The 70,214-nt window shown below is 52.4% G+C and overlaps 2 protein-coding genes across 2 annotated transcripts; both read right to left on the reverse strand.

The window, feature by feature from the left end:
* Nucleotides 1-3,139: 3,139 nt before the first annotated feature.
* PMP22 (peripheral myelin protein 22) lies at nt 3,140-23,416 on the reverse strand. The gene is made up of 5 exons (XM_027715704.2): nt 23,381-23,416; nt 22,256-22,356; nt 21,020-21,110; nt 9,964-10,104; nt 3,140-4,782 (listed from the first exon to the last, which is right to left on the reverse strand). The coding sequence occupies exons 2-5, from the start codon at nt 22,331-22,333 to the stop codon at nt 4,616-4,618; spliced, it is 477 nt and encodes a 158-aa protein (XP_027571505.1). The 5' UTR covers nt 22,334-22,356; nt 23,381-23,416; the 3' UTR covers nt 3,140-4,615.
* Nucleotides 23,417-30,554: 7,138 nt separating this feature from the next.
* TEKT3 (tektin 3) lies at nt 30,555-39,280 on the reverse strand. Its single transcript, XM_027715698.2, has 8 exons — nt 39,112-39,280; nt 37,569-38,172; nt 36,938-37,021; nt 35,402-35,472; nt 35,056-35,199; nt 33,111-33,333; nt 32,442-32,596; nt 30,555-30,861 (listed from the first exon to the last, which is right to left on the reverse strand). The coding sequence occupies exons 2-8, from the start codon at nt 38,142-38,144 to the stop codon at nt 30,630-30,632; spliced, it is 1,485 nt and encodes a 494-aa protein (XP_027571499.1). The 5' UTR covers nt 38,145-38,172; nt 39,112-39,280; the 3' UTR covers nt 30,555-30,629.
* Between the last annotated feature and the right edge of the window lie 30,934 nt (nt 39,281-70,214).

Below are 70,214 nucleotides of genomic sequence, written 5' to 3' on the forward strand. Positions count from 1 at the left end.
GATCCCCACATCCCTGGTGGGGGGGATTCCTGGGGTGGGATTTAGGGTATGGGTACTACGGCCACTTGATGCAATGAGAACCAGACTGAGGCCTGGGATGTTCAGGAAAGGCTTTTTGCCGAGGAGGGGAGCACACCCCTAGCAGCAGACGAGACTAAAGACCTCTGGAGCTCCCTCTGTTTTTTAAATTTATGTCATTAATTATAATTTAATTAATTATAATTTTATTAATTATAATTTCAATTAATTATAATTTATTATTTATTTGCATTTTTAGCCACTGTTCCCAGTGGCCAGTAAGGGATACCTCGGGAGAGGGACAGCCCTCCACTGCTAATGAGGGCTGGGAGCTGCATCCCATCTGCCATGTGGCCACAGGAACAGCAGACTATGGAGACAGCCTGGGAGAGCTGGGGTTGTTCAGCCGGGAGAAGTCTCCAGGGTGACTTTAGAGCCCCTTTTAGTGCCTAAAGGGGCTCCAAGAAAGCTGGAGAGGGACTTTGGACAAGGAACAGAATGACAGGACAAGAGGGAATGGCTTCAAGATGGCAGAGGATAGATTGGATACCAGGAAGAAATTCTTGGCTGTGAGGGTGGGGAGGCCCTGGCACAGGTTGCCCAGAGAAGCTGTGGCTGCCCCTGGATCCCTGGAAGTGTCCAAGGCCAGGTTGGACGGGGCTTGGAGCAACCTGGGCTAGTGGAAGGTGTCCCTGCCCATGGCAGGAGGTGGAACTAGAGGAGCTTAAAGATCCCTCCGACCCAAACCATTCCGTGATTCCAGGATGCTGTGACAGGGATGTGACGACATTCCCAGGGACATCCCACCATGTTGTGGCCCTGGCCGTGCCCCTCGGAGGGGCTGGGGCGGCTCTCGGGGGGCTCAGTCGGGGGGTCCCCGCAGGGTCCGTCCCAGTCCCGCAGTTCCCGCAGCAGCCACCGGGCGGTGCCCGCGCCCCGCCAGCGGAGCGGACCCGGTCCCGCCCCACCCCCGGCACCGGGGACAGCCGGGGGGGGGGAATTAGGGCAGAAAAAAAACGTCAAAAGAGGCCCGTTGGAGGCCAAAGCAACCGTAGTGGAAGGTCTTGCCCAGCAGCTCCTGTCTCCGCTGGCCATCAAGCTGTGGGACGTGTTTGCAGCCACGGTGGAGAGCCAGGGAAACAGGGTTCAGCATCATCCAACCCAGCAGTCAGACCAGATGAGACAGTTTCGTAGAATTACGGAATCATAGAGTCTCTTGAGCTGGAAGGGACCCACAAGGATCATCCAGTCCAACTCCTGGTCCTGCACAGACACCCCAACAATCCCACCCTGTCCCTCAGAGTGTTGTCCAAACCCTCCTGGAGCTCTGGCAGCCTTGGGGCTGTGCCCACTGCCCTGGGGAGCCTGGTCAGTGCCCAACCAGCCTTAGGGGGAAGAACCTTTCCCTAATATCCAACCTAAACCTGCCCTGACACAGCTTCATGCCAGTTTGGTTTGGGGGGACATGAAGGGGATGTCAGCTCTGCTTCAAATCAGAGGCAGTTCCTCTTCAGACCTTTCCAAAAGGGATTCAACCCTTCACACTGTTTCCACTTTGGAAAGTCACCTTGTTCCACGTTCTTCCAAAAACGCATCCCTGAAATGAAGCAACTGTGCAACCCCAAGATCTGAACTGATGCCACTCACTTGTTTACACTGTGAATGGCCAAAGAGCAGAGGCAAAACCGAAGCACTCGCCTGTTTTGTGCCTTCTGAGATGTTGATGCAAAGTGAGGAAGAGCATCTTTAATTTCTCCACAGGAAGAGGAGAAAAAACACCTGTGTTCCTGCCTGCTCCTCAGAAGGGAAATATTTGTCCCCTTTGCCAGGTGCTGAACCCGACAGGCCCCAGGATGACCCCGAGTTCCAGCACTGCAGCTCACGGGGGCTCAGATGCTGCTTCAACAAGTGAAATCCCCCCCAGGCTTCATCAGAACTCAGCAAAATGAACACAAAGGGAAATGTACTGTGAGGGTGAGGAGGCCCTGGCACAGGTTGCCCAGAGAAGCTGTGGTTGCCCCTGGATCCCTGGAAGTGTCCAAGGCCAGGTTGGATGGGGCTTGGAGTAGTCTGGGCTAATGGAAGGTGTCCCTGCCCATGGCAGGGGGTGGAATGAGATGATCTTGAAGGTTCCTTCAGACCCAAACCAGTCTGTGATTCTTTGGTGTCCCTGCCCGTGGCAGAGGGTTAGAAAAGATGGTCTTTAAGGTCCCTTTCAACACAAACCATCTGTGACTCCATGAAATCCCCCCAGCTGTTAGACCACCACCAGGAGCCCTGCCCATCAGGGGTCACACCGCGCTGCCCAGGCCCTGGCACAGGGGATTCCACACAGCTCCTGCTCCTTTCCCTGGGGATGTGGCTGAGCTGAGGGCTTTGGGGCATGGCCTGATGCTAATAGCTGGCCTCAAGGGGCAGCCTAGCAAGAGCCATGGTGTCTCTGCCAGCAGCAGTTGCCACATCAGCTGGCGTGTTTAATGGCCAGGGGATGAGGGAGCGGAAGCGCGAGCGGTCCTGTGCCAGCCGTTCCTGCTGCACACACTGCACAACGTGCTAATCCCCCCACGGGGAGGGGGGGTTGGCACTCAGGACTGAAAGGCTTCTGCTGTTTGTGCCAAGTGGCAGAGCCGGACAGATCCCCCCAGGCAGCTCATGCTGACCAGAACCATCCCACTGGCTTTGGGACATTGGTGGTGGTCTCACTGTGGTATTCCAGTACCTGAAGGGGCTCCAAGAGAGCAGGAGAAGGACTCTGGATAAGGGTATCTACAGATAGAACAAGGGAGAATGGGTTTAAACTGACAGGGTGTAGGTTTAGACTGGATATTGGGAAGAAATTCCTTACTCTGAGGGTGGGGAGGCCCTGGCACAGGTTGCCCAGAGCAGATGTGGCTGCTCCATCCCTGGAAGTGTCCAAGGCCAGGTTGGACAGGGCTTGGAGCAACCTGGGCTAGTGGAAGGTGTCCCAGCCCATGGAGATCATCACCATGAGATGATCTTTAAGGTCCCTCCAACCCAAACCATTCTGTGATTCCATAATTCCATGGCATGGCCATGGAAGCAGGCTGGTGGGGCACAGCCCACCTCTAACCCCCCAAAGACACCAAAAAGCAGAAGCACCTGAGTTATTCTGACTTTTATTTCATTGCTTCTTAGTCCACACAGTCGGTATAAAATCAGAAAAAGCAAAGCGGAAAAAAAAAAAGTAGAACCCCAAAAAACCCCAAAATTAAACAAAAAACAACAGCAAGAGTGTCTGGAGTCCTCAGAGGCAGCCTGGGGTCTGTGCTGGTGCCTGTTCAATTCATGGCCAGACACTTTGCTGACACAGACAGAGGACAGACATCTCGCTCTGGCACCGGGGAGCGACCGCTCCAGCCAGAGCTGTTTCTGTTCCTCTGGACCACGGAGGGGGAAAAAGGAACCTCGGTTATAAATGCTTTATTAAAAATAATAGTAAGAGCAAATCTAAGTACAAAAGCAGTTATAGCTCCATTATATTACACAGAATTATTCCTCGTTTCTAGCTCGGTTGTTTTACCTCAAGGTCGTTAACTGAATTTCCAGTGACTAAGGTTAACTGGCTTAGCGGGGTAAGGAATGGTAAATAGATAGCACCATTTCATACAATCTGGGGGTTCCTTTCGGGGATATGCTGGGTTGGATTCCTTCTCATGGGCAGTTTCGCTCCACGGCAAGGACAGAGCACGTTTTCACGGGTGGGAGCAGCAGTTCCTGGTGGCTCAGCCTGGCACGGCTTGGCACGGCTTGGCACACACCCCAACCCCACCGGAGGACGGCCCGGGCTGGATTGCAACTCAGCCTAAGTGATTTAAAGCCCAAATTCCCAGCGGGTGTGGTGGCAAGGCAATGGGACTTAGGCACGTAAGTCATTTAGGCACTTGGGGCAATCAAAGCCTTTGCTCCGAAATCCTTCCAACCCTTTGGAAGCGTCTCCCGTCAGATCTGGACGTGCACTTTGGTTACCAGGATCACAGCATGTGGCAGGAGCAGGGAGCAGCCCTCTGGCTGAGTAAACAGGCCTAACTCTGATTTACACCAGCCTGAAACCAGTCAGAGCCGGGGGGTTCTGACGGTTCAACAGGGGCTGGGAGGGGGGAGGAGAGTTCAGCTCAGGGAGGATTTTGCACGAGAGAAAAAAATCACTGCGCTCTTGTTACACTGTTAGGAGTTATAGTTCCTTAGGCACTTGCTTCAGGCTTTAAAACAGCGCATGGTCAACAAAAGCAAACAAGACTATGTACATATATGTAAAAAGTGTTATAAATAGGTTTTTTAAACCATAGATACTATATACATCTTCAATTAACAAGTAACCCTTTGAGTGTTTCCTTTTGAGGGGGGGGGGGGTCGGTTGGGGTCGGGTTTGGTGGGAAGGTTTATTCCTTCTCTTTTTTTTTGGGGGGGGGGGGTTTTGGGGGGGGGGACGGGTGGGTGATGGTTTGTTGGGTTGTTTTTTTTTTTTTTTTTGGTTTTTGGTTAATTTTCTTTCCCGTTTTCTCGTCTATTTTCCCCCGCCTCCGTCTCCTCCGTGGACGCCACGAGTGCCCTTGTCACACCCCACCAGCGCCGGGCATCACTCGCGCTTCCGTAGGATGACGTAGATGATGCCGCTGGCCAGCGCCAGGGGGAAGGCCAACCACGCCAGGATGTAGGCGAAGCCGTAGGTGGTGTTTTCCGAGGCTTGGTGCCAGTCCGTGTGCCTCACTGTGAAGATGGCAGCGCCACTCATCACGCACAGCCCTGCCAGGAGCAACACAGGGAAGGGGTCAGTGATGCCACTGCTGCCTAAAATTTCTTACAAGAATCACAGAATCAACGGGCTTGGGAAAGACCCCCGAGATCATCCAGTCCAACCCTTGAGCCAACCCCGCCGTGGTTCCCAGACCATGGCACTGATGCCACATCCAGTTTATCCTTCAACACCTCCAGGGACGGTGACTCCCCCCCTCCCTGGGCAGCCCATTCCAATGGCTGAGCACTCTCTCTGTAAAAAAGTTCGTCCTGATATCCAACCTAAACCTCCCCTGGCACAGCTTGAGACCATAAGAAACCCCCAACACTCGATTTGTGAGGTTTAGAAAGCAACATTCCCTTCTATCACAAGAATCTAATTTCTTCCAAAGCGTGCATAACTGAGTTACAAAAACCTCTTGCTTTTATTTACTTACCTAATTAACAATTCAAAGCATTACCTAATTAACAATTCAAAGCATTACCTAACACTGCTACACCCACTTCCAAAACCGTCCCTCCCACCACCCTCACCACGCCTCCCAAATCTGAGCTGGAAGTCCCAGAAGACCCCTATCCTCATCTCTTCATCCTCTTCTTCATCTCCTTTGTCACAGTGTCACACCTTCTGGAACAATTTCGAGGCTCCTGAGTAGCTCTGACTGCCTATCAGGTGTTAAGTCTCTGCCTCAGTACATTTTCACAGGCAAAAAAACTCTTTAGCTCGTTCTGTTGAGGTTCTTAACAATGATAAACAGCATTTTAGGAATAGTGTACAAGCTAAGCTGGAAACTTATACAATATAGGTTTTATGCCTATACCATGCATGGACTATCCCCCACTGCAATGAGCCAGACAGGATGAGCCCCAACACCAGCATGGGAGGATGTTTATTATTGCCCCCTTGTATCCTCTCTCCTGGAAAACTGAGTATCTCCTGTCTCCTGATTTGGGGGGTGATGCTGTTGGCTCTACAGGTGAGAGGGGGTATCTCTGCCACGCTCAGCAAGCAAATCCAGAGCCCTGGAGTAGACAAAGCTGGAGCACTGCCCGGGCTCACCCATCCCTTGGGCAACCCCAGGTCCAGGCTGCTGCTCCAGACCAGCCCCACTGCTCTGGGTGGCTTGTTTAAAACTCAGGCTGCAGTCTGACCCACCTTCCTGAGGTGCTGCAAGAGGTCAGACATGAACCTGGGGGTTTTTTAAGCAATAAAGTTTCTTTATCACCTGTCCAGGTAGTAAAGAACACAAAGAGCTGGGCCTCGGGGTGCTCTGGGCGAGCAGGTTCTGTGCCCTGTGATTTCCCTATCCTTCACAGCTGTGCCAGGAGCTCAGCTGGAAACCCCACTCCCTGCAAACCCCACACCCTGCAAACCCCATACCCTGCAAACCCCACTCCCTGAAAACCCCATTCCCTGAAAACCCCATTCCCTGAACACCTCACTCCCTGCAGACCCCATTCCCTGCAGACCCCATTCCCTGAAGATACCACTCCCTGAAAACTCCATTTCCTGAAAATCACAGTCCTTTAAAACACTGTTTCCTGCAAACTCTGCTGCCAGCAAACCCCAATCCCTGCAAACCCCACTCCCTGCAAACCCCACTCCCTGAAAACCCCACATCCTAAAAACCCCACTCTTTGAAAGCCCCATTGTCTTGAAAACCCTGTTCCCTTGAAAAACCTCCCTGCAAACCCTGTTCCTTGAAAACCTCAGTAAACAGTCCCTGAAAACCCCAGTACCTTGAAACTCTACTCCTTGAAAACCCTGTTTCCTGAAAACCCCATTTCTCTAAAAACGCCATTCCCTTGAAAACCCGGTTCCCTGAAAACCCCATTCCCTGAAAACCCTGTTCCTTTGAAAACCCTCTTCCGCTGCAAACCCTGTTCCTTGAAAACCCCACTCCCTACAAACACCGTTCCCAGCAAACCCCACTCCCTGCAAGCCCCACTGTGCCCGTGGCTCGTCCCTCTTCCCCACTGCTGGCACCCACCCTGTCCAGCCAGGGGCCACTGTGGGTCCCCGAGGGGTGTCCAGCCAGGCCCAGCCCTGGCAGGCAGAGTTGAAGCTTTGTTGCAAAGCCCCCGTGAGCGCTGGGCTCACACAAAGCCACCTCTATTCCTGCCCGAAAACAAGCCCTTTTAGTCAATCCCAGCAGTTCCATTATACAGTCGTGGGGCTGTTGTTGGAGCCGAGTTCCAAATCCCCTGCACGGACCTCAGGACCACCTACATTTAACCACCGTGATATTTGAGCTGCAATTCCACTTGACACTGCTCCTTTTGTTCTGGGAAAGTGCACAAGTGGGAATACGCTTCATTAAGGCGCTGCTGGAGCAGTTTCCATTCTCCCAGCACGGAGCCGACTCCCACTGCCCAGCCCATGCACAGAGAGCACAGCCATTGTCTGCCCGGCCTGTGGGACAGGGACGGGCGTGTGGCCACCCCAGTCACCTCCACACAGCGAAAATACAGCAGCAATTGTCCCCAGGAGGAATTTGGCAGAAGGGAGGCGATGGCTGGGACTGCACTTGTACAGCATCTGCACTGGTCTGGGCATGGAGAACGTACTGGGAAGTGAGGGACAGCTGGATCCAGCTGCCTGCACCAATGAAAGCAATAATGCATCACCACTTTGGAGCGTGATTTTAGGAATGCTCTAGTCTTGCTTTGACAGGTCAGGAGGGCAAACGTGTCCTGGGATCTGTTCCCACAGGTCTGTGTGTGCTGGCGTTGCCCCAGCCCTGCAGAGGAACCAGGCTGGTGCCAGTTCCAGGTTGGCTCTCCAGACCCAGGGGTTTGCAAAAAGCTGTGGGATATGTGGCAGGCACAGCCCTCGAGGCTGAGCCCACCCTCTCCACCCCACAGCTCTAGGGTGGGAGGGCTGGGAGAGAAGAGATAGAAGTGACGATGAGGCTGGAGAAGAATGGAAAAGTTGGGTCAAACCCCGATAAATCCAAACCAATGTCTCTCCCAGGCTGGAATGACACAGCTGTGAGGAGTTCCCCAGGGATGTGATTGACCCAGCAAAGGTGGAGGGTCAAAAGTCTTTTGTTGCCCTTTTGTCAGCTGCAAATCCCATCAGGGCAAATCCAAGTAGTCTTCATGATTCCAAGCAGTGTGGAGAAGGTGCTGGTGATGATCCTGCCTGGCCACTGCACAACAGACCCCACTGGCTTCATGCATCTCTTCTTGCCCTTCTCTCCACTCCCCACTGTCCCTGAGCTAAGCTGTAGTGGAAACCAGCCCCTGCCCTCCTCCTTGGCTCTCAGGGCACCCCTACCAAGCTCTGCCACCCAACAGCACCCAGTGGTCCTGCCCCTGGCACCCACTGGTTCAGGTCCAGCACTGCTGTTTGCCAGGCTCCAAAACTGGAGACCTTCAGCCTTGCCAGGCTGCAGCACCCTGGGAGGAGGTGCAGGGTGATGGAGGGCTTCAGGCAGAGCCTCCTCATCCCCTCCCAGAAGGAGGAAGGTCCTCTCCAGCTCTGCTGCAGCTGAGAACAAAGCACTCGGGTGGGTAAGACCCCATCCCTGGCGGATCTGCTGCAGGGCTCTGTGGTGCCAGGGCTTGGCAAGGCATGGACTAACACCTGCAAAGCCTGAAGGCCTCAGGAACTTCCTTCCTTGGCTTCAGACAGCAGTGGCTTTCCACAACAAGCTGCAAGGAGACCACATCAGGTTCGGCTCCTGTGACCAAAGCTGTCTGTACCTCCAGGGGGATCTCCTGGCAGCACTGGCACAGCCGTGCCCTGTTTCCTACCAACAACCCCGAAATTTAGGGTCACAAAGATCACAGCTGTCCTGTGCCCCCTCCTCCAGCCCTGGAAGCTTCGTGAGGATCAGGTCACACTTCTTCTGTCCTTCATACTGGCTGGGGATGGATTTGACCCACACCTCAGGCTCAACAAGGAAAGACGCTGCATCCCTTTAGGACACCCAGCACAGCATGGACAGGAGGGCTGCAATCCCCATTTTCTCCTCCTCTGACAATGAGGATTCACCAGCAATCACTCAGGAGAGAGAAGCCTTCTGCTCCCAGGTCTATTAGACAGGCTCTCAGGCAGGTAATTGCATTATTAATGCCCATTTCCCTTCCTTGTCTCCATGGCTCTCATGGGTTTTCTACACATCCACCTTTCCAGAGATGCTGAACTGATCTGAACTCACCACCTGCATTATGGCCAAGCAGATGCACTTATCATAGATTTCATGCCAATAAAGGTTAGTTCTAAACTTCTTCAGGGTTTGTGAAGGCCAGGCACTTAGGGGATACTCAGAGACTTTGTCTATACCCAGTGGATGAGTTTTACTGTTGACTTAGTGGGCTAGGGTGGCTTCTAGTTTAACATCTAAAGCTCTAGGAAATGATTAATCTCCTTCCCAGACACCCTGTCATAATGCAGCCAGAACCTTGAAGCACAATTAAATTTTTCTAGCCTGAACACTTGAAAATCCTCTCCACTGGTTTCGTATGTGGAAACATAAACAGAGTCAGAGGCTTTACAGCATCTATATTTGGGAACTGCAACATAGGACATGAACTGTGGCTCGTTTCCAGCACCAAGTTCTTTAAGAGTTAAAAATAGTAGCTGACAGTTCCAAGTCAGCTGGCTCAGCCTGCAGCTCTTTGGTGATGTGGAAAGCACCAGGCCCCCTCATGGCAAGTTTATAAATAATCACTGGGTCCTCTTTTGCCAAAACAGGATTGTCAGGACTTCCCCCACCCCACCAGCAGCTGTGGAAGCCTCACCCAGACCGGCACAGGTGTGTCCCAGAGCCAGCACAGCCACCCAGGACCCTCCATGTCCCACCCTGAGCCCTGAGGAGAGCAGGCAGAGCCCTCAGTCTGGCAGCCCCCATGACCTGCTTGCCCCCAGCTCTGCCCCCAGTGGGTCTGACACCTTGTCCCTCTAAAACCTCCCTGGCTGGGGCAGCAACCCTCTTGCACCTTCCATGGTGCAAGGGCAGAAGAGCCTGGATATGCCCTGACAGAAAGATCCCATCCCAGGCCGTGTGGGACCTCAACACACCCAAATTATTCCACCCCTCTTCCCTTCGCTAGACCGTGCAGGGACCAGCTCCATGGCCCTCCTGCCCCTGCACCCAGGACTGTGCTCATTCCCACACCACTCTCTGTGCCTGGCAGCCCCATCCCCAGCAGTGACAGCCCCATCCCTCAGCCCCCACTCACCAGCAAGGATCTGGAAGACTCCGGTGATGTAGAACCTGCCGCCCTTGGTGAGCGTGAAGAGCTGGCAGAAGAACAGGAACAGGGACAGGACGCTGAAGATGACGGAGAGGATCATCATGGCTTGGACAGACTGCAGCCATTCTGGGGACAGACAGACAGATGGACACCTCAGTGTGGGAACAGCACATCACAGCCCACCACTGTGCCCGTGGCCCTGGCACCAGGTCCTGTGCCACCATCCCACCCTGGACCCCACGGAGTTTGTTAACAGTGACAAACAGTGACAAACAGTGACAGGCTGGATGAGACCACATCCAGTGCTGCACCAGCTGGTGAGGTTCTCAGCACTCAGCACGGACAGGATGCTCCCCAGGATTTAGGATGCCATGGGGTAAAATGAATTTCAGGGCCGGGCACTGCCTCAGGGAGCACTTCCCATTAAAGAGGAGCAGGGAGATTAGCCCTGACCTAAAGCCTGCAGAACACAAAGCCTCTCCCCCAGCTCCATGCCAGGGCCTGGTTGTTCAGCTGTGCTACAAACACAAAGCCATGTGCAGCAAGCTGTGAGACACCGTGCTGGCCAAGCTCCGAGGGCAAATAAATACACAGAGAGTGAAAACACCCTCTGCCCTTGTGGAGTCAAACCTTTTGGAAGAGCCTTCCCCAGCTGCCAAACGCAGCTGCCTCCCAGAGCAGACCAGTTAAACCAGCCCCTGCATGACTCACTGCCCAGCTATTTCCAGGCTTAGTGGGTGTGTAACTCCCCACGCAAAAAAAAATACCCATAAACAAGCAAAACGCGGCTCCATCCCATGAGCTGCTGCAGCCTGACAGAAAGGGGCAGCTCCTGAGGGCACCGGGATGGGGCCACGCTCACAAATACCTCTGCCTTCCCCTTTCCTTAGTAAGTCTGAAACCAAAATGTGTATTTGCAGCCTTCCTGGAGAGGTCTCTGAGGATGCAACATCAACTAACTCACCGTGAAAACCAGCAGGACTCAGTTCGGGTAAACTGAGGCACAAACCACGCAGTGCAAGGCGGAAGAATCGTGCTTTGGGCTGGATCCTCAGGTGGGAATAGGGAACACTGAAGCCTCAGGCTCAGTCCCATGTTCCTGCCAGTTTTACTCCCACCAACTTCAGTCCCCTGACTGCAAGAACCAGCTTTCTGCAGCAAATAGCTGAAATGCAGCAAAACTTTCAAACGCAGCTGTGCTGTCACCTCTAACACCTGGAGCAGCAAATGAGGCCACTGGGACTGTCCAGGGCAGTGTCTGCTCCAGAGAACTGACCACTCCTCCCCACCAAATCCCTGCAAGCTGCACTCAGGGAGGTGAGAGAGGAATTGGAACTGGAGAGCGAGGCACAGCCTTCAGCTGGGATGGCAATAATGATCCGTGCCTGAGCCCTCCCAACAAATCCATGCCTGTGGGGAACATCCTGTGCCACTCAGTCACGTCTGCTGTTTGACTTTGGACCAGCAATTCCGCCCCTTGTCTTTGCATCTTGCCTCAGGACGTTCATGTAATGGAGCAAACTCAGTCCCTGGAACCACCCAGAGAGGCCCCTGCTCATCCCAGACAGCCTTTTCCTTCCCCTCCTTGACACGCTTCCCGTGCCAAACTACTCTGCAGCATCAACAAGCTGCTGCACTTCACTCATTCCAGGGCACTGGGTTCCCCCTGCACCAGCTGCTGCCATTCCTTAGGAAGGAGCAGCTACCACTGCTTCCAGGAAAGCCCTGTGTGGTGGGACGTGCACACAAATATCCAATATATTTCATCTATCTCACGCAGCCGGGCAGGGAACCCCCTTGCCTCACCCCCACCTGCCCCTTCAGCTCTGGCCATGATCCACCTCTGGGAAACAGGGGTGAGGCAGATCCAGCACCACCAAAAATCATCATATCAGAAGGGATCAGGGGAGTGGGTAGGTGGTGCAGCTGCTGAACTCCAATCTCCCTCCACGCTTCAGCACAGAAAGACTCTGATCCCAGCTCTGGGAAGCTGAGCTTTCCTCTCACCCTTTCCCAAGCCCTGAAGCCACGTCCAGCCCCCATGCACTGGCTGAGCCAAAGTCAAGCCCTGCAGTTTCATCCAGGACCCAGAAAGCCAAGTCTTTTGTGATTTCAAAGGCCACGGGATCCGGCCCGGAGAGGAGCCCTTTCTGCTCGGAGGTGGATGCTCCAACTGCTGGTTATTTTCGGAGAAGTCTGTCTAGACAGAAAGCTGAGCTGAGCTGAGCTGCCCTTTAATTGCATCCGCCTCCCCGTGCCTGTTTTTGGGTTCTGAATGCAAATGATTTATGGGGGCTTTGCAAAATCCCATTGTAATAAAGGGCAGTGCCAGAGGAATATAAAAGTGGGCACTGAGGGGGGAGCCCATCAGGGCCAGAGGGTTTCTGCAGCCAGAGAGCAGTGAGCCTGTGAGCAGGGAAACCAAGAGACAGTTCCACAGTCCAGAGCTCTGAACCCGCTCACATCCAGCCCTTTGCTGACTTTGATTGGCCTCCTTTGTGAGAACAAGGGGCAGCATCCCCAGCCCAGGACTCAGAGATCCACAAGCTGCTCTTCTCCTTTAACTCCAAGCCCAGCTTACCACAGACTTCAGCTGTATTAGGACAGCTAATTGCCTCTAATTCGTTTAAAATCAGCCTGTAAGTGCAGATCGATTTTTACCTCCTCGGCCCCACATCCTTTTAACTCCTTTGCTGTCAGTGCTGTGTCCTGCCCACAGCCCTTCCCAAACACAGCGGGTTTCCCGGAGGGAGGCCGGGCCCGGGAGCTGCCCCACGGGCTGTCAGCACTGTTTACTCCCAGCCCGTTATTTGTGGTTTCCCCTGGCCAGCAAGTCGGTTGTTCCATTTTTCTCCTGCCTCTCTGCTGCTCTGTGTTTGTATCTTTGTTCTTCAGGAGGAGGAAGAAAAGGAAACAGCGTGGAAAGGACAGATAACACCCTGCATGCTGCTTCCGGAGAGGACCCGTCGGGAGGGGCTTTAGAGCCCTTTCAGAGCAGTCAGAAACAAAGCAAGAAGTTTTTACAGAATAAATTCGAATTTTCCCCGAAGTTCTGCAAGCCCTGATGTGCCCACACCACTGCTGACAACAGCAGGGAAGAGACTTCGCCCCTGGGATGCTGAAGAACACATTTCACTGCCCTAAAGTCCAACAGGAAAGAAAGAAACCCAGAGGAGAAACTGGAACCTAGAGCAGAAATTGCAGCTGAATCCCACAGAAATACAGCAGCAAACACAACCCCTTCCAGCAGAGCCCCAGCCCTGCTTGCAGGGAGGTTTTATACCCAGGCAGGACTGACAGGGAGAAACATGCCCATGGCCTTAAAGGACAGGCATTGCCTCCCCAGGGTTTAATCACACACTCCCCCCCCTCTTTGGACCCAGCCAAGGAAAAAGAACAAAATACAAACTGAAAAGACACTTATTTGAGCAATCACCTTATTCCATCACTGTAAAACATCATTGAATTAGTGCTGGGCTTTAAAAGCACGTGAGTGCTGGGACCTGCCACTGATGGGAATATTTTGCAGATAGATTTTCCCTTTGCAAACTGTGTATGCACTCTACACTTAAAAAGCAACCACTTCTGGGGAGAAAAACATCTATGAAGGAGGTAATTGTAGCAATTATAATATATACAAAGCTAGAGGGAGGGGGAATTCATGATCAACAACTACATGGTAAAACCTGCCCCTTCAATGCTGCAAACTAAATATCAGCAGGGTCAGGAACAGCACAAAGTTACCAGCCTGGTCTGCCAGGAAAAGCCATGTTTTCTGAGCAGATTGCCAGAGCAGACTCCCAGGTTTCAAGGTCAGACCAAGAACCTGAACCCAGCTCACATCTTTGGCCTATAAAGTGGAGAGGTCTCATCAAAGCAGCGGGTTTGATATTGAAACACCCCTTAAGATGGCTGGAAAAGGCTGAGCTGAAGATGCAGAAATATCACTTTAATTGCCTCATTCTTCTGGGGCTGCACTTCAGACCGAGGCCCCTCAGCAACTCGCTGAAGCAGCTCAGAAAGCCAAAAAGGCTCAGCCCCTGCAGTGCTGTTCCTGCACTGCCCAGACCCCTCCGCTGCCTCCCACACCCCAGAGCTCCAAGGGAACATCTCTCCTGTTGGGGAGAACAGCATCACAGTCCACCCAGCAGAGCCTCTCAGCTCTGCTCAGATTCCCTGGGATTTCCCAGGAAATCCAGCTCCATGACATTGCAGCTTTATCCTGCTTTGGCCCCAGACCTCCCACAGGCACACAGCCAAACCCACCCCGGCTGGTGCTGCTGGATGCTCAAACCAGGAAAAGCAGGTTTTGCACCCAAAAGACCACAGGGTGCTGGACTGAGGCATTCCTGGAAATCCCACTGGAAAAGGGCTCCCAAGGTGTTTGTAAGGGCTGGGGGATGAGCAGGTGGGAAACGCCGGCGCTGCAAGGAGGTCATGAATGAACACAGTGCTGTAATTCCTGCCCCTGAAGAGACCTCCTGGGTCTCTTCTGCAGCCCCTTCAGAAGGAGATGAACCTCTCAAACCTGTTTTCTCCCCTCCTCCTCTTTTCCTCTTGGCTCTCCTCCCTTTGCCTTCTCCTTGGAGCTCCATCCAGGCAGTCCATGAGGCCAAGCTGTCCGTAGCTCTCCAGAGCTGCCACACTCAGACATCCCATCACACCATCAAAGCTCACGTCCCACAGGGGCAACCCCTGATGCAGCTGAGGCAGCAGAAAGCTCTGGCACCATGAAAAACGCCTTCCAACAGCTCCACAAAGCCCAAGGCAGCTCCTCTCCAAGACCCTCAGCGTGGTGGCTCTGACTCCCTTTGGCTGGTGTGTGAGAGTGAGCTGAGGTGGCAGATCCATCACTCCAGGCTCAGATCCTCCAAAGGGCTTAGGTACCAGCTCCCAGGGATTTCAAGTCCAGGCACCAGGAGCAGGGATGGGCAGTGGTGGTGCCCTGACCCACAGGCACATTGCAGGGGGACACTCAGCCCGTGGCCTCAGGGACATCCAAGAGTCTCATCAAGGCCAAAAAAATGTTGGATTAAGGGTTTTACAGCACTGCACTCTGCAGGGGACTCCCCCATCCATTCTTCTGGTTTGACACTCATCGTTAGCCCACAGGTCACCTTCGTCCTCCCTTTCACTCCTCTTCCATGGCCAGAGCACAGATCCAGCAGGGAAGGTTGTCTGACCTCCCCTTATGCAGAAAAATGGGAGCCAAAGAGCTCTGGAGCAGCTCAGAAAAACACAGCACCAGTTCCCTACCTCTCTTTATCAGATGCTCTTTGTAAGAACAAACAACAATAAAAAATGGGTTTATGCAGAGGAAATCCCTTTCCTATCAAAGCAACAAAGTTGTGGGAGAAACTGATCTGAAATACAAAATACTCTCCTGGAATAGGAGAGTTTTAGATGTTAGGAATAAGTTCTTAACTCAGAGGGTGGGGAGGCCCTGGCACAGGTTGCCCAGAGGAGCTGTGGCTGCCCCTGGATCCCTGGAAGTGTCCAAGGCCAGGTTGGATGGGGCTTGGAGCAACCTGGGCTAGTGGAAGGTGTCCCTGCCCATGGTGTGGGGGTGGAACTGGATGAGCTTTACCAACCCAAACCATTCTGGGATTTTGTGAATGCCCTGCAGTTCATTTCAAACAACTAAGGGACAAGTGACTGCAGAGAGGGTTCAACCCTGCCCGTGTTAGGCTGGTGCCACCCATCATTAATGACAAAGTGGGTGTCCTGGACCCACTAAAAGCTGCCCCTTTGCTACTCTGCTGCCAACTGCAAAGAGCCTGAGGGACCAGATATGTCCCCAAATCAAGATATCTCTACATAGGGTCCATAACTGGGTGGAACCAGCTGATGGCCAGAACCTGAAGTATAAAGGCTGTGCACCCTCACACAAACAAGCTATCCAGTAGTCACTGTAGGCCTTCACTCCAACACATCCAGCACCTTTAAACAAGGGTAATTTCCTGCTGGTTGGTAATTTCGTTCCAGTTTGCAAGTGCCCAGCAGAAGCAAAGCAAAAGGCAGCAGCAGCAGCAGCAGTGCTGTGGCCACAGGTGCACATCATGTAGGCAGATGGTCACTTTAGCTTTCAAGAAAAAGCTGAAATCATTGTTTAAATCTTCATATCAACAAATCTTTGAAGGTCTAACTTGCTGGGGTGACTGGACTCTCCCCTCCTGTGCTAGGAAGTGTCCCCTCACCGCTGACACGTTCTCCTGTTGGTGCAGTCTCAGCCTTCCCAGTGGGCTGGAGGGGAATTCCTCCCCCATCTCTTTGTGTTGAGATACTTTACACTCACTATCAATAATGGAATAAGACATTGAGAAATAATTTTCCTCAGCACAAGGCTTCAGTGAAGCCTTGCTACACCATTTTCAGTCGTAAAAAGGATTACAAGAAGTTAAACAGCACCTCCATCTCTCCATCCCACCTTTCCCACGTCATGTGAGTCCAGCACTGCTGGAAGAAAGAGTTTGAAAGAATAAAGGCTGCAAAGCCACTCTGGGGGAGCTGACAGAGCAAAAGCAGCAGGTTCAGATGTTTCAGTTATGCATTTTAAAGCGGAGAAGCAGCAGCACAACTCCTCCTGGGAGCAGCAGATGGGTCAGGGTCCAGATGTTTCTGCCTTGTATCAGGGATGAAAAGCTTTCCTGCCTCCTCCAGCACAAAGAAAATGCATTTACAACACCAGCAGTGCTGCTTAGGGACCCATCTGCCAGGGGAAAGAGGCTCTGGAAGAGGCAGAGTCGGTGTGCAGAGGAGCAGGGCAATCCCTGGTGCGTGGCAGTGGCTGCCCCATCCATGGGAGGCCCAGGTGGTCCAGGGCAGATCTTTGCTCTGGGCAACCCACCTGGGCTTAGCTCATGGCCATCACATCAGTAAATCAGTGGGTGCATCGCACAGCCCTCAGCACTCAGCAATCTTGTGGACTGGCAGCCCGTGCATTTCCCAAGGGTTTGGGTTTTCTTCTCCCTTCAAAAAAGCCAAAAAACACCAGCCTGCCTGTGAACAAGCATGGGAAAGCCACAGAGCAGCAACAGGAAAAACTGTGCAGAGACAAGAGGAAAAACGTCTCCTGACATTACAGAAGGACACAGGGATCTCCACGGATGCCCCCGTTGCTTCCCCACTTGCAGCGCTCCCACCAAAATCAGAAGAAGAGCAGAAAAAAAAAGGTCTTCTTGTCTGCATAAATAATTCAGTTGTGGAAAGAAAAGGCCATTTTTGGAGGGGAAAAAAACTTTCAAACTGTCTGGACACTTGGGGTGGAATCTACTCGAGAGCACTCGAGCAGCCCCGGCCCGACCGCGTGCCCCGTGCCGGCAGCGGGACCGCGCAGCCGGGGCTGGCACAGGGCCCTGCCGACGCACAATCCTGGGATTCAGAGCCGAATTCCTGAGATAAGTCTTTTCCAGGAATGTCTGACAGCGCAAACGAAGCAAAGATTGCAACATTTTTTCCATAGTTTTCGGCCTCTCGGAAAAAAAAAAAGGCATTATCTGCCGAGCAAATGCAAAAATCAAAGCAACAAGCGGGCAGTTGTACGAGGAGAAGAAGTGGGCACCTGCCCTCAGCTCCCTCCCCAGGGATGGCTCAGCCCTCACACAGGGTTTGAGCCCTTCCAAGAGGAATTTGGGAGGTGGGAGCTCAGCCTCCACGGAGGCCAGGGCCACCCTGTACCCGAGGTCTGATGTCCCAGGAAGCCGTGGCCTGGCAGTGCTGCACTCAGCCCTTGGGTTGTTCTGCTGCCTGTTCCACCCCCATGGGGTTATCTGTAGGGTTAGGGGCAGAGTCCCAAACCTGCCTCAGTGTTAAACAAAAGCAAATCCCACTGGCACTTGGTTTTACAAGTTCAGCTTCTTGTTGTGCATCCACAGGACAGGGGAGGCTCATCCGTGCTGAGACCAAGAGGGACATCACAGCACAACCAACCCCCAAAGCCCCCATCCATGATGAACACAGGGGACCAAGCACTACCTAATTCCCCAAATTCCACCTGCACAACCAACTCACAAAGCCCCCATCCATGACAGGACAGAGAAGGCTCATCCCTGCTGAGACCAAGAGGGACATCACAGTACAGCCAACCCCCAAAGCCCCTATTCATGATGAACAGAGGTGACCCAGCACTACCTAATTCCCCAATTTCCACTTACTGAGTTCCACTGCTTTTGAAAAGAGAGGAAGGAATAACCCCACCACAGCAGCCACTGCGCTGGCCAGATGAAAAACTGCCTCTGTGTAAAGAGTAAGTTCTGCCAAAATTCCCAAACGAGGATTCCTTACTCTTAGCCCAGAGCAGACCTTGGCACTCCAGGATTAACCATCAAGTACAATCCTTGGCTCCAGGGAAAGGAATTCTTCGGGCTGTCTGCATCCCCCTGCAGCACAGCCCATGCCCTGAGAGGGGTGGAACCGAGGACGGTTTGTGGTATTTGACAGGGGATCATTCCTATTTTTGAAAGTAAGCATATTCCTAGGAAAGAGCATATGAGGAGCATAGGGATGAGGCAGGAGACAAGTGTGAGCCTCAGAGGTGGCTCTGCCCCAGCATCCTTGCCCTGTGTTGCTACTGCTCCAAATAGGACAGCAGCTCCCCTGGCAGTGGGAGCAAGGGAGGGACAGCAGGGAGGGAGGGAGCAGGACCTGCTGGAAAGGATATGTGGCATTTTTTGTCTGTTTCTACAAACAGATCTTAAAAGCCTTATGTAAGCCCAGGAAAAATCCTTTTGTGTTCCTACAGCAGCAGTGAGCTCAGGATCCTGCCTCCAGGGCCTTACAAGGTGAAGGTCCTCAGCTGCATTGCTCCCACACTCCTGCCCCAGGGTGGATGGGGCACAAGCTTTTGCTGAAGCAAAACCCCCTTCTCATGATGCCAGAGCAGAACCTTTGGATAAATAAGAGCTGTCAGAGGGCTGTTGAAGCCTTGGGCATGATGCACTTCTGCTCAATGAGCAGCTCACTGGGGCACCTTATCATAGAATCACACAATCACAAAATCATGGTTTGGGGTGGAAGGGACCTTAGAGACCATCCCATTCCAACCCACCTGCCATGGGCAGGGACACCTTCCATAGATAAGGGCTATCACCCCAACTCAGCTGCTCGACTGTGTTTGTAACAGGGTCATCTTGACTACAGTCCCTTTAATGATAAAAAATCATCACTGCAAAGGGTTCACAGGGAAGCCCAAATTTAAGTGGCTCAGTCATAGAATCATAGAACATGCTGGGCTGGGAGGGACCCATCAGGATCATCCAGTCCAACTCAGCATAGACTCCAAACACGCAGCAGGACAGTCAGGCGTGGAGGAAACCAGCCAACTGCATTTCAGACAAGCCCCTCTCCACACTGACAGCTCCAGCACACAAACATCCTGTAAACATCCAGAAAAAGCCACGCAGGTTTGAAAAGCAAAAAGATTTGGGGAGGCTTTAGAGCCCTCGGCTCCGGGACTCCTGGGGGCAGTCGCTGCCTTTCATTGCAAAGCACAAGCTCAGCAGTTCGGAGCTCGCATGACTGGCCGTGCACAGGCTGCCTACGCTGCAGATAGCCAGCACCAGCCAACTGCTGATGAAGGACACGGCTCCAGAAGGCTCCTCGCCTGGGATGCGATCCAGCCGCTTCCCGGCCGTCCCGGACACCACCAGGCGTCAGCAGAGACCAGCGGTGGGAGCTCCACTCCCACCGACACCAGAGCCTGGGCCCGCGCGGGGACACACTGTTGCTTTCAGCCCGGGGAAGGCAAAGGGAAGACATCAGCACCCACCTCCCTGCGTGGGGTAACGCGAATGTTTTGCTCGCAGCATTAGGGAGAGCAAAATCCCCAATCTCCAAAATCCCTCTGACAGCCTCCCATTGCTCCAAGACCCTCTGGAAGCATTCAGTGCTCTCAGTGTGACTGTTCCCTCCTCGCTAGGGCCACGGGGCATCACTTTGCTCCTACATCGGGTCTGTTTTCCGGCATGAAGTGCCTGTGCCTCCAGTGACAGCGCTGGGATTCACAGCTGCTTGCACTGGAGGTTGCACTGGGACAATCTGTTTCCACAGGAAAGCAAAAAACCAGGCTAACAAAACAAGTGCTGGCCACAGCAGCACTGGCATTAGCTCTGTCTTCTGGGGAAACTGAGGCACGGGCTTCCCCGACCCCCTGAGCACGGGTTTCGTGTTTCTGGTACCATAAATCGCCCTGGAAACTCTGTGTCATGGTGTCTCCTCCCCTGCTGACCTCAGCAAACAGCTTGCTAGGTGATGTCACCCAGTGTGACATCAGCCTTCACCCAGCTTGGTCCAGAGGTGGCTGTTCAGCCCCCCAGATGTGTGGGTGCCACGGGAGCCCTCTCAGCAGCGGGATGAAGAAGGACTCGAGTGCTCAGCACATCCCACAGCAAACCACAGGGCAAGGGTTGTGCCCAAAAACTCAGCCTATCACAGCAGGAAAGCACAGGGCAGCTTCCTGGGTAGGGATGGGGTATCCTCTGGAAACAGGCTGCCCTTGGAGCACCGTGTGCATCTTTAAAACCCCCTCACACTGGAGCAGAGGGAGGAGTGCTCAAAACAGCCCCTCTGCTCCCAGCAGGGCAACAGAGCAAGCCCTGCTCCAAGGACCACCTCATGTTTGTACATCCAACGGGAAAAACGGGCTAGTAACAGGAGAGCCCTCAAAAGGGCTCGAGCAAGTCACCTGCACTGTGGCCGAGTGTGCCAACACCCTGCCACGGGGCTGCCAGGAGCCTGAGGGCACAGGGCAGGGTGATGGGCATCGAGTCTGGTTTCCTTGCTAAGCCCCATCACAGCTTCAAGGACTCGTAAGGGTGGGGGGAGCAGTCCCCCCTTTGTGGCCCTCCAGGACCACAGCAGAGCCATTCCCATCCGTGTGGGGACAGAGCAGAGGAGGCAAGGGGATGGGGTGGGAGGGAACAACTTCGGGGACGCAGGGAAAACCGAGAAGGAATCGCAAATAACCCTCACAGGCAAACCCCCCTTGATTCCATAAGTCCCAGGAGGAGAATAAAAGCGAGGGGCAGCAACAGGGAGCACTCACCATTGTTGGATGATGCCAGGCAGTGGAAGATGGTTCCAGAGGTGCAGTTCTGCCAGAGGTCTGCCGTGTGCTCGCCGTTCACCAGCCATTGCTGCGAGAGAGACACAGCCCGGTGAGCAGGGCCCTGGGGGCAGCAGGACGCCCTGTCCCCCCCTCAAAGCTTCGGCCCCGAGCAGCCCCAGCACACCCCGGCACGTGTCTGCCCGGCCGGGAGCTCCCAGGCACACGCTTTCCTTTAGAGAGAGGTTTGGAAAGTAAATACTGATATTTGCTTTTAACTGCTTTCGCCTCAACGGCAGAAACACAGAAGCTCTTTATGCTCTTTAAACATGGAGCGAGTCCCGAGGGGATGCGCATTTCCCTCCTCCCGACCGGGATATTTGAATGCTTCCACGTGATTCCTAACGACTCGGAAGATTTTTGTAACGTCTTCCACTACTATTACCAAAAAGAAAAAAAAAAAGAGAGAGAGAGAGAGAAAAATACGCGAAGAAGCCCCTGGTGAAGCAACCCTGCGAGTCACCAGCTCCACAGAACGGCTGCCTTAAAACCAAGTCAAACTTTTTCCCAAGCAGCTGACGTGTTCACTGGGCTCCAGCCCGAGGACAGTGCTGGGAAGGCTCTGTGCCGCATCCAGCCCTCAGTCTTCCCGCTCCTCGCAAAGTTTAAGCCTTGGAAATCACCAGCAGGAGCCCATCTGGGTTAGGAAACAGTCTGTGCCTAATTCACAGCCCCAGAGGAGCAGAGCTGGGGAGCAGAACTGCCGGTGCCGAGGAGCCAGTGCCCAAATCAGCCCCGTGCCAAGGGGCTTCGCTCAAACTGGCTGTACTGGTCCTGTGGGCTGGAGCCCATTAGCAGGTGGGGCTCCCTCATGAAAGGGGAGTGAAAGCAGCATCACCCCATCGAGGGGATTTTGGGTGCTCTGAGACTGCTCCCTGATATGGACCAACGCAGGGATGATGAGGAGATGGGCTTCAACACTGCTCTGTACTAACGTGAATGCCCTGAGCACCCACCACACCACACACAAAACCCCCCCACCAGTTACACCTGACAGCACAAACTCCGAAATCCCCAAATCCCACTGTTAGTGAGACCAGCAAGTGGCAAGTAAAAGCTTCCTGCTAAAAGCCAGGCTGTAAAATAAGGCATAAATAAAAATACCACCTCCTGCTCTTGCCATGCCATGTCCCTGGCTTGCTGGCACCCCGGTGCCAGGGGAAAATCCGTACTTACACTGACGATGGTGGAGACGAAGAGCAGCACCAGCACGGTGACGTGGAGCACGATGATCCCCAGCAGCAACAGCAGCATCTTGGCGGCGGTGAAGGGCAGAACTGGAGGGGGACAGGGATGCTGCTGAGTGCGTGTGCGTGTCTCCGTGTGTGTGTCTGTCCGTCTGTCCGGGCCGGCCGGCCGGGGGCAGCAGGAGACGCTCCGCTCCGCCCCGCCGGCTCCGGGGCATCCTGCTGGGGCAGCGCCCGCCGCCCGGGCCCCCTCCCTCGGCCCCGCCGACGGACGGGGATCCGAGCCCTCTGCCCGGACCCGCTCCCGATACCCCCGGGGGTCCTCCGAGGCCTCGCCCCGAGCCGGATCCCCCAAGTCGCCTCACCGAGGATCCCCAATCACCTCACCGAGGGGGCTCCCCCAGCCCCCCTCTCCAGGATCTCCAGGGGGACGGTTCCCCGAGAAGGCTCCCCCAGCTCCTCTCCCCCGAGGGGGGCTCCGATCCCTCTCCGCAAGGGGAATGTGCTCCTCGCCCCCCCCGCCCGCGGCGGGAAGGCTCGATGTCGGCGCATCTCACCCGAGGGGCTGCCCCGGCCCCACTCCGCGGGAAGGGGGGTGGTGCCTTGCCCACCCACCCATGGGACCACCGGGGGTGATGCTGTCGGCCCTCTCCCCAGCGGAGGCTTTCTCGGACGACCCCCGTGGGGGTGGGGGGGAAGGGGGCGTCTACTTCGGCCCATTTCACCCCAGTGAGCTACCTCGGCCCGTCTCTCCGGGGGTGCCCTCGGCCAGTCTCCCTTCTACACCACCAAGAGAGACTCTCCTGGACCCTTTCCAGGGGTGGGGGAGACTTTCCTCAGCTATCTCCCCTTGGCACCGCCAACAGCGGCTCTCCTGGACCCCCTCCCGGGCTGAAGGAAGGAGCTCACCCCAGCCCACCTCCCTTCGGGACCCTCAGTGAGGAGCGGAGGGGGCTGCCCCGACCCTTCTCCCTAGAGGATCCCTGGACGGCGGAAGGGGGGCTCCCCCAGTCTCTCTCCCAGGGTCTCCGCAGCCCCTCTCCCGCTCGGTGTGGCCGTTCCCCTCCCCTCCCCGGTCGCCCCCCGCCCATCGCGGGGCCCGCTCCGTACTCACGTCGCTGCGGAGCCGAGCGGGGCTGGGCGGCGGGAGCGGAGCGGGGCGCGGAGCGGAGCGGGCGGCGGCGCTGTCAAGTTTCCCCTTTAACCGGGGCCACCGCCCCGCTTGCGTCTGTGGGACGGGGAGGGCTCAGCCCTCCGCCCGCCGCCCGCCTATAAACGCGGCAGCGCCCCGGCCCCGGCCCCGCCGCTCCCCCCGGGAGCCGCTCACCGCCCCGCTGCCTTCTCCGGGCTCCTCATCCCTTCCCCTGGGCTCCGCATCCCTTTCTCCGGGCTCCGCATCCCGGCCCCGAGCCGCCCCCTGCCCCGGGCACAGCGCGGCCGCTCCCGCCGGCCAGCGAGGAGATTTGACGGGGGGAACGAAGACCACCCTCTCTCCCCCGCGATGGAACCCCCGGCACCCCTGGAGGAGGGAAGAAGGAGGGGGAGAGGTGGTGGCCCCGTGAGTGGGTGGCCCCGGGGTGCCCGCGGCTGCAGGGACAGGACAAGCTGTCCGAGCTGACCACATCGGGGGTCCCCTCCCCCCCGTTTGTGCAGCCCCGAACAGATTCCGTGGGACAGGATTTGGGGAATGGGCTGTGCTGGAGGGATTGTAGCTCTTGGACTCGATTTTTTTTTTTTTTTTTTTAGCACTCGAAAGCCAAATGAGGTGGAACCGAGCAACTTTTCACTAAATGGAGGGTGAGATTTTTCAAAATGCTGGAGGACACTGGGAGAGCTGGGGCTGTTCAGCCTGGAGAAGAAAGGTTCTGGGGAGACCTGAAAGCCCCTTCCAGTGCCTAAAGGGGCTGGAAAGGGCATAGAGTGACAGGACAAGGGGGAATGGCTTCCCACTGACAAAGGGCAGGGTTAGATGGGATATTGAGAAGAAATTCTCCCCTGTGAGGGTGGGGAGGCCCTGGCACAGGTTGCCCAGAGAAGCTGGGGCTGCCCCATCCCTGGAAGTGTCCAAGGTTGGACGGGGCTTGGAGCAACCTGGTCCAGTGGAAGGTGTCCCTGCCCATGGCAGGGGGTGGGACTGGATGATCTTTAAGGTCTTTCCAACCCAAACTATGCTGTGATTCTAGATTTAGGTGCTCGAGGAGGAAGGAGTGGCTGCACAGCAGCCCTCGCTCATTCCTCACCCCCAGCTAATCTGTTGATATAAAGCTCACACACAGTCCAGCCCCCACCCCCCGGGGACCTGCACGCTCCTGGGAGTCCTGAGCGCTCACACCAACCTCCCCTTCACCTCTTCCCCCCCTCACACACCAGCTCCAAGCTAATCCCGCGTTGTTGCACAGACGAGGGAAGTCGGCATCCAGCCACCGAGACTGTAAATCTTGGGAGAAAAGAGGGAGAGGAGCGTGCTTGGCTCCCTCCTCCTGGCAGGCAGAGGCGTGTTCCCTGCAGCGCTGGCTCTGGCTCCTCACACTCACGCAAGGGGTCCCGTCATTAGCCAGCAAGTGGGAGTTCAGAGCGCTCCGTAGGGGTCGGGGGAGGGAGGCCAGCGGCTGAAACGACATTCCAAAGGATGCAATCTGCCCTCCCCTCCAAAAAATGCCAGCCCATTTCTCTGCTGCTTCCACCCCCCGCACCCTGGGACGCTGCTGCCAGTGCCACCTGTGGCTGCAAACCCCAGAGGACTGAAACGTCTGGGCCACCATCGGTACTTTCCTGGTTAATGAGGCTATTTTGGGCCGGTTTTCCTCTGTGCAGAAGGAGTCCCCACGCTCAGGGCTGCACAAACACAGAATGAGAAGGGTCTTATCCCCAAGGGCTGTGATCCAGTCTGCTGTTAGAGACCCTCTTCTGATTTGGGTTTGTAGGTCTGAAATCTCAGTTGCTGCTGTCTCTGGATAAAATATCCAACATTTTCTCCGAAAGCAGAGTGGGATGATGCATGGTAGGGGAGGTGTGGGGGTGACATTCTGCTCCTGAGCTCCTCCATGAATGTGGGCAAGCAAAACCACTGCAGTTTCAGTTCTGGAAAAGGTGCCAAAAGCAACTTTTTAAGCACGGGAGAAATATCTGAAACTGAAATCAGGGGAAAGAATAGCCTGCAGGTCATGAAGCCTGTTTTGGCTGAGAGCCATGGATTGGAAACAGTGGAGGGATCCCAGAGAGAAGTGCACATCCCTCCTGTGCTCCATGGACACTTCTCCTGGAAATGTTCATCATCCAAAGAGAGCAGGGCTTTGGAAAAGCACCTGCTGAGCACGTGCTGTGCCAGCTCTGGTGACAGGGACCCTGCTGCTGCAGGGAGCACCACGAGCCAGAGATGTTGGATGGTGACTGTCCAGGGAGAGAAAAGGAGGCGAGAAAGTGAGGATGTTCACACAGAGCCCTGGAGGTTTTGCTGGAGAGGCGTCACCACCTGACCCAACGTGAGCTGGAGGATCTGCCAGTGTTTCCCATCATAGGCTCCAAAGCTGCCCCTGCTCACACTCGGGGTGAGCTCGGCCACCACAGCCTAAAGAAAAGCAGGCACCACAATAAATCGGAGAAATGTTTTGTGTACAAACAAAGTTGGCCACAGGCTGTGCTGGAAATACTCTGAAGATTGACGGGTTGTGTAAACACTGGGTGAAACGTGGATTTCTCGCTTTGAATCTATTCTGTGGGATCGCTGGAAATACAACACTTCAGCTTGAAATTCTGGAGTAAAATAATGAGAATTGAGGAGAGAAAGTGGGTTTTATAACACTTTAAGGGGCTCAGATGCTAATCTGACATGGCAGTGATGGATTGAAAAGGACCTAAGCCTCATTGGACTGTGTCTGGGCATCACCTGAACCAGCACATCAGGGGCTCTGCTCGTCCCCTACCCTGAGCCAGGTGAATGAAACCACTCCTAAAACAAGCATTTTCAAACTACAAAGACAAGATTTCCTCTGTATGTCTTCATGTTTAACCTCAAGATTTTGCTCTGTCATCACAATTTTAGGGACTTGCTTCCTGTTTCCTATCCTGGTGATCAAGACCATTAGCAAGAGAGGACTGGAAATGCAAAGGGAAGGGGCAGAAATCTGCCCTGCCATCAGTGATCCCATAGCTCATGTGGGGCTGGGAATGGAACAAGGAGGGCAAAACCCTGTTTTTAAACAACTGGGCAACTAGGAAAAGGAGCAGAGCAAGATATGGTTTGACTCACATTTTGTAGAGAATCTATAATGCTCCCCCAAACAACACATATGCACATATATATACATATATAAAAATACACTGTTGGAATGGCTCTTGGAAAACACATTTCAAGCAGAAAAAAACAGGAGGGTAGACTTTTACAGCCAGCAAACATCTGTAACAAAAGGTCTAATACATCTTGGAGGAATTTACTTACTTTTCCCGACTTTTGTTTTTCACCAAACCAAGAAGAATTTATAAAACATCTCAGTCCTGTCTGCATTCATGTCCCAGAAACAACTTTACCCAACTTTTTTCCTTTCCACTCCCAGCCAGTCGTCAGCACTGATGGAGCCAGGCTGAAATCACTGGAGAAAATCCCACTGACTTCAGTGAAACCAAAATTTGCCCACTGACCCCAAAACCCACAAAAAGTCAACCAAGCTTCCCAACTGGGACATGACTCTGAACACACTCAGATACTTCCAGAACTGGGGGTTCATGCTCATCTTCTGAGAGCAGATAACAGCAACCAGCCTGCCGTGAGGCTGAACCTGCAGGGCACACGGGTCTGAAACAGCTTTGAGCCACATTTTGCCCAAACTATTGAGTTTTACACTTTTGGCTCCAGCAGTCCCGGGTTTGGTCCCTTTTGGAGTCTCCTCCGGGGTCCCCAGAGTGGTCCCTGCTGCCCTGAGGGGGAGGATGCTCCGTGCCCCGCAGCTCCTGCTGGGGGATCGCAGCGGATGCTGCGACTCCGCGCGGGCTCAAGGAACAACTGCAACGAGAGCATGTGAAACAAATCCATGGGGGGATATCAAATCCAAGGACAGCCCTGGCAGCTCAGGAAGTCCTTGAGATGCTAATTGCTGGGAGCTGGGAAAGTAGACTGGGAAAATATCACAGAGTGCTTGCTGCCTTCTGTGCTTTTATCTGAGCATCTCCTGTTGGCTCTGGCAGAGGCTGCTCACTGGACTCTGCTCTGAGCCAGCACAATCATTTCTGTGATCCTCCACTGCCCAAATTTTCCTTTAGCAGTTTGCCAAAGTTTTCTCCCTTTTTTTCCACAATAGCAATGAGTTGGGTTTGGTTTTTTTTTCTGACTCTTGATGCTCTTTGGGGAATTCTTTCTCCCTCAAGCATAATAATCTGCACTAGTTATGTAATATAGTGTTAACAGGGGGTTGGCAAGCTTTGATTTCACCCAAATTTGTATCAGACTCTTCCAGGAAATTCAATTGTTTGTATTTTCTTAGGCAACAAAACCTCCTTTCTGAAAAGCTTCTTGATAGACCTGCCTGGAGTGTTCACCTGGATCCTGGACTGACAAAATCAACAGTGTCCTGGTTTTATTAATTTATTGTCTTTCCTCCAGTCACTAAACAATTAATTTACAGACACAGCTCTGCAGGACTGATGCAAAAGGAATGATGCAGAAGGGTGGGAATATGGTTGTAAGATGCAAAGGAATTTCCACAAACTAACCTTCTCAGCAACTTGGCTGATAAAGCCAGCAATAAACCAGCAATAAATAGCAATAAAAGCAAACATGTTGTTCCTCAGACTGGAGAAAGGAGACATCACATCAGGGCACAAAGGTGGCCAGGGATGGGATTTAGAAATGATCTACAGAAGCAAATCATATAATGGTACAGCAGCAAAGGCATCTCCCACATCAGCAGAATGTTGTTTCATGCTCCTGGAATACATCAAAAATAGAGGCTGTTTGAACCCCAAACCCAGCCCTGAGGGGTTGGACTGAGCAGCTTCACTCAGCAGGAGCTCTGTCATGGGAGACAAATCCATCTGTGGGCAGGAGACCCGGCCATGAGCCACGTGTCTGTTGGAATTTCACCCAAACCTCTCCCTGGAGAGCCATTTTACAGGAGTTTTGTGGCAGGGCTGGCTCCAGTCATGGGAAAAAAAAAAAGCTCACATGGAAGCACACGTAGGATTCAGTGATCAAAGTGTTTGGGGGAGATTTGGGAGTATCAGCTGCCAGAAGTAACATCAATACTGTCAACTTATGGAAAACTGGCGTGGAGAGAACAAAACCCCAAAGGGACCTGGGAATTCTCTAACGTCTGGGAAATCTGCTGCAGGAAAGTGGAAAGTATTTGTGAGAGAAATTAGAGAAGCTGCAACTGAAATTCCTCTGGTCGTGGCTGGAACAGAGGAAAGAAATGCTCTGGCAATGTTGTGTAAAGGAGCGTCAGGAGGGCAGGACAGCAAGGGAAAATGAAGAGCTGGGGAATTGTGACACCACATAAATACTGTCAGGAGAAAGCCTTAAAGGAGTTGGGCCAGTGGGAAAGGTGAGTGTTTGGGGAGCTCTGAAAGCAACACTGGAGGAAATAGGAGGCTTTAAGTGCTGACTGATACTGGTGTGCCCTCGCTGTAAAACAGAGCTCAGATATTTTTTACATGACTCAGAAACAAAGGTGAAAGTGAAATGAAGTGAAATGAAGGCGAAGCTGTTGCTGGTGCCAGGACTTGGCTCCAGGTACTCGAGAGCTGGAACCTTTCAGGAAGGGGCTGTTGGGTGCCTTTGCTGCCCCACACTGAGCTGGCCACAAACTCACAGGGCCCATTGCCCAAAAAACAGGCAGCTCTGCCTGAAAACCAGCTGTCTGGAGCAAGGCTTCAGATCAGTGGAGCAGCCAAAATTGCCAGAGGTTGGGAAAGGCTTCAGGAAAGGAATACAGGGAGAGTAACAGCACAGAGCTGGGGAGGATGCTAAAAAAACTAGAGGTGCCTGTGAGTTCAGTCTGCCATCAGTTTATTTTGGGGAGGCAGATCAGTGGAAAAAGGGAAGGTGTGATCAGCTGGGCAGTTTTTCCTGCTTACATTTGGATCTTTCCTTTAGAAGGGGTGGCTGCTCCCTCCGACGGACTCCGGCTCCAAGATACACACAAAGTAGAGGAAATCTATTTTTAGTCTCCTTGAGACAAAAGTGCTAGTAAAAAAAAATAAAATGTTAGAAAGACAATTGCTTCCTGTTTAGGGCTGCTGGGAAGGGAGATCCTGCCGAGACACTGAGGCTGGGCAGGACCTGGGTACAGCTCTCAGGAGCTGCCCCGGGGGGAGCAGGGAGGGCAGAGGGGTCTGTCAGGTGAGGTGGAGTCCCCTGGGGGTGTGAGACAAGGAAAGATGTTCTCAGCTCCTGGGAGTCCCCACACTGGGCTGGGAGGTCCCTGCCCTGGATTCCTGAGGGAGGGGAAGGATTTGAGCTTCTGCTCCTTTGGGATTCTTGGTGCCTACAGGCTTCAGCCTGAGCTCAGCTGCTGAGGGTGAAAGACTCCAGAGTGTCTAAGTGACACGTGAGTCTAAGGAGACAATTTGCAAAGTGACTTTCACACTGAGCCTCAGATTGATTGAAGACTTATCCCCCTGAAAATACCACTACTTGGTCAAATCAGTCTGATCCACAGCAAGAGAGCAGGTTGTGTGTCAGCTGGGGGGTTTGACTTCAACACTGACTCATCTCTATATCTTCAAAGTGCTGCTTCCACCAACAAACTACACACAGGAGGTTAAATTAGGAACCCAAAATTAAATCCACAGCATTCTCTACAATTAACTAGTCAAATGTACTTCCTCATTTTCGATGGCACTCTAAATTTTTCCAAAGCAAGACAATTATCATTAGAAATCAGCTTAAACCGCTGATTTTTCTCTTTAGGAACGGCACATCCTGCAGCTCTTTCCGGGACAGTTTGTGTTTCTTCGGCTGCACCATTAAAAATACATCATGGATGTCAGCAGCTAATTACTCTGACAAGTAGCTTTACTTCCCCTTGTGCTTTTTCCACATCACACACACTCAGAAAGAGGAAGACACGACAGTTTTTGTCCTAAAATCAGAGACTGGAAGGGTAGGAATGGATCCCTGTGGGTGGATTTACTGTTAGTGTCATACAGGATATTTTCAGCTCCTTTCTGGCACAGAGTGAAAGAGAAAAACCAAAGGGGGGGGAATTATCCTGGTATGAACCACACACCAAACAGACCAATCATTCGACTTCTACTCAGGGTTTACACGAGGAAATGAAACTCTGACACGGCCGTGAAATCGTAACAATCTATTTGCAAAGAACCGTAACAAAACTGGGAATCTGTCCCCCGGCAGATACTCCCTGTGTTCAGGTGAGCCCTGCTGAGACATATCCCAGGATCTGCACGGTGCTGGGATAGGTCTTGCGCATCCCCATGCACCTCTCCTGGTCGATGAAGAGCGAGTTGTTCTTGATGACCAGGTCGTGCTCCAAGACAGCCTTGGAACGGACCAGCATTTGCAGCATGTCCTCAGAGGCTCTGAGGCACTGGTGAAGGTTCCTGAGGGTCTCATTGATTTCATTGACCTCTTGGACAAGGCTGGAAGGCAGCGAGAACCCCCGTTAGCAGTCCCGTCACGGCAGTGGTTTCCAGCAGAGCGTTGCTGATGGGCCCTTTGGGCACAGGATTTCCCCCATCAGCAAGCACAGACCGATTTGGACCCCCCATTCCTGTCAGATACAATGCTGAGGGAAGAGCTCCTCCATGGAGAGGAAGGGGTAAGTTTGCTCTAAGGCTTCAAACTTACTCAGCTTTCAAACTTCACAGATTTCACAGAACTTCTGAGTTGGAAGGGACCACAGTGAATGGCCCATACATGGGTCAAACCCACAGCCTCGGTGTTATTAGCACCATGCTCCAAACAACAACTTGACCCTGATCTCAGGGTCAGGCTTTGGGGATGTGCAGTGTCTGCCAGAGCAGCTCGTCCCACTGAGAAGAGGGATGAGCAGCTGTGGTTTCCCACCTCTGCTTGGGTTTGAGGGTTTGTTGGTTCACCCTCCTGCACTTCCCTGTGCTGGGGCCCTACCCACACCCACACAGGCTCACACAGCAGAACAGGGCAGCTGGGAGAGGCTAAAAGTGAATGTGAAACAAGTGGAGGACGGAAAAAACAACAGCGTGTGAGATGCTGAACCAGCTCTGGGGCTGGGTTTAAATCATTATTTAAAGGGAACCATGCTCAGAGGGCTTCCCAGAGGAGGTGTGAAGTTTGGGTGCCTCACAGAGGGCACTGAGGGCAACCTGCTTTGCCACAGCCCTCTGGGGTGCAATCCCAAAGAGCTCACTATGTCCTTGAAAGGATTTCCAGTGTCCCCAGGGTGGGGAGGACAGCTCTTACTGGTTCTCCATGTGGTGCACCCTTCTTGGAGTTACCCAAAAGGAAGGAGCTAAGGGCTCTCAACATGAGCCTGTCAGAGAGTTGAATCATAGAATCATAGACATTAATCACAGGATGGTTTGGGTCAGAAGGGACCTTCAAGATCATCCAGTTCCACCCCCTGCCACAGGCAGAGACACCTTCTATAGCCCAGGTTGCTCCAAGCCCTGTCCAACCTGGTCTTGGACACTTCCAGGGATGGAGCAGCCCCAGCTTCTCTGGACAACCTGTGCCAGGGCCTCCCCACCCTCACAGGGAAGAATTTTTCCCCATATCCCATCTAACCCTGCCCTCTGGCAGTGGGAAGCCATTCCCCCTTGTCCTGTCACTATCTGCCCATATAAAAAGTCCCTCTCCCTCCTTTTTATAAGCCCTTTTCATATACTGGAGGGCCACAATAGGGAGAATAAAGGGCTTATCCTTCAAAACTGAGCACATCCAGCCACCTGGGTGAGGTAGGAGAGGCTGAGTTTTACTCAAGTGGGAAAAATCCAGTCCCTCATGGGGTGGCATCAGGCTGTACCCAGCCATGGTGCACAACCTCTGTCATGGGTGCAGAGCTGCCCCAGCACCCCGAGGCTGGGACAACTGCTCATTGCTTTGGATTCTACCGGGGCACTTATGGAAGGATGATTTAGGAAAAGGAAAAAAAAGCTGATTTTTGTCACCCAGTGACGCTCCTGAGTGCCACCCCCAGTGACTCCTCAGGGACTGTGCCAGCCCTGCCCTCCCGCCTTACCGGATCTGGGCAGTGTCCCGGCACAGCTCCACGTTTGGTCTCCTCGTGCGCTCATCCAGCCGGGTCTGAGCCACTTTTAACTGAACCTCTTTGTCCTTTATGGTTTTTTGGATGACTTGTATCTTCGTCTCGATCTGGAAGATTTCCTGCCGTGTCTGGGGTGAAACACAAACACGTGTATTAACTGAAAAGTATCTGCTCAAGTGATCACATCATTTCCCTTTTCTCCTGCCTGTGTGCAGGAAAGAAACCAAGCTCAATAAGCAGACCCTGGGCTCAGACCACTGTCACTGTGCCACATATCCAGGCACAGATCCAGCAGAGTTTTCAGGGAAAAGCATCTCTTTGCTATTGCTGTCACATCAGAGGAGGTTTAGGAGCAGTGATGGACCCACTGAATTCCCAGCTTCCCAAAATTACTGCTTGCAAGAATTGCTCATCCATCCATCATCCCTAACAGAGGGAAAGTTTTTAATGGCTCCTCATTTAAGGATGTGGCATCAGCAAGCCCAGCCTCAATCAGCACAGTCTCAAGCACTTTTCAGGAAGCCTCCCACGAGATCCACTGGTGAGCCCATCACTGACCTCCACTTCCTCTGCTCGGCAGAGGCAGGACACGGACAACCATCCCTCGGGATGAAGCTAAAGCGGGAAGGGGTGCCAGGCTACCTTGGCCAGGTGGGTCTGGATCTTGCTCTTGGCGTTGGCGGTCTCGGTGATGCGGCTGGTGAAGGCGTCGTTGACCTTGCTGAACTGGCGCCACATCTCGTCGGCCGTGCCCATGAGGACGCTCTCCGTGCTCGCCCGCAGCTTGGCCGAGGTCGCCCGCTGGCTCTGGGAGCGGAAGATGTTGTTGTCCGTGAACCTGGCCCACGTCTCCGGCACCGAGATCCTGAGGGGGGGAAAGGAGAGGCCCTGGATCAGCCCCCGCTGCTGAGGGCGGTCGTGTCCCGCCCTGCTCCGACCTGGGGCAGCCTCACCTGGAATATTGTTTTGGGCACCACAATATAAGATATTAAACTCTTATGGAGCATCTAAAGCAGGGAAGGAGGATGGGGAAGGGCCTTGATTTGAAGCCGTGTGAGGACACTGAGGGCACTTGGTGTGTTCAGCTGGAGAAGAGGAGACTGAGGGGAGACCTCACTGCAGTTCCACCTTCCTGGGCAGGGGCAGAGGAGGGGCAGGGACTGAGCTCTGCTCTGGGGGGACCAGGGACAGCAGCCAGGGAATGGCTGGAGCTGTGCCAGGGCAGGCTCAGGTTGGATCTCAGGCAAAGGTTCTTCCCCCAGAGGCTGGTTGGGCACTGCCCAGGCTCCCCAGGGCAGTGGGCACAGCCCCAAGGCTGCCAGAGCTCCAGGAGGGTTTGGCTGATCCTCTGGGGCACAGGGGGTGACTCTTGGGGATGGGCCTGTGCAGGGCCAGGAGTTGGACTTGATGATCCTTGTGGGTCCCTTCCAACTCAGCATATCCTGGGAATCCTGGGATTCTCTGATGGATCCTGCCAGCGAGCAGTGAGGGTCAAATGTAGATTAAATCTATGCTCTTAATTAAATTACATGAAAGTGAAACATCTGGACCCTATTTGCTCAATGATGTTTATTAAATGATGACCTGCTCATGAAGACAACCTATGAAAGCTCAGACAAACCAAAGATTCTCCCAGAAAAAGCAGAGATTCCAAACAGATCCCCTATTTCCATGTTCGAGGCACTAATTGTCAAGGGATTCCCAGCTCCATGACAACACACAGATCGAAGTCAATTCATTTTGCTCACAGCCCATCTCAGTTTCACACTAAACTGAACAAGCATTAGATCCCACTCCATTCCCTGTCTGTGTGTTTGGGATGAAGTTCCTGCCTATGCAGTAGTCCAGAACAAGGTCAACAAAAGACTTAAATACCACATAAGCTCCATTTAAAACCTGCTGATTCTCGGCACATTTTACCCCCCTCTGAATTTTAGCATCAATCCCTTGCAATTCATTTGCCTGTCTAAATACATCTGAGTTCTACTGTGAATAACTACTCAAACTGTTAGAAAAATTGAAACAATCTGTGCCTCTCCACAAACTGTGTGTGTCTGTGTGAGCAGGAGATTTGTTCCCTCAGCCCTTTGCCACTTAGGGCATATCTCTGCAAGTGCTTAGTTCATTTACTACAGAGCCAAAGCCGAATTCCTGGCACCCAAAAGCAGCTGAACCCTGTCCCAGGACAACAGTCTCTATTTCTTCATCTTGTGTGTCATTCCAGCTCGCTGCCAGGCTCTCTCCAGGCAGGGGTGAACCCCCCAGACTTTACGTCAGGGAAGAGCACTCAGGCAAGCACTGACACATCTTTGAAAACATGCACAAACTTAATGGGCTGTGCAGAGGTGCTGGGCTGAATTCATTTGCAGGCTGGTCTCTGGACCCTGATGTAATGTTTAATTAGGGTGGACTCGCTTTCCCCTGCTGAGTGTTGGATGGAGGGCTGTTCTCCCTTTATGGTGAGCGGAGAGAAACGACCCCTTGGAGGTGATGGTGGGATGGACGTGCCTGGGAAAACCCAGCTCCCTGCCAGGGAGAGGCACTGTGCCTCCCCGGGCCCCCCCAGTGCCACCCAGCCTGCACTCACGTGGCATCGATCCGCTCCACCCCTCGGTAGTAGTGGATGCCTCTGGAGGTGTTCTTCAGCTGGTAGCACTTGTTGTCGATGTGATGGCCCATCTGCTTGTCAGCCAGGTCCTTCTCCAGCTCCTGCCGGGCCTCCTTGTTGCACCTTCAGCACAGCCACAGCAGGTCTCAGTGGGGGTGCAGGGGGAATGGTTTCCTGCCCACCCCGCTGTGTGCATCCCTGCCCGCTTCCCATGGAGCCCGCACGGGTTTGACACCTGCAGGGGGTGAGTGGGGTAGGGCCCTGCTGGGGTTCACATTAAAATGCACACCAGCCCTGCAGCAAGAGACGGGGAGCCCCTCCTTACATGAGCTGGGCATTCACGGTGCTCAGGCACTGCTGGAGCCTCTCCCGGACGGACCTGATGATCTTGATTTCCTGGGCAAAGGTAAAACACAACTCCATCAGTATCCATGGCCTGGACACACTCATCCCCTCGAGCCTCTCCAACCTTGCACACAGTGAGAACTTCCCTGCTTGCCTTTCCCCCAAAGCAAACAGGGGGTGCAGAAAGGGCCCCCCCAGCCCCCATGCACATGTTTGTGCAGCTGAGCCCACACCCAGTGACAGGAGGGGACAGAAGGGGGCTGTGGCCACTGCCATGGCCTCTGAAATCACTTTCAGGGTGGGCTCTCAAGTGTTTTTTCATCTTGACATCCATGTCAAGGGCTGGTTAGCTCCACTACAGGGAGATGGGTCCAGATTCTGACCTGATATGAACAGGCACAGTGGTTGCCTGGATCAGCAGTGCTGCACATCCCCATCCCCAGTCCCAGCATATCTTCCTCCCCACAAGAGATCCCATCCATATGGGACAAGAGGAGATGGCCTTTGGTGCAAATCCCCAGTCCTTTCTCAGAAACACTCAGCCCTACCAGGGGAAGGCATGTGCTGCTCTCAGCTCACTTGACTCCAGCACAAACCTGTTGCACCTGTGAAGCCCCAGCTTCCAGAGGCAGGTGATCAGTGCTCCAAACTCAGGAATTTTTAAGCCCTCCTGTGTGCAGGAGCCAGCTGAAACCATAGCCTGAATATGAGCCAGACACTTAAAAACCAAAATGCCTTTATGGAGATATCAGCTCTGATAACTTTCCTAAAACCTTGTGACTTTTAAACTAAGATTTTAATGTTTTAGGGCCTGACTCACAAGGAAAAATCTTCCAACAGAGCAGTGGCATCACAGTCCCAGGGACTGCAATTCCCTTCCCAGTTTTGTGATGCTTTTGCAGTGATTCTGTTTCGCTGTTCCCTGCATTAGGATCCCCTTTGCTGTGCCAGCTCTCATTGTGTTGGATTTTATTCACAGTTTAAAGCAGACTATATAAAGGCAGGCAGGAGTGCATGTTTCTGCAATTTCTATCAAATCAGTTGCCTGAGCACACAGAGCAACAGTCCTACTGCAGCCACACTGCTCTGAGCAAAGCAAAGCTGGGGGGAGGTGTAAAATCTTTTATTAGACCAGCTAATATAGCTGGGAAAACCAGACAGGCTGCCAGGCACACAGTGCCTTCTGCATATCTGTGTGTGCATCTGTGTGCAATATATATGTAGTGTTCTATAGATACAGAGATATATCACACAGATAGATACTGCTCCTGTGCTGGCAGGGCTGTCTCACAAACTCCATGAAGAAGGGCAGGGGACCCCAATATGCCACACGAACACAGCTGGTTTTCAGCTACTCCTTCCTCTCTTGGGGGGGAACGCAGCAGGTTTTGGGGGGTTGAAGAGTTTAGCACCTCACCAGCACTAAGGAGCCAGGCAGGGAACAGGGCTGCAAAACCTGTTTAGGGTAGTTTAGGTACAAATAACTCTAACACATGATCTGTGCTGCCAGACTTACTGTGATGAGCTGTTTCTCCACGTCGTCATGGACTAGGTCGATGCCCATCCTCTTCTCCCGGTTAAGCAAGCACTTGTGAGCGACCTGTTGGGGACATGCCATGCCATCAGTGCTGGCTGCAGGGGCAGGGTTCCCTACAGGGGTGGTGCCCATGTCAAGTAATATAAGAAAAGAAATTATAGGTGGGCACAGAGATGACAGCATGGGAAAAACTGCTCTGGCTTAGCTGACGATGAGCAGCCGAGTGCAACATCAGCATTGAATCGATGTGAGGGAGCCCACGTGTCCCTGGTGCCACCACAGCTGAATGCAGGGACCTGTGTCAGGCTCGATGCTGACCTCACCAGAGCCTCGTAGTAAGACACGGGCTTTTATCTCCCAAACCAGGATTTTGGAGATAAAAATATTTGGTTAAACAAATCCTGTCCTGATGTGCTCAGCCTGCGCCGGTGGGGGGGGAGATGCAGCAGATGGCAGGGGATTTGTTTATTCCTGACAGAACTAATGGGCTCTTAAGAAAAACTTTCTAGATGTTACAGAGCTGTAATGAAACTTTATTAGTCTAATTTGAATGGCTGCAGATGTTCTGGCAGGAGGCCACAGCTCATGGCCCACAGGGCAGGGTCCTTACCTGGAAGGGGCCCTCGGTGTCGGCCAAGGCTCTCTCCAGCCGCTTCTGCATGTCTGTCAGGGAGTTGGTCTCCCTGATCATGGCATCCAGCTCGAGGCAGAGCTCCGACTTCCAATACTCTATGTCATTGACACGTTCTCCCAGGTTCTTGGTGCTCTCCCCCTGGGTCCTCTTCGCCTGCTGGTACACGTCCTTGATGGTGCGGTTGAGGTCGGCCCTCAGGCGCTCCGCGTTGTGCCGCGTGGTCTCCGACTCCTTGTAGTTGGTCATGTTGGACCTGTGCCAGTCGTCGAGGGTGTGCCGGGTGAAGACACCGTCCGGTCTCTCGGAAATGAAGGGAATTATCTTGGTGGGGGGTAACCCTGGGAAGCTTTCGGAAAGGGGAGCCAGAGTTGGGTTGAGGGCAGCTGCTTTGTAGTAGGCGTTGGGCATCCAGGGGAGGCTGATGCTCTCCGGCTGGTAAGGAATCCGGTTCTTGTAGCTTGCAGCCACGGTGCTGGTGGCAGGCAGGATCTTGCTGGGGGGTGGTTTTGGATAGGTAAACTTTGCTTTTAAGGGATAGCCGTAGAGCTCCATTGTGGAATGCTGCTGTCAGGGACGTGTCCTGCACAAAGGAGGCAGAAGAAAACCTCATTCAGTCAGTTCCTGCCCTTGTCTCACTTCTCACAGCAACACACACAACTTGTGATAGAGCCAGTGATGCCCAAGGTACCCACACTGTGCTTGTACAGGCCTAAATCTCTCAAAAACAAATCCCTTCTGACAGCATCCCAAGTACCTGGATAAACAGGGATTTCACTCTGCTGGTGGTATCCAGTGTCAGGTCTTGAAATGAGGAGAGGAACAAATCATGGTGGCCAAGGAGGATGACAGATCTGATACCTTCATTTTCCTTATTCCTTATTCCCTATTTCCTATTATACCTTCATTTTCCCTGTCAATCTAGTGAAGTTCTTATGTGGTAGGGACATGTTCTTCCCCTAATACCCTTAAATTTAGCAAAAAAAGCTTTCACAAACGCAACCCTCTGAGCCAGTTTGGCAGAACTGAGGATGAGATGTCTGTGCTCAGGTCCAACAAAACCCACCGTGTGGGGGTTCCCACAAACCAGTCACACCAGCCCTTTTCTCCCTGCTAGGGATAAGCCACTGCCATTCCCTAGCTCCAAGCCACTTATTTATTATTATTTATCAAAAATTTTATTATTTATCATCCATTTTATTATTATAAACTTACACCTAGGAAACAGCATTCAGAGAGTGGGAGATGGTTTCCCTGGCTCCCACCCCTGCAAAGAAATCCTTCCCTTTCAGACACTGACAGGCAAGCATTCAAGAGAGAAAAAAACCTTGGGAATGGCCTGGAGTTACTTTTCCATGCATTTCCAGCTGAATTAAATGGCCCTGCATCCCCCTCAGGATAAGCCATGCCAGGGTGGTACTTTCTACCCTCCCTGAACACGGACACACAGCAGGAGCTGCTGACCACCCAGTTTGGGTATATTTGGATGCTATAAGAGATGCTGGGGGCTGAGGAGAAGTACCTGCTTTGCTGGTCCTCCCCTCCCAGTGGAAGCACAGGCTCCCCTGTAGCTGTGAGTGTGGCTGTGCTCAGGGGTTTGGGGGTGTGGGGGTGCTGCTCCTCATCGCTGTGGTGCTGCGCTTGGTGGTGGCACTGCCTGGCTCTGCCCCAGCCCGTGTGCTGGCACCACAGGGCCAGGGCACTGTTGCTATGGGCAGTGGGGTTCTGCAGAGGGAGACTGGGTTCTACAGTGGGTGAGGGCATTCTGTGACCTGTGACCGGGCTCTGTGACCTGTTCTGACCATTGCACCTCCCTGTGATGGCCACAGCAATGGCCACAGGGCAGCACAGGGTGCTGGGTGGGCAACCTGGGGCCAGTAAACACCCTCACATGGCATCCCAGATCCTGCCCTGGGCAACCTCCTGCCCTCGCTGGGCAGCTTTGTGCAGCCCCTGGGCAACCATGTGCAGCTGTTGGATGATGGATAATGCTCTTGGCCACCTGATTTAGTTGGAGGTAGTCCTGTGAGGAGCTGGACTCACTGATCCTTATGGGTCTCTTCCAACCTGGGATATTGCATGGTCCTATGAACTCAGTGCCCTCAGTGGGCAACCTAGTGCCACCCCAGGCAACCCAGTGCCACCTGAGTGTTCAAGGCAAGGTTGGATGGGGCTTGGAGCAACCTGGACTGGTGGAAGTGTCCCTGCCCATGGCTTTAGAAGAGTTTTAAGGTCCTTTCTAACACAAACCATTCCAGGACTCTAGGAACTCTGTGCAACCCAGTGCCACCCCTGGGCAACTTGATCCCATCCCTGGACAGCCCTCAGTGCCATCAATGGGCAACTCAGTACAGCCCTTGGGTATCTTAGTGCCACTCCTGGGCAAACCAGAGTCCTCACTGGGCAACCCAGTGCCAGCACTGGTGCTCCTGGGCCAGCCAGAGGCTTCCCTGGGGTGGGGGGTACACCAGGTGAGATGTCCCCAGGAGCCCCACCACAGCACAGCCTCCCCAGCACCAGGGTGTCACACACCAGTCCCCCAGTGACACTGGGAATGTTTCTGGGAGCGGGTCCCTCCCCAGTTAACTCTGGCTTTAGCCTGAGAACAGGCTCTGAGGCAGGGCAGTGCTGGTGGTGGTGAGCACAGACACTCTGGTTACCCCAAGGGGGTTGTTTCTCCCAGCTCTTGAAAACACCTCTCAGTTCTGCTGTGTGCACTTCTGTGTCCCACCTTATCCAGAGGAATAGTTTCATTTCCTCACTTAGCACCCTGGCTGAGCTGTGAGCCATGTAAAAGGCTCAGCAACTACCAGGCTGGTAAATGTGCCCTCTCCCAGCTGCCTCAGTTTCTTCTCACTCTCCCAATATTGCAGCTGCAGACTGAGACTGAACCAAAGTGTTTCCCAGCTCCTGGTGGGTGCAGAGGCTCCCTACCCACCACTCCTGCTGTCCATGCACACACACACTCGGCCTCCACAAGGCAGCACAGCCTCTTGCCAAAGAGCTGACATGAAATATAACCCAAACTATTCCATGTATACACTTCAGCACATTTTCATTTCACTTTAAACACACATCTTGCTCTGGCCAGGTGGAGTATCAGCTTCATCAAGCTGAAATAAAACATTCAGCACATTTGTTTTTTCTATAGCTAAATCAGATAAAATAATTTCAGTTAAAGCAAGCCCAGCTCTGCCCCTCTGCAGGACTCGTGCCCACCCTCGGACCAGCCCAGCCCTCTGCCCCTTGCTCACTCCCAGCCTCCATCTCCACTCTCACACCCTGCCCGTGGCTAATTCTGTTCAGATGAATCACTGCAGACAAGGAACACCACTAATTGTGGCAGGACACCACATGGGTTTTGAAGTATTTGCTAAATTAAGCAAGAATAATTGGCTAATATTGTAAATGGCCCACGGGTGCTCTGCAAAGGACACCCAGGACCTGCTGGGCAGGCACGAGAGTGGGGACGTCACAGTGGGGGAGGCTTTGGTCCCACCACAGAACCACAGAACATCCTGAGCTGGAAGGCACCCACAAGGGTCATCCAGTCCAACCCCTGGCCCTGCCCAGACACCCCAAAAATCCCACTCTGACCCTCAGAGCGTTGTCCAAACCCTCCTGGAGCTCTGGCAGCCTTGGGGAGCCCACTGCCCTGGGGAGCCTGGGCTCAACCAGCCCAACCAGCCCAACCAGCCTCTGGGGGAAGGACCTTTCCTAATATCCAACTTAAACCTTACCTCACACAGCCTAAAAGCTACAAAGATGAGGAGAATTGGCACAGATAAAACAGTCAAATATACAAGTAAAGTGACTCTCGAGTAAGAAGTTGCCAAGTGCACACAGTACGTGGTCCCAAATCCCTCGTGTTCTGGGTACCACACTGAATTAAACAGGCTATTCACACCACCACCATTTATTTGACTAAATAAACCTGGTTCCTTAATTCTGACTACAACTCCAAGAGCTGCAAAATCACTGAAATTACAAAAGGTCCACACCCAGTTCTGGTGGGGGCACATCCAGTTTTGGTGGCCACGTGAGAACAGTTTGTGCTGAAGCCTCGACCGTTTTAGCTCAGAATCAAAAAAGAAAAGCAGGCTGAACACGTGAGGATGATGTGAAGCAGAGGTGCCAATTCCCAGCACCTCAGCCCAGGTTTGCCTGGCTGACCAAACTGGAATTTCAAGGGACACATTTAGATACCTCAGTACAAAATCCACCGCCAAAAGCTGTCAATCTTTCTGTCACAGCTCTACATTCTTGCTGTCTATTAATACAGCATTGCACTGGATCCTGAGCTGTCCTTCTGAAAATACTCAGATCCAGAGCTTTTATAGCATCCCTCACGAGGCTGCTTGTACCCATAACATTGCCCAGTCACAGTTTTACACACAGTTGAATATTCCTGTCTCCCCTATAAACGCTGCACCTGCCTGAAAGGGCTCAGTTGTCAAGTCACAGAACCACAGAAACACAGCGTGGTTTGGGTTCGAAGGGACCTTCAAGACAATCTCATCCCACCCCCTGCCATGGGCAGGGACACCTTCCACCAGCCCAGGTTGCTCCAAGCCCCCTCCAACCTGGCCTTGGACACTTCCAGGGATCCAGGGGCAGCCACAGCTTCTCTGGGCAACCTGTGCCAGGGCCTCCCCACCCTCACAGGGAAGAATTCCTTCCTAATATCTCATCTAAACCTACTCTCTGGCAGTGTGGAGCCATTCCCCCTTGTCCTGTCCCTCCACCCCTTGTCCAAAGTCCCTCTCCAGCTTTCTTTTGAGCCCCTCTAGGTAATAAAAGGGGCTTTAAGGTCTACCTGAAGCCTTCTCTTCTCCAGGCTGAACAATCCCAATTCTCTCAGCCTTTCCTTGTAAGAGAGGTTTTCCAGCCCTCTGTTCAAAGGCAGAGTAATTTTTCCCAAGTCACATTAACTCACCGAGATTAAAAAAACCCTGAAGTGTGTGTGGTGCATCCCGTGCTGTCACCCTGGAGCACAGGGATGTTCACAGGCAGCACACCTGGCCCAGGGCTACTTTAGGGGTGCAAACAGGCTTCCAGGTATTGATGTATGGCTCCCATGGACAGGGAAAAAAGATGGTTGTGGCCATCACTGAGCCCCTGCTGCTGCACTGGAGCTGGGATTGGCAGGAGGAGGTCTGGGGGGCTGGACACCAAAACTGGAGCAGAAGAGGAGGCTGGACAGGTTGGCAAGGAGAAAGAATCAGCTTTGGACTTGGGTGACCACTGAAGATCATCTGGGGCTCTCCTTTCTTCTTCCAACAGCCCCTTGAAGAGCTTGAGTCCTTTGTCCATGGTTGGAGAAGCTCAGCTGTTCATGACAACTCCTGCCCAGCCCTGTGCAGCATCTGGAAGTGCCACCATCCTGCTGGTTGCACTTCTTAGAAAATCCATCCTCCCAATCTGCTGGCAGGCACCTCTCCATGCTCTGCAGGTGACAGCTGAGTCCCAGCAGGGCAAATCCCCACGTAGAAACAAGGGGCAATGCCAAATTCAAACGGGTGGTTAATTCCAGCTCATTTGAGTCACTTTCTTGGCATCCTTAAATGGCTCCAAAAGCACAATCCATCAGAAGGGTGCCCTGGAAGGACCTGACTCCTCTGCCTTGCTCTGGTTTAAGGTGGGCTGATCTCTGCAGGGCTGATCCAGGAGCTATTCCTAGAAAAAATGTTAAAAATGGGTGTTGGGAAACCTTTTCTTTCTCTGGGGTGGGAGAAGCTGTGTGTGTCCTGTTTCCTGAAAGAGGTGTGAGCAATAATCCAAATATTTCACACAAAGCCATGACAGTCACCTACATGAATCACTCCTTATGTGTGTATTTCATGTGCATTTTGTTGGGTTTTTTAACATTCTTGAGGGGATTCGTGATTGTTTTCCCGGAACCTGCATTTTCTGATGAGGTTCACAGCTCTGTTTTCCCCCTGAATTTTCTATCAGTGAACTCAGGGGATGTGTTGGAGCCAACTCCAAGTGGACACGGGCAGGCTGCAGTGAGGGGAGCAGAGCCCTGTCCTGCCTGCCATTTTCCCCCTCATTTCCATCTCATTCCCACCCCTCTCATACCCTCCTCATGGAGTGAGCACATCCCACCTCCAGCCCTGCCCCAGAGCTGAGGGATCAGCTCCCACCTACAGGAAGGTGTTTCACCGAATTTCCCAAATTATCTGGGAAAATGATGGGGAGTTAAACCAGCGAGACCCACTGACAGACCTCTGTCCTCCCCCAGAACTGCCCTGCAGTGCAGGATGCTCAGGAGACCCACATGACGTGGAACAGGAGCCCACGTGCCCCGGGTTGGCCCACGGGGGATGAATGGGAGTCACCTCACTGAAGGTCACACCTGGCAACCTCAATAATTGTCCCTAACAATCAGTAGGAAGAAACAGGCCTCTCCAGGGGCCATTATCTGGGTGATTCTTTTAGGATTGGGCAAATGGTGCAAGGGAAGGTGAAGTTCTCCCTTGTCCTATAACAGATGCACAGAGCAACACCCAGACTTGGGCCTGTGACTGACCCAGGAGAGATGAGCCCTCTGTGAAAATCTTGTCCCTTTTTTGAGAAAAGAATTCCTCAGAAACATCCTCAGTCCTTCCTTCAGCAAGGCCAGACCTACTGAAAATCTACTCTTGAAGTTTTGGTGTCCAAAGATATCAGGCCTGTAGACTAAAGCAGCCTTAGAAGATTTATAGTCCTTTCCAGGGCCTAAAGGGGCTCCAGGAGAGCTGGAAAGGGACTTGGGACAAGGGCCTGGAGGGACAGGACACAGGGAATGGCTTCCCACTGCCAGAGGGCAGGGTTAGATGGGATATTGGGAAGGAATTGTTCCCTGTGAGGGTGGGGAGGCCCTGGCACAGGTTGTCAGAGAAGCTGTGGCTGCCCCATCCCTGGAAGTGTCCAAGGCCAGGTTGGACGGGGCTTGGAGCAACCTGGGCTAGTGGAAGGTGTCCCTGCCCATGGCAGGGGGGTAGAACTAGGTGAACTTTAAAGTCCCTTCCAGTTCAAACCAGTCTGGGATTCTCTGAGATGATCTTCACCTCTGAACGTGAGGCTCTTCACACAGAGAGAAAACAATAAAGAGATCAGAAGCAGGCTGGCAGATGAATTATTCAGTCTAACCGTAGCAGCATTTGATTGAGCTTTCCAAACAATAAATGTGGCATGAATATATCCTTACAAATCCCTCCTTGAGCTCCAGTGATGAGTCACAACCACCAAAGCACAGAGGCTCATCCCCAAGGTTAAGGCACCGATGACTCGTGTGATTACAGCAGTGGTGATCTCAGAAAATGTCAGTATTTACTGGTGATGTGCTCAGTGGTGCTCAAGAACTATCAGAAATAAAAACCTGAGTTCAGGAAGAGCTTCCCTGTAGCCACTTCAGAACATTACAGGCTGGGAGGGGGGTCTGGATTTTGCTCTCTGCATTGGTCTCACTGCCAAGTCCAAGGCTGTGGGGAAGGTGTGCTTTAAATTGCATCCAAAGGGGTTGCTCACACCACAAAATTCAGCCAACTCCACAAACAAACAGGTGTGAAAGCAAGTAGGGGACAGTTCTATGCACACCCTCTGATTCATAGTCATAAGAAAAGGTCTAGACATCAGCAGGAGAGAAGATGAACACATGTCCAGAGCAGAGGATGAAGAGCATCACAAATCTCTGCCTCCCTGGGATCTGATGGACTTTTGGCCTTCCAACCACACCCACACAAGGTCACATTTTGAGGTCACCTCCTTGTCACACAGGAAAGGCTTCATGAAACCATCCCAGGTAGTTTTCCTTCGTATATCCCACCTTCCTGCAGCCCTCCATTATCAAACCTTTCAACCACCCCTTCTTCCCAGGGAGGAGGCCAGACAAAAACTTGTCTGAGAACTGATGGAGGGGGAAAAAGGGAAAGGAAACAAGTTTCTCTACATTTACCCTGAAATATCCCACCCGTGAAAGCATTTAAGCACGTGCTGTCTGTTAACATCAGCACCAGCCCCATTATTTCAGGGCAATTTAAACACAAACCCCAGCATCTGAGCTCTCTGAGTGGTAATAGCTGGCTCTCATGATTGATGCTCCACACATGCTTTTGTGCTTAGCTGAAGGGAGTTACTGGTGGCCTCTCCACGCTCGTTTACACTCCTCATTTCTGAGCCAGATGTGAAAGCAATTAGCACACTGAGAAGACTATCTTTAAGTCTGTGGGGCTTTTTATAGGTTGCTGTTTATTTTTGGACCTGCTTTCTTGAGGTAAATTTTGGCAGGCTGCTCAAGGACTGGTTTATGTCACGACTGGCTATTGTTTAAAGCTTTTTATTGCTTTGGCAAGGGCTTGGGTTGGAAAGGGGAGGGGAGAGTTACTGTATTTTCTTTCTCTGTCATCATATTCAGGCCACTATTTCACAGACTGCAAAAGGATCAAAACGTCTGCAGGGCTGATAGGAACCACCTCAGCTCCTGCCTCCTCAGGAAATAGTGAGGGCTGAACCCAGTCCTGTTGTGGAAGCTCATCTGGAAAAAAAAAACAAACTAGCATTCATGGAAACTGCTTTTAAAAAGACAGGAAGGGGAAGGAGAAGGAGAAGGAGAAGGGACCTTGTTCCAATCCCCAGAATCTCTCTCCTCACTGTTCAGCCCTTGAGCACTGCCAGGGCACTCCCTCCATGATCACACAAACACTCTTCCCCGTGGCAGGGAATTTTGTGGAGGAGGGATCATCCTTCCCCTGGCACAAACCCTTTTGCTGCCACTCAGGACATGAGCAGAGAGGAGCCTTTGCTGCAGAGGTGCCCCTGGTTCCTGGGCTGTAGAGCTTGCTGACATGGGGAACTGTTACCAAGCAATCCCAACAGACCAGCTCTGCCTGAGACTGCTGGAGCTCCAGGAGGGAATGACCCATGTAGCCCTTCCATCAGTGCAGTGCTAACAAGCTCTGCAGTCCCTTCCCACTGCTCCCTCCCTGCTCCAGCTCAGGGGCAAGGAAAACATCTCCCAGTGCTCACTTACCTCGGTAAATACTCAGCAGGTGCTCCTGGTGGGAATGGTTGGAGGGAACCTGCTGGACACGGCACCAGCTGCTTGATGTTGAATTCCATCTGCTGCAATGGATCCATTCTGTGTCTGCAGCACCAACACCCCATGGCTGAGCCCTGAGCAAGGCTCCTGGGACACACCTGGTACAGCCAGGTCAGGGACAATACAGGGAAAACACTCTCAGGAAACAAGGTGAGCCATTGGAGGGACCTGACACACCCTGGTCCTGGGGAGAGCTTGACCAGTGCTTGCCCCACCCTTTCTGCCACACCCCCTGAGTTTAGGATACAGTCAGCTCCTCAGGCTGGAGGGGAAGCAGAGGGAACATCTGCTGCACTGCATCCTGGAGCATCTGGAGCCAGGCTGGGGGAGCTGGGGGTGTTCACCTGGAGAAGAGAAGGCTCCAGGGAGACCTGAGAGCCCCTTCCAGGGCCTAAAGAAGGGTTATAAAAAAGAGTAAGAGCAACTTTTTACCCAGGAGACATTTAGATTGGATATTGGGAAGAAATTCTTCCCTGTGAGGGTGGGGAGGCCCTGGCACAGGTTGCCCAGAGAAGCTGTGGCTGCCCCATCCCTGGAAGTGTCCAAGGCCAGGTTGGACGGGGCTTGGAGCAACCTGGGCTGGTGGAAGATGTCCCTGCCCGTGGCAGGGGGTGGGACTGGATGATCTTGAAGGTCCCTTCCAACCCAAACCAGTCTGGGACTCTGTGATCTGCCCCGGGGACCTCAAGAGGCTGCAGCCAAAACACGATGACTTAAATACCAGCTGCTTTTATTTGAACTTCCCAAAATACAGGTGGCCTTGGCTGGCCTGTCCCTCACACACACGCACAACAAAGTGCTTGTGACCACAGTTTGTTTTAAAACACCCCCTGGGCTGCACTTGACTGACTTGAGCACTTCTGCAAAGGGATCACCTACAGAGTTACTGCTGCTGCAAATGCAGCAATAATTCCCCATTTCAGTGTCACTTATTATTCAGGATCACTTGAGGGATTGTCTAATTCCAGACCAAATTTCCTACTGTCAGATTTTGCCCCTGAGAGCTCTGATAAGCACAAAGTTTGTGTATTTAAGAGCCATTTCAAGATGTGATACGGAAAACTCCAACTACACTAAGATGCTGAATAAGAACAACAAAGCAGCCGCCCTCCCCTGACCAAATATTAGGCCGGAATTAGAGCCTGGATCTGAACTGGCTTTTCCTTCCAGAAAATTTTGCCTTTCTTACCACACTGCTGACTGGCCCTTGTAGCTGTCCCAGCCCCAGCCAGGATGCCAGAGCTGGATCTGCCAGTGAAGGATGGGATGACTTTGGATGTGCCCCCAGCCCAGCCCTCCGTGCTTTGGGTCAGCGTCGCTCTCTGGTTTCTGTGCAGCAGGCTGAGGATTACAGAGGATGTTTACAGCTCCAAAACAAAGGGAAACCATTTCTATGCAGAGCTGAAAAATAATTAAGACAGCTGTGATCAGATTAGATCCCTTAAATTACTCGGTGTCATTTGGCAGGTCGTTTTTGCTGGAAAGGGCAGATCAAATTTCCTAATAAACCCCATTTTTCCTACCCCTGTGAGTGCTGTTCCTCCTGCATCTCTCCCCCCCCCCGTGACACACCAGTGAGAGGAGTGTCTCTTTTCTGCCCTGCCCTGCCACAGACCTTTAGAACAATCATTAACATTTCATTACATAAATATTTTGCCTGATGCTTTATCTCATATTACATGTCATTTTTATCCTCGGAGCTCCGTGATCTGCTCAGCCAGATGCAGCACACAGTGCCTGCTAAGGAAAATGGAAAGCAGGGATGAAGTGATGGGTTTCTTCCCCTGGAAGGGATGAATATTTTCAAGGAGTTTAAGGAAATGGTGTTTTCTGGTTGTATCCCGAGCAGCCTTCAGAAAAAGTTAATTCTGGCAGGTTTTGGAGAGAGGAATGTTGTGTCCAAGTAAGAGTATGAAAGTCTCTGAGGCCTCTGCACACTGAACCCTCATAAAGGTTCACTCTAAAAGGCACCTCTGGGCCATTTTGGTTTGGGGTTTCAGTTGCCAGCCAGGATTTTCACCTGCCTCCTCAAAAGTGCTGTGCCAGCCCCTCAGTTTTCATTTAAATCCCATGTTTTCTTCCCAAATCTTGCCTTCCAAATCATAATACAAGGCACAAACGCTTTGCATCGGTCCTGGGACACAGAGGGGTGTGAAGAGCAGCCTCCCAGGGGTGCAGCCCATGTGCTTCACACAGGAACCCCCAGCCCGAGGACAGGACTCCTGATTGCCACAAATCCCCCCCAGCCACCTCTCCCTTGGCCTGTGGGATTTGTTCTGCTGCAGCTGCAAATCCCACCCCCATGGTTTGCCCTGGGGTGAATTCCTTTGGACAACCAGCTGGTGCACGACAAGGTCTGCAATGATCCCAAAGCCCCTTTCTCCAGGTACCTTCCCCAAGGAGATGGGGGAAGCTGTGCCAGGTATCTGCACTCCATGAGGGAATCATGAAGGAGTCCCAATGGAGATCTGGAGCCAGATCCTCAGCTCTGTGCCAGGTCCTTCCATCCTCAGGACTCATCCCATACCCAACACAGCCCAGCTGTATGGTGACATCACCCATTCTGTTCTTCAACCAGCTGTTTTTCCTAATCTGTACAAAAACCCCCTGCACATAAATTCTTCCTGCCTGATATCACACACATTTCCCAGCAGCAAGACCTGGATAATTGATGTAAGAGCATCCTACAGCCCCGTGTTTGCTGTTGTGCACCCGCTCCATGGCAGCTTTTCCTGTGACCTGAGCACCAGGCTGGGCTTTCCCAGTGCCACCCACAGTCCTCGGAAAGGAAGAGTTGGACAGAGGTGTCCTGCACCCAGAAACTCATCACACAGATGAGGGTGGGCAGGAGGGACCCTGGTGCTGCTGAGCCCAAGCCAGAACATGATCTACCTTCACCCACCAGCTGCACAAAGCAAAACAAAACACCCCAATTTCACCTTAGAACAATGAAAACAGAGAAAACCAGATAAAGGCAGTGAAGAAAGAATAACCAGAAGATGTTGGCAATGTATCATGGAAGTCGGAAAAGTATGCCAGGAGATTTGCATTTTCCCACACTTTCTGAGAAAATATTTCACCATATGCTGGCCCTGACTGTCTGCAATCACTAAGGACTACAGAATCATGGAATGGTTTGGGTTGGAAAGACCTTAAGGATCATCCAGTCCCACCCCCTGCCATGGGCAGGGACACCTTCCACCAGCCCAGGTTGCTCCAAGCCCCGTCCAACCTGGCCTTGGACACTTCCAGGGATCCAGGGGCAGCCACAGCTTCTCTGGGCAACCTGTGCCAGGGCCTCCCCACCCTCACAGGGAACAATTTCTTCCCAATATCCCATCTAACCCTTTTAGGGGCACCTTTTAGGTGTCACTATAATGAGACCTTTGGATCTGGGTGGAGGGGTGAGAGGCAGCTCCCAGACCCCCCAATGAGGGGGAACCTCCTCCCTCACAGGCACACGGGGTGGGCTTCCCTGATTGAAACCACATCTCATGGGAAGTGTTTTTTCTCTTGTCTCTGCACAGAGTTTATCCCTTGGAGTGTGTGAGCAGCAGGAAGGAGCCAGTTCAGGCTGGACCAGCCCTTCCCACAGTGAAAGTTTGGCCTGAGCTCCGTTCCTTGGCTTGGCTTTTCACAAACAAGCACCAAAAGGTTTCAGGTTTTTGCAGCCTGGTGGAGTTCACATTTTTCCACCCTATTATTTTTCCCCCTTTCCGGAGGGGGAGATTCAGCTCCTGGGGGCTTTTCAGGGGTTTGCGCAAAGGCATCTTTCAGATTTGGGGTTTCGTGGTTTTGTTACACCCACCTTGGGTTTTATTTGAGAAGGGCCCAAAATACGAAGTAATTGGCCAAACCCAGTGGGTTATGCCTGGTTTTAGACCAACATTTTTCAACCCACCTGAATATATAAATCATCTCAGTTGTAAAGCTGGGCTATAAGAGCAGAGGCAGTTCATTCACTTGCTTGTACATTTAAAACCATCATGGCAGGGAGTGATTCTGCCCCAGAATTGCCTGTTTCTGTTCCCTGAGAGCCAAGAGAATCTGTACAACCAGCTCCCATGAGCACACTCACCCTGTGGACATGAACTGGGACAAATAAAACTCTCTACCAGGCACGTGCAGCCCCCAAAATATTATTTTTAAACTAAAGATGCGATTTGGTGAAGCCAAAATCGTGATATTTAAGGTCTGCCATACACTCCTGAAAAACCTGGGATGATGTTTAGTGTTGAGTATCACCCGAGTGTGGTTATGGACTTCTGGGGAACAGCTCAACCCAAATGTGGCACTAAAGCTGACAGAGGAAAGCTTCCAACAGCTCCAGGAGGGATACACCAGGAACAGGTACAATGTTTAGGAGCTGGGAAGGTGCAGTTTGTACCTCCAGGAGATGCTGAGCTTTTGGCATCTGAAGGTGCTTGAAACTTGGGAGATTTAAATTGCAATGCCAGCACTGAAAGGAAGGAAATGGGGGAGGAAGGACCTGCCTGTGGTGTCAGTTTTTGTTGTTTCATTGAGACTTCCATGGAAATTAGGAGTTTTCTTAAAGCCACAACTCTGGGGTCGTAAGGCTATTTGAGAAACCTGTCTTTAATGCTGAGATTCCTCCTTAAACCTCATATTTGCACGGAAAATATGACCCCAAAAGGGAAATACTGAAGTCAGAACTGTTCAAATTATGCAAAACTGTAATTTCTAGGGAAAAGGGGGTGGGACTACAGACTCCATCCATCCAGTCTCTTCTTGAACTTCATGGAATCTGAGGTACTCCAGCGTTGCACTTTTTAAACTGAAAGGGGTCGTAGACTAATAGAATGTTAAGGGGCTGGAATGAGCCTTAAAGCTCATCTGGTCCCAACCCCCCTGCCGTGGGCAGGGACACCTTCCACTAGACCAGGTTGCTCAAGGCCTTTTCCAACCTGGCCTTGGACACTGCCAGGGAAGGGACATCCACAGCTTCTCTGGGCTGTGGATTTCTTCCATAAATTGGGTTTCTTCCAAAAAATTTCTTCTTAACACCTAACCTAAATTTCCCCTCTTTCAGCTTCTTCCTGTTACTCCTTGTCCTTTCACTACAATCCCTGATGAAGTGTCAGGATGGGAATGAGTCCTCCCTGCCCCAGACATACACAGCCACACACAAATCCCTCCAGCCTGGCAGCACCTGACCCAGGATAACTTACTCTGGAAGAGACTTCAGTAGGTAACACCTCCCAGCTTCATAATTCAGGTGGGATGCCTTTGCCTCCCTCTGTCAGGACACACTGAGCATGGCTGGGGCATCCTCTCCTTCCCTGGAGCACCTTCACCAGCCACATCCCGGGCTCCAGTGGGCTCTGATGGCAGAGGGGAAGGACAAGAAAGACATGAAGCCATCAGAGAGTGTCCAAAGGAGGCAACAGAGATGGGGAAGGGCCTTGATTTGAAGGCGTGTGAGGACACTGAGGGCACTTGGTGTGTTCAGCTGGAGAAGAGGAGGCTGAGGGGAGACCTCACTGCAGTTCCACCTTCCTGGGCAGGGGCAGAGGAGGGGCAGGGACTGAGCTCTGCTCTGGGGGGACCAGGGACAGCAGCCAGGGAATGGCTGGAGCTGTGTCAGGGCAGGCTCAGGTTGGATCTCAGCCAAAAGGTCTTCCCCCAGAGGCTGGTTGGGCACTGCCCAGGCTCCCCAGGGCAGTGGGCACAGCCCCAAGGCTGCCAGAGCTCCAGGAGGGTTTGGCTGATCCTCTGGGGCACAGGGGGTGACTCTTGGGGATGGGCCTGTGCAGGGCCAGGAGTTGGACTGGATGATCCTTGTGGGTCCCTTCCAACTCAGCATATCCTGGGATTCTGTGATCCACTGCAGGGTGGCCATCAGGTCTCTAAGGAACAATTCCATCAACCCAAGGAGCCACTGAGCTGCTCCAGTCCCTGATCCAAAGGGCCACTGGCAGCTCCAAGCCACCTCATTGGGATTGGATGCTCTGGGGACAATAATCACCCATGGTCAGAGTTAAAACCCAGCCCTTCCCAGTTCCAGAGTGGCTATTTAGGGAAAGCACTCCTTGTCTTCCCCCAACCCCTTTTCCTCCTGACGGGCATCCTGCCCTGCACTGGGGAAGGGTTATTCTTAGAGACATCTATTTTGGGTTGGAATGCTGGAATTAAGATCCTTCCTTCCTTTAAAGAAAATATGCCTGATGATATTTAGAAAGCTTCACCCCAGTTTGAAGGCTCAGTTCTGGCTGCTGAGCAAAGCAGATTTATTTGTTGGTTTAACATTTACCAGAGGCTGTGATGATCCCAGCTCCACTGCCCAGCACCAGGACCACCCAAACACCCTCTGGAGCCTCTGGAAAGTTGGGTGATATTCCCTTTAATGTGCCGAGCAGGAGCTTCACAGGGTTTACTCGTTCCCTCTTTCTTGGCAAGGTTTTGTATCAGCTTCGAATAGATTTAGTAAAATATTTTCCATCAAAACCTTTTTGACAGAAAATGGCTTTTGGACACAATGGAAACTTTTGTGGAGAAGAAAAAATGAAAATAAAACCTGCTCAGCTTATGTTGGAGACCTTTATTAGAAACAGAAAGTTGTTTTCCTCTTTGAAAGGTTTGGGGGAAGGTCCTGTTGGGGCTATTTTTTCAAGGTAAATACAAGTTTGTTGTGGAATTATCAGACAAGTTCTCATGCCATTATCACCCTTGGAGCAGGAGTCACTCATGGTGGGTTAATCTGACAGCAGTAGCTGCAGAAAGAGCTCGGAGCAGACCCTGGGGACATGTCTTGGCTTTATGGCTGTGTTTGCTGTCCCAACACGGGTCCCCTGCCCTGCAGAGACCAGGCAGGAGGCTGGAGGGAAGAGTCCCTCTGACTGCTTTTCCCTCCAGGCTGGACCACACTGTCCCAGGCTCAGGCACTGCAGCCTCTGTGTTTTCCTACCCCATCCTGGGACAATAAAGCAACTCTGTTCCTCTGTGTGACAACACTCACAGCTTAAACTGAGCATGGAACACACATTTGCTTTGCCAGGGCCACAGGTTGCCACAGGGCTGCACAGTGGAAGTTTAAATGCCAAAATAAATGTGGCTTTTCTGGAAACTGTATAAAATAATACACCTTTCGAACCTCTTATCCTGAGGACCTGGAAAGGTCACTGGTTTATACAGCAGCTGAGATGCTGATGTAGCCACAGGACTCCAAGATCTGGTGGCTTGAAAGGAACAAACCCAAACACCTCAGTGCTCCCCATAAAAATCAAAATAGCTGGTAGTGAAGCCTTCCTCCAAAATGCTGGATCCAATTACAGGGCAGAAACTTAGAGGCAACAAGATTTGTCTGATGGAAGCAGCTCTGTGTGCATCCCACTGCTGTATTTCCTTGTCTTGGCAAAGCTGGCTCAGCACCGGCCCCAAACGTGGCAGTCAGGGCTTGCCTGGCCCTGGGCTCTCCTCACTCCTACCCTCTTCCAACTCTTTCCCTTTGCAACAGCACTGCCAATGCAGCAATTTTTCTGGAAAGCTTGGAAATTCTTCACAGAGAGTTCTTTATGAAGAGTTCTTTACAAAGAGAGGGATCAGACACTGGAATGGGCTGCCCAGGGAGGGGGTGCAGTCACCGTCCCTGGAGGTGGCATCAGTGCCATGGTCTGGGTGACAAGGTGGGGTTGGGTCAAAGGTTGGACTTGTTGACCTCAGAGGTCTTTTCCAACCTGGTTGATTCTGTGATTCTGTGCCATAAATTCTTGCCACTGCCTCTTTCTCACGGGGTGCTGGGGAGACCCCGAGTCGAGGTGGGTGCCTCCTGCCACCAGAACACATCCAGCCACGGTGGGCAACCACCATGCAGGTGTTCCCTGGGCTTCCCCTGCCCAAACCAGCATGGATTGCTGCCTGCTCACTTGGATGGACACAAGGATTTTGCAATCTGGGGCAAATGAAGCTGGCTCTGGGCTCTGGCAGCCGCAGCCCCGTTGTTGCTTTGCAAGGCACAGCCCTGAGCTGGGGGGCTGCACATGAGCTGGGGGGCTCTGGAGCCCACAGCAGGAGTTGCAACATCCCAGCTGGGTCTCTGTGGGCACACAAGGAGCAACAGGCCAGGTTGGATGGGGCTCTGAGTAACCTGGTCTAGTGGAAGGTGTCCCTGCCCATGGCAGGGGAGTTGGAACTGGAGGATCTTTAAGGTCCCTTCTGCCCCTCCACCATCAGACCACAACCAGCCATGCCCAGGCACTGCAAGCTGAGCATCCCCTCTGCTCCATGTCCCCAGCCAGCCAGGGATGTGACAGGGCTTCAGAGCTGTTATCCCAGGTTTCCTCTGAGTTATCTCTGATTCTATCTGGCTCTGATGAATAAATAACACAGACTACATCCTGAGCAGAGCTGGCTGGGAGCTGCAATTTCCATTACTTGGGAAATCCTGACTTGAAGGGAGAGATTGATTCTGATTCTGCACAAAAAAGCTGGAATTCTTGTGTTTGCCAAGAAACATTTCCTCCCAGCAAGCAGTTTAGGGCCATTACAGTGTTTCACTCCAGCAACTCTTCTCATTATTCCTGTCGTTCCCGTGCATTTCTTAAATCATGCACTACATGATACAATCTGTAAAGACAATATAATATTAAATTTACACTCCACATTACATGAAATTAATTTAAGTGATGGAACAGAAACATTCTGCTTCTGCTGGAGTTTCAATACAGTCCAAACAAAATATTTCCTTTTTTTTTTTTTTGCTGCTGGAAAATCTTGTTGGAATCAGCACATTTCTACTGCATGGCTCAAGTTCAATTAACCTGCTGTTGCATATGGAAAATTGTCCTGAGAATAATTTTTCAGTGGCTTTAATAACTGAGATACTCCCATCCAACTCATCCCCAGGACACTCTCACCCATCTTTTATTTGCTGGGGTTAAAGTGCTGTGCCAACAGATAAGCAGTGAAGACAGAAACTAAGACCACGTTTTTCCAACCTTTTAATCCAGAAAGTTGGCACAGAAAAGGCTACTGAGGGGCTCAGAGCAATCCCATCCCCACTCACTTCTCCATGGGCTACTCAGGATTTAATAACCAACTTTTGCTGGGCTTGAGGGGCAAAATCTCTGCTCCTCTAAAGCAACAAAACATGCATTTGGCCTTTTGTGGGACTTGACTGAGCTGGATGCAACGTGATGAGAAATGTGTATATGGAGATCTGTAGATTTAGACACTTCAGAGTCTTTCAAATACCTTGATTTTGCCAGGAGACGTGGAAAAAAAAAAAGGGAGTGCAGAAAGTACAAGCAGTGAGGGGGATTTGCTGCACTTTGGGATCCTGAGGATGCCAAAGAAGATGAAAAGCCACCCCAGATCAGAGCAGGACTGCAGAGTGTGAGGGGCAGTGACAGAAAATGCCACTTCTGTTTGCTCTGCAGCCCTGGGGCTCTGTGCTCTCACTGCCTTCACAGCGTTTCCAGTAGAAAATGTTGCTTTGTTGAAAACACCCCATGGACAAGAGGGAAGGACAAACCTTTTGAGTGCACCAGAAGGAATCTTGGTGTCTCCTTTGGGGCCCTTGGGCTCATTTCTGTAGGGCAGCACAGGCCATCCTGCCCCTGCCCTGTTCCACGAGGGCTCAGCCCCCCTGCCTGACCTGTGGGTCACAGGCCATTTTCCAACAACAAAAATGCTCTTTTTCTTCCAGCAGCTTTTAATATTTGGCACTCAGAGCATGTTTTTCACTCCAAAACTGGTTGTCTTCAAGTGCCTTTCACCCCTGGCAGCCCATTGCCCATGACCACAACATGGGGCTCATGTGCAACCAGACCAGCTTCCCCTAAAACAGAAGGATGTTTCCAAAAGCAGCTGTACAGGGTGGGCAGAGCAGCTCCACACTCTCCCCTGGGCTCTGCCAGGACAAACCAGAGGATGCTGGAGGATGCCAGACCCCAGAGCTGAGCAAGGAACCATCCAGGGCACCAAAGGTGCAGAGCTCAGCAGGATGTGCCATCAGCACCCTCTCACCAGCTCCGTGGTCTCCCCGAGCTTTGTAGGCTCTGAGGGATGTGTGTGTCTGTCTGTCAGCTTGCAGAGCTCTCCAACAGTGAGATCCAGACACTGCACTTAAAAAAAAAAATCCCATCAGGCTGCATTTGTCAGGCTCAGGGTGAGTGAAGCCAGGCCAGGCTTGTGCCTTCCAGGAACAGCCCTGCTGCACAACCCATCCATCCATCCCAGTGATGTGTCAGCCCTGCACCAGCCATGGGAGATCTTCCTTCTCAGCCAGCAGCTGAATCTTTATCTTATGAAGGAACTAAGTATGGGTTTGGTTTTCTGCAGCTGCTGACAGGCATCTCTGCATTAATCCCAGAGAAAGGAGAACTGAGGTTGGGTTGATATGGGGGCAGCCCAAATTTAGCAGGGCTATCATAAAAACATGGGATGGTTTGGGTTGGAAAGGACCTTAAAGAATATCTCATTCCAAACCCCCTGCCATGGGCAGGGACACCTTCCACTAACCCAGGTTGCTCTAACCTGGCCTTGGACACTTCCAGGGATGGGGCAGCCACAGCTTCTCTGGGCAACCTGTGCCAGGGCCTCCCCACCCTCACAGGGAACAATTCCTTCCCCATATCCCATCTAATCCTGCCCTCTGGCAGTGTGAAGCCATTCCCCCTTATCCCATCCAGACCATTGTTCCCAGTCCCTCTCCAGCTCTCCTGGAGCCCCTTTAGGCACTGGAAGGGGCTCTCAGCTCTCCCTGGAGCCTTCTCTTCTCCAGGTGAACCCCCCCAGCTCTCCCAGCCTGGCTCCAGAGCAGAGGGGCTCCAGCCCCCTCCTTATCTTGGTGCCTCCTCTGGACTCGCTCCAACAGCTCCACGTTTTTCTTATGCTGAGGACCCCAGGGCTGGAGCAGCTCTGCAGGTGGGGTCTAACATGAGTGGGGCAGAGGGGCAGAATCCCCCTCCTACCTGCTGCCCACACTGTGGGGTCAGGCCAGGGCAGGGAAGGTTCCTGGGCCGCCAGCTCTGCCAGCTCACAGGGACACCTCACCCATGTATGTGAGCTTGGTGAGCAGCCAGCCTGAAAACCAGGACAGGGATGGAGCATGAGGAAGGGCCCAATCCTGCACTGCCTCTGGGAAAACACATTTTGCAGCAAAGGCAGGATAAAAGCAGCTTCTGCATTCCTTAAACAACCAACAGCACAGTTCCAGGAGGCTGCACTGCCAACTCAGGGGGGGAGCACCACGTCCCAGGGATTTTATAAGCAGCTGATGAAAATACAAATACTGGCCCAAAAGCTCCCTGGGACCCAGTGCCAGGGAGCTTTGCTGTGAGGAGATGTGGTCAGATGTACGAGGGGCAGTGCCCCAGCCCTGCCCTTCCCAACAGCTAAACCCTGCCCTGGAAATCTTCCAAGGAGAGAAAAGGGAGCTGACACACGGCATGAAAAATGTCGAGGCTGATGGCCACGCTCTGGCAAGATTAGAATCAAATAAAAGCACGATGGGCACTGTTAGGCAAACACAGAGGAGAGGTTGCTATGAGCCCCACCTGCAATAAAGCCGGATCTTGGAATGGAGACAGCGGGTTTTGAGGGCTCATAAAGTACCAGCACATGTACAAAAATCACTGTGAGGGCTTGGGAGCAATGCCAGAGCCAGTGCCACTTGTGCCTCTCGAGCCCAGCTGGGCTCCACTCGCTCTCCAGGAATCCCAGGGAGGTGTTTCCAGTAGAGCACTCCCCACACCAGAGCTGCCTGGCCCCCACCTTGGCTCCATGGATCCTTGAACATAGAAATAGAAGAGTGGATCACCATGTCCCTCCCTCCTCCCTGCCGTGAGGATGCAAATCATGGCAAAGGGACAGCGGTGATGGAGTCCTGCAGGACACTCACATTCCCTGGAAGTGTCCAAGGCCAGGCTGGACGTGACTTGGAGCAACCTGGGCTAGTGGAAGGTGTCCCTGCCCATGGCAGGGAGTGGAATGAGGTGATCCTTAAGGTCCCTTCCAACCCAAAGCATTCTGTGACTCCATGATTCCATGATCCAAACCTCAGCAGCCCATCCCTGCGCAGGGTGGATTTTAATGACTGAAACAGCATCTGGGGGACTCTGAGAGCCCTGGCATGGTGGGTCTGGCACAGACAGGGCTCATTCATATTGAGCAGTTTCCTCCTGTTGCCTAAGCCCAGATGCCACCCCCCCCAGCCCTCTCTGCCACCCCTTTCCCATCTCCTCACAGCAGCCCTGCCAGGGTGGGTGCTTCAGACCAGCCACCAACCCACCTACCCAAGGGCCAGGTCTCTGCTTCCTGACACACTTTATTTCCATCTATGTGGCTTTCTGCAACCAGCACCTGCTGCTTTTGAACCACAGCAAATAAAATCTGAGTGTTGGGATCTGAGTGTTTGCTCAACACGGGATGAGAAAGTTGGGCTGTTCAGCCTGGAGAAGAGAAGGTTGTGTGGAGACCTCACAGCACCTTCCAGTATCTCAAGAGGCCAGCAAGGAAGCTGGAGAGGGACTGTTCATCAGGAACTGTAGTGACAGGGCAAGGACAAATGGGTCCAAACTGAAAGGGGGGGATTTAGGTTAGAAATACAGAAGAAACTCTTCCCTGTGAGGGTGGGGAGGACCTGGCACAGGTTGCCCAGAGAAGCTGTGGCTGCCCCATCCCTGGAAGTGTCTAAGGCCAGGTTGGACAGAGGGCTTGGAACAACCTGGGCTGGTGGAAGGTGTCCCTGCCCATGGCAGGAGGTTGGAAGTAGATGATCTGTAAGATCCATTCCAACCCAAACCATTCCGTGATTCTATTACAAACTTCCCAGGTTCACTTAAACTGCCCAGGGCAGAACCTGCACACGATTTTGCTCCTTTTTTTTCCTGGGAAAAGCCCCTGCAATGGACAACATTTCTTTGCATCTTTAATTTCCAGAAAGCTGCCACTAAGTTGCTCCCTGCTGCCCAGGGCAGGGGTGCTGGGGGATTCTATCAGGCTGCTGAAGTGCCCCATGGGGAAATCACAACACCTGGCTGTCGGGAGCCTGTGCCATCCCTCAGGGCACCCACAGCCATTCCCTCCGTGTCTGACCCCCACGGGGCCACGGGACAGGGAGGAGAGACGCAGGGACCTGCCCAAATGTGCTGGCACGGAGATAAGGGGAAAAACGCTGCCTCAGCAAAAATCCTAGATTGAAATAAAAAAAAAAAATCAAAGAGCAGGAATGCTGCTGACTCACCAGCCAGGGAGCCTGGCAAACACCACAGCAGCAAATAGCTGGGGAGCGTGGGGTGCTTTCGCTTGGGAAAACCTGCTGGAATTTCAGGTGCCATCGTTCAAGGTAGACGTGAGCCAGCAGCTCCGTGCTCGGACAGAGGGGGAGGAGGAAATGCTTTTTCCAGGCGAGCTCTTGGCAGGCCCCGAATACGCCTTTTAAGTAGAACAGCAGGAGGGGAGATAAATCTGAGCCCTTTGTAAATCCGCGGGAGCGTGTGCTGAGCGCACGGCGGGACCTCCCGGAGCATCCCCGGGGGCTGGGGAGGATCGGCCCTGCGCGCTCAGCACCGCCGGGGAGCAGCTTTTGTTCCAGCAGCAATTAGCGCATTCCTGACGAGCCCCAGGCACAGGGAAGTGTCCCAGCCTCCAGCCAAGACACCCAGGCCAGTGGGGGGATGATGGATGGCATCCCAAAACCAGGCTGGGGATGCTGCCTCTGCCAGGCAAGCAGCCGTGGAATGCGAGCAGGACACGGCAGAAAAGCACAGGGGGGGGCATCCAGAGCCGTGCCAGGGAGGGAGGGGTGGCACGGGGCTCCACAGGGACAGAGCTCTGCCCCTGGGATGAGGATGGGACTCTGCCTAGCCCACCCTTGGTGGGAGAGTGGGGCTTCTGTCTTAGTCCAGCTGCAGTGAAGCCTCGTGTCTGGTGGTAACCCAGCCCCCAAGCTGTCCCCCCCAGTAACATCCACCAGGAGACTGCTGGTAAGTGTTTAAGAAATGGAGAGAGGTCTCAGTCTGCTCAAAGTCACTAAAAGTCAGCGTGGATGAGACATCCAGCTCTGAGGTAGCTAAAGCAGAAATAATTCTTCCCTCTGGGCATTTAATGTCACCCTATAAGGCAGCCTCTTCCCAGGAGCAGTGTGTGGCTTTATCTCATGGGTGTGGGAGGTCCTGATCCTGCCCCCAGCACTTCTGTCTGATGACAAACACAGCAGGATTCCCACTGTGCCCAGCAGAACCAGCCTGGGGTGAGCACAGAGAAGACCAGGGGAAGGGTCAGGGGGCTCTGAGCTGCTAATGTTTTGTGCAGCCTTAAGGGTGGACAGAGAGTTTGCAGGGAATTTGGGAATCCCCAGTGGAAAGCAGGCAGAAATGCCCTTCAGAGCAGAAAATATTATAAAGCCCAAACTCCTGATATAAAGAGCATTTGGCTTCTGCTTATCTGCAGCATTAGAGAAAAAGGGGGGATTTCTTGCCCTGTGAGGTGCAAACCCGGTGCCTCTCTCCCCTCTGATGTGGGAGAGTGTCAGAGGGGAGAGGGGCACAGACACAAACCAACCCAAAACCCACCCAAAACCACTGACACTGGTGAACTCTGTGTCACTCTTTGCCTGTGCCCCCCAGCAGCAGAGCTGCAGCAGATCAGGGGCACGAGTCCCACTTCGTATGGGGAGGGATCTCTGTCCCCAGAGCAAAACCAGACCCAGTTTGCACTGGAACAGCTCCTGTGAGGTGCTGGGGGTGTGATGCAGCAGGGGCAGGGCACAGGGCTCACAGCTCCACCCCAGCAGTCCCACAGAGCACCAGAGGGTGTCAGCAAGGGCAGGGCCCTCAGCGAGGCTCACGGAGACACACCCGGGCTGTCCCGCCGTGATTCACCTGCCCTTGGTGCCACAGGTCTCTGCCAACCCAGGGTGGCACAGGGGCATGCAAGGGCATCAGCTGGGCTGTGCCAAGTTGTCCCCAACACTGTGTTTCGTAGGAACAATGAAAGCAGCCCCTGCACATCTGGCACAGGGACACCCAAAACGTCACCCGTCAGCCCTCGACCAGCTCTGTGGGAGCATCACTTGAACACCCCTGGCTCTGACCTGCCTTTAAAGCCTTTGCTGCCCCAAGGTTTAACCACCACCATCACCAGCAGGAGGCTGAAGGTTATTTCAGAGAGGGTTGGACCTTCCCAGGCTTTGGGATCTTGACAGGTCCTGGGCAGCCACTGCTGTCTGGGGTCGTGGCCACCCCTCGTGGCTGAATCCCATGTATGGTGTGAGCAACACATTGACCTTGAAGTGGTTGGCAAGGAGGGAAGTTTGACTGTTGTTTGGTATGTTTGGGAAGCAGAATCATAGAACCACAGCATCTCCTGAGTTGGAAGGGACCCACAAGGATCATCCAGTCCAACTCCTGGCCCCTCATAGGCACCCCCAACAATCCCCCCTGTCTCTGAGAGCATTGTCCAAATATTCCTGGAGCTCTGGCAGCCTTGGGGCTGTGCCCACTGCCCTGGGGAGCCTGGGCAGTGCCCAACCACACTCTGGGGGAAGAACAACAACACTGTACCCCATGGGCATGTCTCAAGTGTTGGCACAGTGGGTGACACCTAAAGTTCAGGTTGGGCATCCACACATGGAGAGATTCAATCATGGAACAACAGGATTTCCCAGTTCAGGGAAAAAATCAAACTGCCTTCCTAGAGCAGTGGTCTGTGCTGGTCACAGCACACACACAGCCCTCTTTGCACCCTCTTTGTCAGGTAGGTTCACAAAAAGGGGCTCAGCACCCAAAGCACAGCCTTGAGATGCAGACTGGCACCCAGAGCTAATCAGATCTAATTGTACCATCAATTCTATTTAATCATGCTCTTGCATTCTCTAATACACTCCACTGTGCCAGCCATCCCAGGGCTGGGATTGCAGGAGGCTGCCAGTGATTAGGATCTGAATGATGCCATTCAGAGCTGCCTGAGGGTGTGGGTTTGTGTGCAAGCCCTTCCCTGCTGACTGAAATGCAAACGGGGTAGAGATGAGTCCAGAAGCAAGAGGAACCCCAAAACCAATGGGGTTTATCAACACTGTGTTTAGCTCCAAGGCTGGATCAGTCTGGGTTTCATGGAGAGGAAAAGGTTCTAACAGGAACTGGCAGAGCAGCCTTGCACCACCAGAGTCTGTACTCGGGTTTGTCAGCTGCACTGTGAAAATACCTTCAAAAAACCTCCACACATAAATAAATAAATAAACAGGGAAATAAAAACAAAACAACAAAACAAACAAACAAAAAAACAACAAAACAAAACAAAAACAAATAAAAAGAAAAAAACTTACAGAGAAAGAATAAAAAAATTGTGAGCTTTCTTCTGACCTAACGTTACATCTCTCTGCCTCCCCTCCACATAATTTTTCATTAAAACATTTTCTAATGGAATCATATTCCCGTTTAACTGGCTCTGCATTTTCTGCTTTTAATAATGTTATTTTGAATGGCTGGATCACACTATAACAATGTCACCCTGACAGCACACATCCCCCCTCCAGGGGATCAGTGCCCCAAAGCCAACAAGAACCTCCCAGACAGAATGGGGGCAATAACTGCAGCCTTATCAGCCCTGCACAGTGATTTATTGGGATAATCCCAGGAGAGCCTCGGCATTTCTGGTGTGTCACCAGGACAGGGACGCTCCCAGCACATGCCAAGGGCAGGGCAGGGGTGGCACTGAAGGCACTGGTGCTGCCCAGCAGAGCTGGCAAGGAAAAGAAGGTGATTGCCTGATGTCTGCTAAGAGCACTTACAGATCTGGAGAGGTCCAAACATGTCCTTTTGATTTACACTGATTCTACACAAGGTGCTGCAAAACAATCAGTGTTCCCAGGGATCAGGAATTAAAGGCACAGCAACAAATGGTCATCTGCCCCTGTGACAGTAGGTTTGTAGGACTTGGATCTGGAGTAGAACTTAATGATACCCAATAGCCACTGATGAAGAGAAAGCAGTGAAATTAATGGATAAGTTTTCTCAGTATTTTTCTAGATTCTAAAGCTTGAGTTAATCTGTCTTCAGGTTATTCACTCTTGATTTTAATATGGATAAAAAGTATCTTGTTTGGAATTATTTATTCATTACAGCTCATTGCAAGGGAATTTTGCAGATATAGAGGGGACAGATTTGAGAGACAGATGGAGAGTGACTCGATCCCAGCCACTCCCACGGGGGACCAGGCCCTGCAGTCACCCTTCACCAGGGCAGGACACAGCCTTGGCTGGGCCCTCCAGGCATCCTGGCTGGGAGGGAAGAGTCTAAATATTTTATCTTCAGTTCATCAGCCCAAAAACACCATCTTGAGGTGTTGGCAGCATTACATGAGTCATCTTGGGGAGACTCCCAGCTCATCCTGACAGATCTCTGCTTCTTGATACTAGTGTGAGTTGTCCCTGTTATCTCCATCCCTGGTGCTGCAAGGGCAGGAACATGGGAGATCATGGAATCACAGGTTCACACAGAATCATAGAATCACAGATTAAAGAACCCCAGAGAATCACGGATTCTATGATCTGGGTTGGAAATTATGGGTTGGAAAGGACCTTAAAGATCATCTGGGTTAGAAAGGACCTTAAAGCTCATCTCGTTCTACCCCTGCCATGGGCAGGGACACCTTCCACCAGCCCAGGTTGCTCCAAGCCCCGTCCAACCTGGCCTTGGACACTTCCAGGGATGGGGCAGCCACAGCTTCTCTGGGCAACCTGTGCCAGGACCTCTCCACCCTCACAGGGAACAATTTCTTCCCAATATCCCATCGAACCCTGCCCTCTGTCAGATGCCTCATCCACCCCACAAAGGGCTGCCAGAAGATCAGGGATGGGAACTCTGTCTTTATTAAGGTATAATTGTCCTATTTCTGCACTGTGCAGGACAGGGGAAGCTGAGGCAGCTGGGATTCCTCCAGAGGAGATTTCTGTCCTCACAGGGTTGGGTAGATGAAAAACTTTCCTCTTGCAGCTCATTGTGCTCGGGGATCCCAAACTCACCAGGCAGCCTCACACAGGGACCAGGGCTGAGGAGAGGATCCTGTGTGGGCTCATGCTGTGTGATAGCAGAGCAGGGTGAGCTGCTCCCTTTGCTTATTGTTATTTTGACCAGCTTTTTATTAAGGTTACAGATCAAGGCCCTGCTGCCCCTTTGGGCTGAGCAGTTCACATGTGAGAGCACATTCAGGAAGGCTGGAGGGCCGGCACCCGCAGGCAGCTGCCAAAACAAATGGCTGTATTATCCAACAGCTTCCTCCCCAGAGACCTGATTCATGAAAGAGAAAACCCAAGCCAAGCAGCCTTAGGTGTGGAGCAGCAGCCCTACACAAACACAGGGCCCGTGAGCGGGGCTGGGACAGGCAGCACCTCTGGTTTCCTTCAGCACGTGCATGTGATTAAAACCACATGGACAGGGAAAGGCAGGTTCTGGGGGAAAATCAGTTTTACCAGGGAAAAGAGGAAACTACAACAAAAATATACCGAGGTGGGGGAATCATGGAGTCTTCTGAGTTGGAAGGGACCCACAAGGATCATCCAGTCCAACTCCTGGCCCTGCACAGACACCCCAACAATCCCACCCTGTCCCTCAGAGTGTTGTCCAAACCCTCCTGGAGCTCTGGCATCCTTGGGGCTGTGCCCACTGCCCTGGGGAGCCTGGGCAGTGCCCAACCAGCCTCTGGGGGAAGAACCTTTTGCTGAGATGTCAAAACCAGATGTCTGTAAGGTGGTGACAGTGGCTGGGGTTCAAATGTTGTGACAGTGATACAGCACCAGTTGGGAGACACCAACACCAGTTGGGAGATGCTAAAACCAGTTAGGAGGCACTAACACCAGCTGGGAGGTGGTAACAGCAGTTGGGAAATGCTAACACCAGCTGGGAGATGCTTTCATTTAAACAGAGGGACTATGGGACTTCTCAGTCCTGATGGTTTTAATCTCTTGTTCTCCTGCAGAGGCAAAAATGAAACTGCACCGAGGCAAAAGCAAAAGATTTTGCATTTCTAGAGGGAATCTCACACCTGAAGCATATTTTGGGCCAAGAAAATCATCTCACTTTTGCATCTGCTTGCCCTTATCTGCTCAGAGGGCCACAACAGGATCAGGAGGAGTTGCCAACAGGTAGCACTGGCCACCACAATGTGCCTTCCCTGCCTTCCAGCCAGGCCAGGCATGGACCACAATGCTAGGCATGGTGTCTCCATCCTGCACCACTGTGGGAGTTCCCACCCAAAATGGATTTTTTCCAAATTTCTTTGCTCTCACACCAACCTTTCACTTGACATAAGGAAGCCAGAGCAGGAACTGGAGCATCACTGTGGCCAATACAAAGGGATGAATCACTTGCTCCTGTCCATGAAAATCCCCCACCACTGTCACTTACATAATTAATGCCTCTCATCCCACAAGTTCCTGAATGGATTGAATGATAGGGAATATTGGGTGTCTCCTGCAACAGTCACACAATCCCTAAAGAAAGCACAGATGTCCCTGGGAAGAAGCAGCAGATGTTCTAATGCTACAGAACCAAAATGACAAGGAAGGTGTACAAGCATCTGGCCCTAAAAATGGCCTTAACATCTCCAGTCTTGCAAAAAGCATCTTAGAACTTTTAAGGGCCACAGGGACTTTGATTTTATCTCATCTGAAAGACGGTACCTCCCCCTAGCTCCATGCTGAGGAACTGGTTCAGCAATGGCTCTCAAAACATCTGTCCATGGGAGCATCGGGGGATTTCTCCAGATCCCCCAGACCAAGCTGGGATATTCCCAGAGGACCCTCTCTAAATGTTTTATAGGAAAAAGGAAAGAGAAACCAGATGAAAAGCTCAGCAGGATAACAAGCCTTTGGATGCCACAAGTGAAAAGACACAAATAAGAAGGTGGGTCTCAACTCCTGAGGCTCTGTCCCCGTCCTGCAGCTCCTCTCTGCCCAGCTGCACACTCCTTCCCCAGATCATCTGGGGATTATACAAAAATAAAGCCCAAAAGTGATGGGATGGAAAGAGAGAGCAGAGTTCAGGGAAGGTGGGATTTCTCCAGCACCGAGAATGGTCCCTGCCCGCTGGAAACCCCAAAACAGTGGAGACAGCAACGTCCTCACCCTCAGGGTACTGAAAAGAGACCCTTTCCAAAATTAAGCTTGAAATTAAAAAGCATTGATCTCTTCTCTCTGGTGACCAGGGACAGGACCCGAGGATGGAGCTGTGTCAGGGCAGGCTCAGGTTGGATCTCAGCAAAAGGTTCTTCCCCCAGAGGCTGGTTGGGCACTGCCCAGGCTCCCCAGGGCAGTGGGCACAGCCCCAAGGCTGCCAGAGCTCCAGGAGGGTTTGGACAACACTCTGAGGGACAGGGTGGGATTGTTGGTATGTCTGTGCAGGGCCAGGAGTTGGACTGGATGATCCTTGTGGGTCCCTTCCAGCTCAGAGTATTCCATGACTCCATCTGCAGTTGGATGAGGCACAGCCTGCACCGAGTCAGCTCTCAAAGAGGAAAGGAGTAAAAGAGTGGAGCACATCCACCCTGTTCCCTGGGTACATCTGGAATAACCAGTATTTATTGTCTCAATTATTGTATCCTGTGTATTACCAAGTTTTAGAATCACAGAATCATAAAATGGTTTGGGTTGGCAGGGACCTTGAAGCTCATCCAGCTCCACCCCCTGCCATGGGCAGGGACACCTTCCACCAGCCCAGGTTGCTCCAAGCCCTGTCCAACCTGGTCTTGGACACTTCCAGGGATGGGGCAGCCACAGCTTCTCTGGGCAACCTGTGCCAGGGCCTCCCCACCCTCACAGGGAACAATTTCTTCTGTATATCTAACCTACATTTCCCCTGGAAAATTATGTCCAGGGGACTTTTCCAGTTTGAACCCATTATTCCCTGTCCTGTCACTGCAGTTCCTGGTGAACACATCCAGGTTCCTGAGATGGTCCATTTTCCAGCTGGAAGCCCAGCCAGCCCTGCACAGTGCATTGCTGTGTGACCCACCTGTGCCAAGTGACACCCATATTCTTGAACATTTAGCTGCCCTCTTTTCCCTTTGATTGCCACCTGCATTTCCCACGTGCCCCCTGGTTTGGGGACGGATTTTAGGCCTCCAGCCCATGGTGTCAGTCACTCACAGAGGAGACAGGTGTGAAAGGCAGGTTCACATGGGAACAAGCACAACATGGTGTGGCAGGATGGCCCACCCCAAGAAGGCCTAGAATCCCCTCAGAGAATGCAAACAATGCAGGCCAGCGTGCAAGTTCTGCTGCTTGGCACCAGGGTGCTGCTCTGGTGTTGAATTGTGCTAAAACCAGCCTGGTTCCCCAGACTTCAAGCACACCCCCTGCTTTTTGAAGCAGAATTTGACAGATAAGCTGCTCACTGGCCTGGAAATCTGTGCCTGCCAGTCCATCACTTTATAACTATAAAAGCCCAGTCCAACTTCCATATGGCAGATGCCTCCACAGACTTCCTTAAGTGTGGAGCTTCTCCCACGAAGCAGGGACACCTCTTCATGGCCACTCCCCAGGGGTTAAGAGAAAGAGAGATCTGCCCACTGTCTCATGTGGTGACTTGTGTCAATCTGTACTTAATGACTGGGGTTTTTTTGGCTTTGATACAATTGCTTTAATATAATTGCATAGATACAGTGCACTTTACTAATTTATGCTATATTATACTCTATTAGTAGATTTTTAGCTTTTACACTCTGTAGTAAATAATTCTAAGATCTTTAGTCTCTTCACTTGTCTGTTCATTTGTCATAATAAATAAATCATTTCAAAGAAATATATCTGATTTGCCATCACTAAAACCTGCGGGACAAAGTGATTTAATCACACCTCTATAATTCCTTAAATTTTAACTGTTGACACAATCCAAGGCTAAAAGAGGACTCAGCTGCACTTAAACCCTTCTCTGAGAAGGAGTGTAGAAAGCAAGGGAGTCCTTTCTGCACCTCTTTACTCAACAGCAGGGCTTTTTTTAATAACTTTGTCTAAGCCTTCCACTCTCCCGTGATGGTTTGATGAGCGCTGGTGGGGCTGGAGGCAAATCACCATCTCAAGATCCCCGTTGCAGACTCCTGCCTTCCTCTGGGAAACAGCCCTGTGGCTTGGCAAAGCTGGGAATTATTTTTGGGTAAAAAACCTGTGCAGAAATGCACAGAACACACAGGGTTTTGCATCTCTCAGCGACAACTCGCAGTGTGATCTCTCACCCCCCTGGCCCGGGCCCCATGCAGGATGCACAGATAAATCACTGCCAGCCATGGGGTTTCCCTCTGCTGCTGTTGCAGGAATGGGAATGGAGAGGCCAGGAGCAGCAAGAGCTCCTGGAGGTGTCCAGGGGCTTGAAGCCAGAAGGTCCAGCCTGGCAGCAGGGCAGGACATTCCCTGCAGGGCACCACAGAGCCATCCCAAAGGTCACCTCTCCCTGCGATGGTTAAATTCATTCCAAGCAAAGTGGTGACTCAGGAAGCTGTGCCTTGGGCTGTGCTGGCAGGACACAGCTGGAACAGCATCTGGAAGCAAAGTACAGCGTGCTCTGGGAGCAGAGGAGCACAGGGATACACCACCCCCAAGAGGTTCCAGGAAGCTGCCAAGGAGAAGGGAGGAAAATCTGCCACCGGAGCACCTCCCTGTCCTTCAGGCTGGGAAGAAACAAAAGCTGAGAGGAGGAGATGACGCTGGAGCATCCCTTCTGTCAGGGAATCACCCATGAAGCAGCCAGGCTGCTCCAGGAGACTCCCCTCCTTGGGCAATCCCTGCCTTTTCCCAGCAGGGCACTCGGAGCCTGGTCATGTCGCGGTGCTGCAGCTGGAGAAACAGCAACGAGAAACAGCAATTTGTGGGAACAAAATGAGGTTTCCAGGCTTGGTTTTGTTCCAGGGCTTTTTTGGTGCAATTTGGGACACCGTTCACCCTTTCCAGACCTTCTCACCATCCCTCCCAGGAACAGCTCAGGGCACTGTGGACACCTCAGGAGGGTGGGCATGGCAGAGCTCAGCTCAAAGGACACGGGGCTGGGTGCACCTGGGTGCAGCCCCATCCCAAGGCCAGTCTGACCAGTGGGTGTCCATCCCTCCCCCTCTGACAGTCCACTCTAAAACTCAGAAACCTTCTGGACAAATACTTTTCCAGGTGGGAGAGATTTCCAGAAACTGATGTTTTCCAAAGGGGTAAAAAAAACCCCTTTCAGTTATTCAACTTCAGATTTCTGGCTTATTGCCCAGAGACACCACTAATTTAAATCCATGGGAATTTATAGTACCCAGCAAGGCATCCCACCACTCTTTGGAAGACATGACACATATTCCTATATTCTCCACTGCTATTTCCACCAACAGACCTCACTCCACATCCTCCCTCTTCCTTACATGCTCTTTCTTATTATCAGTGTGCCCACTGTCCCCACCCTGGTTCACCAAGGCCACCTTGAGATGGCAGGGGGGGAGTCCTGAGGGCTCTCCATCACCTTCCTGGAGCTGGTCCTCAACACATGAACAGAGAAGAATCACCAGAGAGGAAGGGAAAGGAGGAGGCACCAGAAGCTGCTTACAAATTGTGACAAATG

Source organism: Pipra filicauda, unplaced genomic scaffold (assembly GCF_003945595.2).
Source record: "Pipra filicauda isolate LSUMZ 115617 unplaced genomic scaffold, ASM394559v2 scaffold80_size11013439_pilon, whole genome shotgun sequence".
Classification (NCBI taxonomy): domain Eukaryota; kingdom Metazoa; phylum Chordata; class Aves; order Passeriformes; family Pipridae; genus Pipra; species Pipra filicauda.

Excerpts from the sequence above, each read along its gene's own strand:
- PMP22 (XM_027715704.2), bottom strand. The coding sequence starts at position 22,333 with ATGCTGCTGTTGCTGCTGGGGATCATCGTGCTCCACGTCACCGTGCTG. Across the intron at positions 21,111-22,255 it reads TCGTCTCCACCATCGTCAGT|CAATGGCTGGTGAACGGCGA; the intron begins GTAAGTACGGAT and ends TCTCTCTCGCAG. Across the intron at positions 4,783-9,963 it reads AGTCTTCCAGATCCTTGCTG|GGCTGTGCGTGATGAGTGGC; the intron begins GTGAGTGGGGGC and ends TGCTCCTGGCAG.
- TEKT3 (XM_027715698.2), bottom strand. The coding sequence starts at position 38,144 with ATGGAGCTCTACGGCTATCCCTTAAAAGCAAAGTTTACCTATCCAAAA. Across the intron at positions 37,022-37,568 it reads ACACCGAGGGCCCCTTCCAG|GTCGCTCACAAGTGCTTGCT; the intron begins GTAAGGACCCTG and ends TGTCCCCAACAG. Across the intron at positions 30,862-32,441 it reads CGGGACACTGCCCAGATCCG|CCTTGTCCAAGAGGTCAATG; the intron begins GTAAGGCGGGAG and ends GCTGCCTTCCAG.